Raw genomic sequence first — 59,116 nt, 5'->3', positions numbered from 1 at the left:
TTTGAGTCAATGGGTTTGATCTTGAGTTACGTCATTATAACTTGTTGACCTGAAAAATTATGGGTATGGATTGATCATAGCTTGAGTGTGGAGGCATAAAATTGTCAATATTTTCTTTTCTTTTCATGTGTTTTCTATTTTTAGTTGGTTCATTTATTTTAGATTTTTTTTTATATTACCTTTGCTTGTTCTAAATACCTTCTTTATTACTATACTTTGATTGATTGTGTTTGAATATTTTGTTTTGTTATTGTTGTTGATGTTTAAAAGTAGAAAGTTTCAGGTGATACCATTTTTTTATATACTAGTTTCTAATTTTGGGTGTAACATCTATGTCCTTTTTTCTAATCTGCTCTTTCAATTATTTGTAATACTCATTATTTTGGTATTTTTAGAGTCTTGATGATGTTGATAAAGAATATTGTGAAGCTTTTTCGGTGATTTCAACATTTACTTATGCCCTAAAACCTTTTATGCTATGATGATATTGTTATGCTTGACTTTATTTTGTTTTGCTTGCTTTCTAGTTTTGTTGGGGAAAAAAAATCTATATTCTATCTAGCGTTGTCACATCGTGTGGTATGATTATTGAGTATGGTGCATACAAAGGGGTAGAATTTATAACCTGCAAGGAATAGTTCTTCTAAACTCCTTCGTTTCTTTATCCAAGTAATGGTAATTGTTATGTTTGGGAACATTAGGTGTTCTTCTTGGGATAGTTTGTGTTGAAGTATGCGCTATAATCGTGCCACGTGATTTGACGTATCGTTCCTTCTATATTTCATATCGGGAGTTCCTTGTTTCAATTCTTGTTGAAATGAAATTTGATTATTTTATTTCATGTCCTACATCTTATGCATATCTCAATCTGATCGTGCTTTTGGCTATACCATATATTCTCGACAACACAGGTGCTGACATTGCATTCCTTTACGTGAACTATGTAACTCCTTGATGTAATTTGAAATTGTTTTACTATGTTACATCATATCTTCTAGTATTCTCTTGGAATTCTTGTTTCAGATCTTCTTTGGAAAAGTTATTGATTTGATTCTTTTCTTGCCTTATTGTGTCCCTAATCATCCACTTAAATCTTTTTGAAAAAAAAAAAAAAAAAAAACACTGCCATTGACTTTGGTTACCTTCTTTTAGTGAACTTTGTACTTCTTTGATCCAACTTAAACTTGTTTTGACCTAATGCACTATCTTTTCTTTTATTGTTTCTATCAAAATTTTTTTGATTCAGATTTTCTCGTTAAGATTCATTTGACTCTCTTTCTGGGACACTTCATTGTTTCTGTACATCATTGTTTAATTACAATCTTAAACATCCTTCCACGTTCGTGCAAACACCATCTGTGATGTTTGCTCTTCTCTTTCTAGGTTTCGAATCCCTTTGAGTAAACCCGTGCTTGTTTCGGTGTTACGTGCGATTCCCAGATAGCAAACGATACGTTAATTCATTAGGACACAGCTTATTGATGCTGAAGTTCGAAAAGTTGTAATTCTAAGACATGACGTAAGACCGGTTGCTTCCATAGATATATACTACAGAACCAAGGAGAGTATGAAGTAGGAAGGTATTTTGAGGAGATTGACGAACGAAGTGAAGATTGCTATGTACATCTGAGCTGTCAAGAAAATGTGAGTCGGTGAATGTCAACCGCATATTTTTAACAAAAACCTATCTTGTAACTTTTGCATCTCTTTATACTTCTTTCACATATTTGGTAAAGTGCTAAAACCAAATAAAGTCTTGCAGATTATATCAATTTTCGAGGGCGAAAATTTTTTTTAAGGAGGGTAGAATGTAAAATCCCTATAATACCCTTCTCTTTTTTTTTTTTCCAAACCAAAATTCTAACCCTAACTTTGACATAACACACACCCTCACACACTCACCAAAACCCTAGCCACCCTTACCCCTTCCAACAGCAGAACAAAAGAACAGAAAGGGAAAAGAGAAGAGGGGGAGAACCGGAGAGGGAAGAGAAGAGGAAGGAAGGGAGGTGGCGCCGGTGGGCATCACTGCCACCGTCGCCGCCGTGGTGTCATCGCGAGGAAGGCCAGAACCGAGGGAGAGAGAGCCGTGCAAGGAGAAGGAGGCGTCACCGTCTCGTGTCGCCGTCATCACCGTCGAGGTCTTCATCGTTGTCGTCCATGGAGGTTTGCAAACAGAGGGAAGACGCGCCGTTCTACCCAGAGCCGCCACGGGAAGGGTCGTCGCCGTCAAGCCCAGCCACCATCGCGGCCGTTCGTCGCCGTCAAGCCCAGCCACCATCGCGGCCGTTCGTGCCTCCGTTTCGCGCCGCCAGATCTGTCGCTGGGAGAGAAACAGAACGCGCGTGGAGAGAGAAGTGGTCGCAGGGAGGTTCTGCCGCCGTTGGAACTCCGCTGCTGCTGCTGCTATGGCCGCCGCGCCTCTGCCACCAAGAAACTCCAAGGAGGGACATCCGCTGCTGCGTTGTTCCTGTCGCCGTTTGGATGTACCTGAACCAAGTCGTCGTTGCCACTGGAGTTGAACTGTTCCTGTCATTATCCCGGTCCAGCCTTTTTCCTTGATTCTGCTCTAGCTTTCATGTCCTATTATGCCACCAATTAATCTGTCTTGTCCTTGTTTTAATTCGATTTTAGTTTTGCCTGTTTTAGATTTTTGGGACTATCGTCAGCTCCATTTTGTCGCTACTCCGGTCCAAATTCTGCGCTCATTCGTTTTATTCTACTTCAATCCTCCTTATCTTGAATTCGACACTCTGGGTTTGGTCTCTTCGGTCCGTTAGGACCATGCTGTGAGTAGGCTTTACATTTATAACCGTTAAGCTTTTGGTTTATGCTATTTAGAGTTTTTAATTATATTTATAAAACTGTTATTGAAGAACTTTGATTTGATTAGAATAATTGATTTATTATAGTTGAATAATTATTTTTATAAAATTCATACTTTAGAAATTTACATGAGACTATATATATATGTTTGATAAAGCCTTATCTTATTTTAAAATATTAATTTTATTCGAATATATACTTTTGAAACATTAAAGTATTTGTTGGCACTCACTTTAAAATTATGAAATATGTTTTTATGATTGAGAAAGTATGATTTGAAAAGATTTCTGATAAAAAAATATTATCTGATTGATTTGATTCGATACCTTATATGTTTGAGAGATTGAAGATTCATTGTATTTGAAACTATATGTTTTGAATTGGTTTGGGAGGCTCGTATTAGAAAACCGTAGTTAACGGCGGTTATGACGTTAACTTAGATGCATCTGACTCAGACTCCAGCTAGCAGGGGTGTTGCTAGCCTAACGTGTAGGCCACACGTTAGATCTGTTATTCTGTTAGGACACACAAGAGGAAAGGGCTACCCATAGAGGTGGAGCCGCCCATGTGTGGACTTTTGATTTGATTTCTGTATGAGAACTCCCTTATTGATTCACTTATTATTATCAACTGCTATTTTCTAATTTAAATTACTTTGATAATAATGTTTATATGGTCTCATGTGGATTATAGATGTATTGTCTAGTCACTGAGTTGCAAAACTCACCCCTTTTTTTCTGAAAATATTTTTCAGGAACAAATACTTGACTATGTGAGATTTTCTAATCAAGAGTCACGATCTGCAATGAGTATCTATTTTTGTCGAGTTCCTAGATGTATATGCTCCATATGTCACAGGCAGGATCCATCCATATTTATTTATTTTATCTTTTATTAAGAATATGTAATTATTCATTTTAGAAACTGTAATTTTCTATTTCAAATATTTGTTATTTTTTTATTCAATTTATCGTTGAGTCGGTTAGGCTTGCTAGGGATTATTTTCCTGAGCGCTGGTCATGGCTCGTTTTGGGCCATGACAATCAGAAATATTCAAGAACTTCAAATCGATGACACTTTCCAACACAAGTAATCAAGTACATCTCAAAAACGACATTTATCGATTGCAACATTCTTTGATTGATATTGATTCATATTCATTTTCAATATCCAACAAAGGAGTTGTCATGAATTATCATGGGGATCAATACTTTCATTATATGATAGCCATTGATCTTTCATGCAACAAAATTTCTGGTGAGATTCCGGATATCATGGGAAGTTTGAATAGGCTTGTTGTGCTCAATTTGTCCAATAACATGTTTACTGGCAGCATCCCATCTTCCTTCGGAAAGCTTTCAAATCTTGAAGTACTGGACCTTTCTCTCAATAGCTTGTCAGGGAATATTCCTCAACAACTCACAGGGCTAACCTTCTTGGATTTCTTCAATGTGTCCTTCAACAATCTCTCAGGTCCAATACCAGAAAATAGACAATTTTCCACATTTGAAAATAGTTCTTTCAAGGGAAACAAAGGTTTATGTGGGGTTCAACTAGTGAAGAAATGTGAAGATCACTCTAAACCTCCACTACCAACTCTTGATGGTGATCAAGACTCTGAATCAAAATCTTTCTTTGAATTTAATTGGATGGTAATTCTAATCGGATATGGGGGTGGCCTTATTGCTGGATTAGCACTGGGAAATGCTTTTGCTGGAGATGTTTTTAGGTTGTTGAAAAGGATCTTTTAAGTCACAAGTCTTGATGTTGGTCTTTTCATGTGTATAATCTTAGATTATTTTCATTTTTGTGTTGTATTTAAAGTTATTGTGTTTCTCTTATTTAAGAGTCAACTATGTGTGAACCCAAATAAAAGTAGGCAAGGTAAAAAGATAATATAGTGTGTTGTATGTCTATTTTGCTTTTGCTATTTTTGAAAAAGAAAAGCCGTACATTGTGTTCTTTGCTTAAATAATTCATTTCCCTTTGCCTACTCTCTCTTGTGCTTATGCCACGACAGGATAACTTGTAAAATATTATAAGCAGGATCAATTGGGCCAACAGTAATAACAACATTGAGATTTCCTAACAAAACTGAATTACATCCAACATCCAAATCCTGTATATCTCTGTATTCACAAGCAAAGGAACTTAATTTCTATATATCTGTATTTGTCTTAAAGATAATGCTCCACTTTTTTAAGTGTTGAGACTTGAGGCTTCTGCTCATTAAAGAAAAAGAAAACAACCTGGCAATATGCTTTAAGTTGTAAATTTAATTTAATTTCTTTCTAATCACTTGCTAAAGCTAAGGCTGCTAAATTAACAATTTATCGTTGTAACTGAAGTGAAAAATATCATAATTTGCTGCTGATTTAGTAGTTACTTTTTCAATCATGTGTACTTGGAAAAAATTATTTCTATTCAAAAAATTGAAACTACAGCACCAAGAAATTTGAGCTCTCTTCCTATGTCAAAGACTCCAAGTAAGTTTAGTTTACCGAGTCAATGTTGAAAAACTGACGAGCTCAAAATAAAGCTAGGCTCGTGTTGGGTACGGAACTGAGATAGATTCAATTAGTTTATATAAATTGATCAATAATTCAACCCAAACTGCATGTACAAGAAGGGAGAGATTAGACTTTAGAAACCAAAAAGGGCGATGTTTCTGGAGGTAGACTCATGAAATAGACCTGTGAACAAGAATCTTCTATACATGATTTAAAAAATTAAAGAGGGAAAATTAATTAAGCAAAACAACAGAATGCAAGTAACCAAAGTCAAATATGAGTGTGACAAAGAGAGAGTAAATTACATGAATGTCTAAGCCATCCTGCATGTGCTTTGAACTTTGAAATGTTTGCAGTAACACACTATTAATTATTGGAATTTAGTATCACCAGTACTGCTTCACTATAAAAACCAATTGTAGTGTCCCAAACCTTTCATCCATTGAAATCTGTTGCGATATATCGACAATGATGAGGTTCTTGTGTTTTACTGCTTTGTCCATACAGTTTCTTCTCCTTGTCACAAACTGTTTAACTTTGAATGATTCAACTACTACTCATCATCGTCATGAGTGCAATCAACATGAAAGCAATGCCTTGCTGAACTTTAAACAAAGCTTCATCAGAAGTAAGTACGCTTCTTACAGTCCTTTCAGTTATCCTAAAACTGTTTCCGGGATTCCAACCACAGATTGCTGCTCCTGGGATGGCATTGAATGCGACGAGCTCACAGGTCATGTCATTTCCATTGATCTTAGTAGCAGCCTGCTCTATGGTTTCATGGATCCCAATAGCACCCTTTTCTCACTTGTGCATCTTCAAAGCCTTGATCTTTCAGATAATGACTTCAATCACTCACAAATTCCAGCCAGGATAGGTGACTTGTCACAACTGAGGCATTTGAATCTTTCTCATGGCAATGAAAACACATTCTCTGGTGAAGTTCCACCTCAAGTTTCACAATTGTCCAACTTGTTGTCCCTTGATCTTCGCAGCTATACTCTTGAGTCACGTCCATACTATCTAATCAACAACTTGCAACTCAAGGCATCCACTCTCACAAGCTTAACCCAAAACACAACTAGACTTGAACACCTTCGTCTTAATTTTGTGACCATTTCATCATCTTTACCTCATACACTCACAAACCTTACATCTTTGCAAATGCTTTCTCTTTTCAATTGTGAACTGCATGGTGAATTTCCGCTAGGTATATTCCATCTTCCAAACTTAACAGTCTTGGATTTGGGAGAAAACCAAAATCTTAGGGGTTTGCTGCCTAATTTTTTCTCAAAGACATTAGTCACCATATACCTCCCACGCACAAGTTTTTATGGCACACTTCCAACATCCATTGAAAACCTCACTTCTTTAAATTGGTTCGAGATTTCAAGTTGCAATTTTTATGGGGTCATTCCTTCTTCGATTGGCAACCTCACCCAACTTGCTCTGTTAGATCTTACCAATAACAGCTTTGATGGTGAAATCCCTCACTCTCTTTTTGGATTTGAGAATCTTGTAAATTTATTCTTGGATTATAATTTTTTCGAAGGCCATCTAGCACTTGACATGTTTTTGAAGCTAAAGATGCTTAATGGTCTTGGCTTGTCTCACAACAAATTGTCTTTATTCTCTCAAAATAGAGCTGTCAATGTAACAACCCTTCCTCCAATTCAGTGACTTGCATTGACTTCATGCAATCTGGCTGGTGGCTGGGGAAGTTCCAACTTGGATAATGAATCTAACCACTCTAAATCGCTTGGATCTTAAAGAGAATAATCTTCAAGGTGAAATTCCCTATTTCCTCTTCATGTTAGAGAATCTTACATATCTTGATCTAGTTGATAATATGTTGGAAGGACAAATCGAGCTTGACATGCTTTCAAAGCTCAAGAAGCTTACTGCACTTGGTTTAGGCGGAGGTAACAAATTGTCTTTTCATGAAGGGAACAACACTTCCAACGTAACATTTCCTGCTCAAATTCAAGTGTTGCATTTAAGCTCATGTAACATTGTTCATTTTCCCAATTTTTATACAACACTTGCAAGAGTTGACTGATCTTTACATATCAGACAACAGCATAAAGACAATACCGAGTTGGTTATGGAACAAAACAACCCTTCAGAGTTTGGAAATTTCCAACAACCTATTGATGGGAGAAATATCCCCCTCCATATGCAACCTGCAGTCACTTGGGGATCTTGATTTATCTTCTAACAATTTAGTTGGCATGATTCCATCATGTTTGGGAAGCTTTAGCCAATCCCTTCAACTTTTGAATATCTCAGGAAACAAATTGACAGGCAATATTCCTCAAATTTATGTGAAAAGAAATGTCCTTCGGTTTATCGATTTTAGTTCTAACAAGTTGTACGGTCAATTACCAAGAGCACTTGTCAATTGCAGAAGGCTAGAGTTTCTTGATGTGAGACATAACCATTTCAATGACTCATTTCCTTTCTGGTTAGGATCTCTTCCTAAGTTAAAGGTTGTTTCTTTAAGTAATAATGAATTTCACGGAGCTATAATGTGTCCATTGAAATACACATTTCCCCAGCTTCGAATCATGGATCTTTCTCAAAATGGTTTCTCAATGAATTTAACATCAGAAATAATCATGTGCTTCAAATCGATGATCATATCCAACAAAAGACATCTGGATTTCAAGGACGAGATTTTCATTGGGAATGAGGTTGCAGATCTTGATTCGAATTTATTTTCAATGTCCAACAAAGGAGTTGTCATGGATTATCTTGGCGGGCAATACCTTCGTCACATGGTAGCCATTGATCTTTCATGTAACAAAATTTATGGTGAGATTCCAGATATCATGGGAAGTTTGAATGGTCTTGTTGTGCTCAATTTGTCCAATAACATGTTTACTGGCAGCATCCCATCTTCCTTGGGGAAGCTTTCAAATCTTGAAGTGCTGGACCTTTCTCTTAATAGCCTGTCAGGAAATATTCCTCAACAACTCGCAGGGCTAACCTTCTTGGATTTCTTCAATGTGTCTTTCAACAATCTCTCAGGTCCAATCCCAGAAAATGGCCAACTTTCAACATTTGATGATAATTCATTTAAGGGAAACAAAGATTTGTGCGGGATTCCGATTGGTGAAGAAATGTGAAGATCATTCTAAGCTTCCACTACCAACAACTGATGGTGATCATCAAGACACTGAATCTGGAATCTTTCTTTGAATCTAATTGGGTGGTAATTCTAATTGGATATGTCGGTGGCCTTATTGCTGGGTTAGCACTGGGAAATGCTTTTGCCGTAGATGTTTATAGGTTGCTGAAAAAGATATTTTAAGTCACAAGTCTATATGTTGGTCTTTTCATGTGTGTAATGGTTTTGAATGTTATATTGGATTTGGAGTATAGTTGGATGGAGAAGTAAGTGTTTGGAGTTTAGTAGTACTTGAGTCTCAAGTTTAGGGTGTTGGGAGTATTGGTGTGAAGGCTTCAACCATGTGATGTAATTACTTAAATCAAAGTTGGTCACAGGCTCACAGCATTAATTTCTCTGTACTTAATTGCTGCTATGTCATAGGCTCGTGTTGCTTGCTCTTGTGTGCCTACATTAGTTAACAAAATGTTACTTCCATTTTTCCTTTTAGAGGTTGGTTGAACTTGGTTTTTTGAAATTGCAAATGTGTTTCTTCTGTAATCCTCAAGAAATTATTTCGTAAATAATTTATTTTATAGTCAGTCAACTGTTAGTCAACTTGGTGTTGGCCAATGATCTGAGATGCTACATTGTATGCTAACATGTTAGTTGATATGGCACATCAAACTGTTGTTGTTAACCGATCAAAGACTAAAATGACTAAGGGAGTATAAGTTTAGGGATTAAGTTGTAAATTTTGAAATTTAAGAGACTTAAGCACGCTTGAAACTTGGAGCGACCGAATTGAGCCTTTGTTGGTTTGTGTTTATTTTAACTTAATGTAGGTTTTTGATGCATGAGCATCTTTTGATAGTTTTCCTCGTCTTTTTTCTTAATAAAGTTAGTGATTTTTTTTTTAAATTTTGTGTTTTAGTTGATGTTACTTTGAGTAATTTATGTTTTTGTAGGAGATTGGTAAAAGAGTTTTAACAAGAATAAAGAGAAAGAAAGACAAGCAAAGGAGGATGGTGCGCAACGCTGGGCCAAATTCCAAGAGCCAGCAAGCAGTCCTTCATGCATGGCGTGCCACGCCACTTCTCAAGTGCCACACCTTTGATAAGGCAAGAAGGAGCATGGAAGGTAGCGTGCCACGCCACCATAGGCGTGCAATACTGGGCCGACTTCCAGGAGAGCCACCAGTAAGGGCGTGCCATGCCACTCAATCAAGAAGACACCTCCAGAGACCCAATGAAGCAAGGGCGTGCCACGCCACCATAGGCGTGCAACGCCTTCAACCCCTCCAAGCAAGGGCATTCCACGCCACTCCCCAAAGTGGCATGCTGGACCAAAACCAGGAAGCCTCCAAGAAGCAAACCATTGGTGTGCCACGCCACTTCACCCAAGTGCCATGCCAAGTCCACTCCAAACCTCCAAGTGCCACGCCAATTCTTCAAGTCCAGGACTAATTACAAGGTCATGATTTCAATGAATACGAGACACTCTAAGTAACGGCCAGGCTTTGGAATTTCAATTACAAGGAGAAGATTACTTTTAGTTAAAATTGATTAGGAGAGATTTGACTTGATTTAATTTGGTTTTGAATTTAAAAGTTAGGTTTAGGTTAAAATATAAATAAGTCTAAGGAATTTTTCCGTGGAGAGCTTAGCTGATCTCTGAGCACTTTATACTTGTTCGTTGTTTTGTTTTCGTATTATGAGCAATTAATTATTTTCTGTTAAAGTTAAAAATTCTGTTTATTTTGATGGATTAATATTATTGTTTTTCTATTATTGATTAATGCGTTGATGTTTTATTCAAGAAGTAAGTTTCATTCTTCATCTTAAGAATTATAATGTATTGGAAAATAATTTTAATTCGTCTTGATTTCTTCTATTACCTTGGAAAAGTTAATCACTAAAATTAGCTTGAGATTTCTTTTCATAGTTCTTTAAGGATCTAAAACTAATTTTGTTAAGTGATATAAAATCAATTAGGATTAATCTTTAAGAATTGTGTGGTTTTAAATAAAAAATTGTGCTTAACCTCTTGTCATAGTTAATTGATCAAGGAATTGACAGTTGGTTAGATTAAGAAAAATTAAATCACCAAGAGATTAGGGTTTGATTATTTATGGTTTGCCACGAATACATCTCTACATAGTCAAAGTAGATAGCAAGAAGTGTTTGTCTTAAAACTTAAATATTTCCAATGCCTTAACATCTTCATCCATACTAGAATGAGACTTGCGCCATGCGCGGGACAAGACGGTAAATTAATAATAGTATATAATAAATATTAAAAATTGTTATATTTTATAGAATTAAATTAAATGTGTAAACTAAAGTTAAATTTAAAAGATGTTTTATTTAAAATAATTTATAGTACAAAAGATTTGGATGTTGTAATTGTACAAAGTGATATTTTTATTTGGTGGTTTGATTTTTGCTTTTGTTTTAGTTGATAAACTTAGTCGTTTTATGTAGCGCTCGTCCTCTTTTTTTTATTGGTTGTTGTTAGAGTTGTTGCTTTCTTTTTTTATTAGTCGTAGATTCTTGGAAAGACATGTTCTTTATGAATTGTTAAGTTGTATGCACTTTCTATTATGTTGTTTGTTCCATCTTTGCATGTATGTTCTTTTTCGAAAGATGTGTCTTGAATTTGTATGATTTTCTTTCTCCTTAATCTCTTTGTGGGTATTTGATTTTCGTCTGATGATATTAGTGTTGGCGAAGTTTGTTCCTATAATCAATGAATAATTTAAATTAAAAATAAAAATGATGTCTTGAATAAGTGATTTTTTTTAGTATTATCTGTTTTATTTGTTGCAATGGGTGTTGAGATTCAATATTTTTTGTTGGAACAAATGTTTTAGAAACAGTGTATTATTAACAACATTTTTTGAGATTAAAATCATTTACTTTAACTTCAAATATAAGTATAATGTTACACAAATTTTTCAATTGGGGTGGTGCTTCAATGTCATTATTTTTTTGAAGTGTCATTAGGTTTGAAGCAGCTTTGTCCAACAATTTTTTTTTCTTCGCCATCAAATAGTACAAAAAGTGTTGTATCACTTTGATTTGAAATAAGTATTGGGTTAGTAACTAATAATTTGATAGATGAGATTATGAAAAGTATATACAGTTACCTTATGTGCCACAAATGTAGTTGTCTCTTTTTCATCTAATATAATCATTTCTAAGCAAAGAGGTTCCTCTTCATTGTGGTTGTTAATGTTTTTCATAGACGAACTACGCAAGCTTTGATAAACTAATTGTCTGTTTGTTTGGTAATATTGTCCAAAGAATGATGTTCCATTGAGTAAGTTTGAGATTTTGTGTAGTTCCGAAATAAATTTCTTATGCTAAATTTGATGTTATTTGAAGGAATAGTGATAAGAGACTTCTATAAGTAGGACAAATAGTATGAAATTTGAATATTTGTAACATAAAATTTATTGTGATTAATAATATTATTATGACATTTGTAATATGGATGTTTATTACATTTAATGAGTTATTTATAGAAATTGATTATTGGGAATTATAAATTTATTGTATTATTTATAACGGTAAGATATAATAAATATAGATATTTTTTTTGTATATATATATATATATATTTTTTTTTTTTTTTGCTGATTTGAAAATAATAGGTGATTTGACAAAAATTGAGTGATTGATTCTAAAATTTTGTCAAGTAAACGACGTTGCTAACATGACATTAGTAGAAAAAAAAACATATTTTAAAAATAATATAGATAAACTTATACATCTACTTTTACATGTTAAGAATATATTATTTCCATCTTAATTATTCAAGACATACTCTCTTTTAGTTCTCTATTTCAACGTTTAATTCCTCTCAGACAAGTTTTCAAATTGTCTAATTAGAATAATCATTGTAGGGCCCAAAAAAATGAAAAAAAAAAACACAGATGGGCCAAGCCCATAACCTTTTTCCTTCTTTTCTTCTACTCTAACGGCACAAAGAACCCTTGAATCCAGCAATACACACACGTTATTACATTGCTTCAGAAATCCTCATCGCCAATACTCTGCTGATCTCTCCTTCTATTGTCACTTCTTCAACAATAATTCCATATATTTTTATTTCAATTAATTTTACTATTCTTTTTCTACACTAACTTTATTATACCCTATCAAGTATGCTCTCTTATGTTGGTATTATTCCAAAACTCCATTAAAGTAGCCTAAACTTAAAGAAGAGGGAGATAATTTTTAATTCAAGTATTACCAATTATCAAGTCATTAAGGTGATTCTTTAACTTAATAATTATCTATATCTTTAATTTTTGTCATGTTTATAATTATGGGTATTAATAAATCCGAAAATTTAGGGTTAGGGTAAGATAGAATTTGGGATTATTTGATATATAGATTCTATTATATCAATTGATGTTAAGATTAACTTATTAGAGTTATTATTGTTATGTTTGCGGTATTAGATACTCAAGGGAACCACTCTCCTTGCTTGTTGGAACATATGGAGTAGAAATTCTTCTCTTGGATTTTAGTATGTGAGTAAACTTTGTATTTATAGTTAAATTTTAGCATTCACATCATTTTTATAACTATTGAAAATAATTTTATAATTTATTATTTAATTATTTACTAACTTATTTGTTAATATGATGTTTATGTTAAATATTTTGCAAAGAAAATTTCACTTGAAACATGATATTTTACGTTGAAATGAATGAAGTGGTTATTTAAAAAATTAAACTAAAATATAAATATTATCTTGCATATAAACTTTGAAAGTAAATTTAGTATTGAATTTAGATAAAGTTATTACATGAATTATTACTATTGAATTGATGATGTATTTATTGATTTGTTGACAACCTTTAACTTGATCATAATTTGTATGTCAAAATATTTTGGAAGGTTCTATGACAGAAACTGCAGCTAGCGGCAGTAAGCGCTAGACTTGGTGCACCTTGTCAGTATATAATTGCATTTTTCAGGACCATATGAGATGAAATGGTTCCTGTCTGTTTCATGTCCACAAAACTAGTGGAACATGTCTGTTTCAGAACCCATACGAAAGAAAATAACCTAAGTGTGATTTCTGTCTGTTATTTTGACTTTCTGGATTAGATAACCTTTCGCGTATATTGTTATAAATAAAGAAGTTTGAATGTTTGATATTTATAATTAATTATCATTGTGTTTGAGTATAATTTTTTCACTATTATTAAGGTGAATTTATTTTAGCTGAGAGTTTACTAATTATACAACTGTCTCTTGTGGGGCTATAGATGCTCTGCTTACTCACTGAGTTGCAAAACTCACTATGTTGTTCTTCATTTTTTTTCAGATATGGGCATCGATCCTAATCCAACTTCATCAATTTCGCTCTAGTTTTGTTTGTGTTGGTGAGCCCTTTACTGTTTAAGGGCTTGATGTTTTGTATAAATAGCTTTAAAGCTCTTTAGACTTGTTAAACTGCTCCATGTGACACAGGTAGGATCCAACTTTAGTGACTTGAGTATATTGCTTTGTAAATATTCTAGTAGATGAAGCTAATAGGCTATGCTTTGCTGTAAATATTTAAGTCGAATTTTATATAAATATGCTGAGTATGTTTAAAATATGAGGTTGAGAATGTGTTGCCTTTTAGTATAATTGGAAATTCTATTTGTTCCGTTTTCTATAATATCGATTTCTGAGGCTTGCTTGGGAAGATTTTTCTAAGCGTCAGTCACGGTCAGATTGGGTCGTGACAAATCAGTATCAGAGCTCAGGTTTTCCTATGTAATATGGAGCAGTTGTCCTATAGTAATGTGTAAATGGAAGCTGGCCCATTTTCACAAGTTGTGATGTTACTAAGGACTTGTAGGAATGTTCGTAAAATAAGGTCTTTAAAGTGTGTTTTCATTGTCTTCTGTGTTTGAGCTTATCTGTATTTGATATAATCATTCATTCTTAGGTGGAAGATGCCACCTAAACGTCGTATTGTACTCCACAAGTAGGAGCGCGTAATGCTCCTAATGTTGAAGCTAATAGAGCACCTTCTCCCCTACTCAGTCAATGGGGTGGTGGTCGTAGAAGACCAATAGGGCAAGGCAGAGGTGCGTCTATCACAGAAGAACTATGAATGTTGTTGCTGAGATACGAGGACTTCATCAAGTTGTCAATAATCTAGTAGAGTCCTTGACTGATCGAAGAGAAGTTAGAGCCCTACATTCTCCGGGGCCAAATGTCCTTAATAAAGAAAACCAACAATCCCTTGGAGAACGAGCTGTCACTCTCCAATCTTTCCTTAAGCTGAATCCGCCTACTTTCTCTGGAAATCTTCTGGAAGACAATCCTCAGTTCTTCATTCACAGCTTGAACAAAGCTTTTCGAGCCCTCAGATGTCCAGATGACACAGCGATGGATCTAGCTACATACAATTTAACAGGACATGTTTATCATTGGTATGAAACACTTCTTCAAAGTAGAAGGGCACGTCGAATGCCACCTATTTTGTGGGATGAATTTGTTAAGATCTTTTTGGAAAGATTCCTTCTTACTAGCATAAAGGAGAAAAATGCCGCTGATTTTGAGAAGTTGAGGCAAACTCCTGGTATGTCTGTGATGCAATATGAGAATAGTTTCACCGAGCTTTCTAGATATGTTGAGCACTTAGTGACTCCGGATATCATGAGAGTCAAGAGATTTGTTCGAGGACTAGAAAATCCTTATTTCACTGCTCTTTCACCCATGGTTGGGAGCATGACCTATTCAGAAATTGTAAATGCTGCTTACGGTATTGAAGCTGGATTGGAGGAAAGGAGAGTGAACAAAGAAGAAATTGATAAAAAGAAAAGGATACAAGGAGCATTTTCTAAAGGATCAAGCTATGGGGGGCATATCAGGTCATCAGAATAGCCCACAAACACAATCAGGTAGGGTTAACCATTCTGAAGCTGGCTCAAAGGGTACCTCAGCTTTGGGGAGTCGAGCTAGGAGTGCATCTAAACCAAACATGCAGAGATCTAAGCCTTCAAAAATTCTTAGGTCACCGTGTCAGCATTGTGGGAAATATCATTCTGGAACGTGCTTCAAGACTACGAGTGCATGTTATGGTTGTGGACAGACTGGTCTCTTTCGTAGAAATTGTCCTCGTCCTCAGGAAAGTTCCATTCAGAGTTCAGCACTACCTGCCACATCCACACCATCTTTTTCAGCTATGTCGCCTGGAAATTCTTTAGCTTCATTAGTTAAGGGCGCAGGTAGAGGATCTGGGGGTCGAGGTTCTAACAACAAAGGTGCAGCACAAGGTGAAAAATGTCAGTCACAGATTCATGCTTTAACCCGTCAGGATGCTTAGGCTTCAAATGCAGTGATAGCAGGTACCTTACAAGTTTTCTCCTTAGATGCTCAAGTATTGTTTGATCCGGATTCTCATCACTCTTATATATCCCCATATTTTGCATCTTGTTTAGATAAGCAAGTTTAAGTATTAGACTGTCCATTTTATGTTGGTACTCCATTTGGAGTTTCTGCAATAATTCAATATGTTTATCGATCTTGCATTGCTAGAGTGAACACTGTTGATACCTTAGTTGATTTGATCCTTCTTGAAATGATGAATGAATTTGATGTCATCTTGGGTATGGATTAGTTATCCTCTTATCTTGTCGATGTAAGTTGCTACTCCAAAATAGTGAAATTTTATATTCCGGGCATTTCACCCTTTGTTTTCTTTGGTTAGGGTTGTTCTACCTTGGCTAATCTTATCTCTTCTATGAGTGCTTTACACTTGATGGATAAAGGAAATCAAGGATTTCTTGCAGTAGTTAGGGATGTTGAAGCCAAAGTACCTAGCATAGATCAAGTTCCCGTGGTTAGGAAATTTTTAGATGTGTTTCTAGAGGAACTACCAAGCATACCACCAGATCAGGAGGTAGAGTTTTCCATAGACTTAGCCCCAGGGGTTTCTCCTGTGTCAATCCCTCCTTATCGCATGGATCCTGCGGAATTGAAAATTCAGTTGCAAGAGCTATTAGACAAGGAATTTATCCATCCTCGTACTTTTCTTTGGGGAGCTCCGGTCCTCTTTGTAAAGAAAAAGAATGATTCAATGCGATTGTGTGTCGATTGTCGACAACTTAACAAAGTAACTATTTGTAATAAGTATCCCTTACCAAGGATTGATGATTTGTTTGACCAACTCCAGGGAGCTTCTTGTTTTTCCAAGATAGATCTTCATTCTGGATACCATCAGTTAAAGATTAAGGGAGAAGACATTCCAAAAATGGCTTTTCAAACTCGATATGGGCACTATGAATTTTTGGTGATGCCCTTTGGTTTAACCAATGGCCAAGTTGCTTTTATGGACTTGATGAACTGTGTATTCAAGCCTTTTTTAGATCACTTTATGATTGTATTTATTGATGACATTCTAGTGTATTCCAAGAGTGAAGAAGAACATGAACATCATCTAAGAGTTGTTTTGCAAACTCTAAGAAATCACAAACTGTTTGCAAAATTTTCTAAGTGTGAGTTTTGGTTGGACCAAGTAGCATTCTTAGGTGATGTTGTATCAAAAGATGGAATCAAAGTGGATCCAAAGAAAGTGGAAGCCATCCAACAGTGGCCAAGACCTACATCAGTAAAAGAGATCCGTAACTTTTTAGGGCTGGCAGGCTACTACAGATGTTTTGTCAAAGATTTCTCAAAGATATCAGCTCCTTTGACCAAGCTGACTCAGAAGAATGTAAAATTTCAATGGACTGATGAATGTGAACAAAGCTTTCAAAAGCTTAAGAAGTGTTTGAATACTGCCTCCCGTTCTAGTTTTACCTTCAGGATCCGGAGGATATTCGGTATATTATGATGCATCTCGGGTCGGACTTGGATGTGTTCTTATGCAGCATGGTAGAGTCATCGCCTATGCATCTAGACAACTTAAGAAGCACGAGCAGAATTACCTAACTCATAATTTAGAAATGGCCGCAGTGATTTTTGCCTTAAAGATATGGAGACACTATCTTTATGGTGAAACATGTGAGGTTTATACAGATCACAAGAGTTTAAAGTACATCTTTCAACAAAAAGATCTTAACCTCAGACAACGTAGATGGATAGAGCTGCTTAAGGATTATTATTGTACCATCTTATACCATCAAGGTAAGGCTAATGTAGTTGCTGATGCATTGAGTAGAAAATCTATGTGTAGTTTGAGTCACATTGCTCTATCAAGGAGAACTTTAGTGCAAGAGATTCACAAGTTGGAATCTGAGGGTGTATACTTTAAGCTCGAAGGGTCAGGACCACTCTTAGCTTATGTACGATCTCAGTCCTCTCTAATAGAACATATCAAGTCTGTGCAAGGTGATGATCCAAAGTTAAGAAAGCTAATGGAAGACGTTCACAATGGGAAGAACTCAGATTTTTCTCTTGATCAAGGTGTTTTACGTTGTGGTAATTGTTTATGTGTGCTAAATAACAATGACTTAAAGAAAGCTATTATGGAGGAGGCTCACAATTCTAAATACACCGTTCATCCGGGCACTAATAAGATGTACCAAGATTTGAAGCAATTGTTTTGGTGGGAAAGCATGAAAAAAGATGTAAGTACTTTTGTTTCTCATTGTTTGTCTTGCCAACAAGTTAAAGCTGAACATCAAAGGCCTGCAGGGTTGCTACAACATATTGAGATACCTGAATGAAAATGGGAGAGAATTACCATAGACTTTGTGATAGGTTTACCTCGTAGTTTTAAGGGCTACGATTCAGTCTGGGTGATAGTAGATAGAATGACGAAGTTAGCTCACTTCCTTCCTGTGAAAACTACTTATACCGCTGCCCGATATGCTAAACTTTATGTTGATGAGATATTCAAGCTTCATGGAGCCCCAGTGTCCATTATCTCAGATCGTGGGCCACAATTTAACTCTCATTTCTGGAAATCCTTTCAAAATGCACTTGGAACAAGAGTAGATCTTAGTATAGCCTTCCATCCACAGACGGACGGACAATCTGAGAGAACAATTCAAATTTTAGAAGATATGTTGAGATGTTGTGTTTTGGATTTTGGTAGAAATTGGGATAGCTATCTACCTTTGATTGAGTTTTCTTATAATAATAGTTATTAAGCCAGTATCCAAATGGCACCATTTGAAGCTCTTTATGGAAAGCGATGTTGATCATCAGTCGGATGGTTTGAAGTTGGTGACACCAAACTGTTGGGACCCGGCTTGGTACAAGATGCGATTGAAAAAGTTTGCGTGATCAAGGAACGTTTATTAGCATATCAAAGTAGATAGAAGACCTACACTGATCATAAGAGACGTAACTTAGAATTCTCGGTGGGTGATCAAGTTTTTTTTCGAGTGTCACCTATGAAGGGTGTGATGAGGTTTGGCAAAAAGGATAAGCTTAGTCCTCGTTATATTGGTCCCTTTGAGATTTTGGAACGAATAGGCGCAGTAGCGTATTGCTTGGCACTACCACCTGATTTGTCTATGATTCATCCGGTATTTCATGTATCCAGATTACGTAAATATCTTCATGATCCATCTCATGTACTTACACTCCAATCAGTGGAACTGAAAGAGGATTTATCATTTGAAGAAGAACCTATTGCTATAATTGATCGACAAGTAAGGAAGTTACGTTCTAAAGAAATAGTCTCGGTAAAGGTAGTCTGAAAGAACCATTCGGAGAAAGAACCGACCTGAAAACCTGAGAATATAATGCGCGACAAATATCCGTAATTGTTCAAAACTTAAGGTATTTTTTTTATGTTCGAAATTTGGAGACCGAATTTTTTTTAGGCAAAAAAAAAGAAAAAAAAAACTACATATGGGCCAAGCCCATAACTTTTTTCCTTCTTTTCTTCTACTCCAACGGCACAAAGAACCCTTGAATTCAGCATTACACACACGTTATTACATTGCTTCAGAAATCCTCATCGTCACTGTACTACTCTGCTGATCTCCCCTTCCATTGTCACTTTTTCAACAATAATTTCATATACTTTTATTTCAATTAATTTCACTACTCTTCTTCTACTTCAACTCTATTACACCCTTTTAAATGTGCTCTCTTATGTTGGTATTATTCCAAAACTCTAATAAAGTAGTCTAAGCTTGAAGAAGAGGGAGATAATTTTTAATTCAAGTATTACCAACTATCAAGCCATTAAGATGATTCTTTAACTTGATAATTATCTATATCTAACATTATTTCTAGCTAGCACTATAATATACACTCCATTTATTACCCAATTTAAGATATAACACAACCAAGATAAAAAGTAGTGTTTGTGGTTTAATAATGTATAGGCTTAATTCCACTAGTGATATGAACAAAAATGTGATGATGAATTATTGAAACTAAAGTGTGATTAAATAGTTTATGCTAAGCAATTTCATATATATAGGAGGAATGAAAATTTAATACAAGTTTTCAAATTTGACATATATTTGACCTTTTTTCTCCATTTGCATTGTGTTTTGGAATTAGAAGTTGGTAAGAGGAGGGGAATCATATCTCTACGTTGATTATGCTACTACTATGCATGGTGCTGATGACTTCATAATCCATATTGGACCTCATAATATTTCTTAAAAATTTAATTTTTATATATATGTATTATAATTATCTATGTAATGAATATAAAATTTAATTTTTTATTGTTGTAAAATTATATATCCAACGCTGTTGTGTATTTATATTGAGGGTAGGAGGAGATTCAGTTATAAATGTAGATGTTGAAGTCTAAATAAACGTAATATCTAAATTGGAAGACTTGGTCAGTGACATGGTGACTGCCCAATAATGACATGCACTTTAATATGTACCGTTAAATGAAACTTTAATCCCAATTTATTAGATAAAATCATTAATTGAGGATAGTGTAGGCTTAAACTATATTAATTATTTGAATAATTTTCCTCTTTTTTGGTCATTTTTCTACTTGTAGAATTTGAGCACCTTAATACAAACAAGTCATCAATCTCTAAATAAATATAGAGACATTACTATTGGCTGACAAAACTGAAATTACTAGCTATTTGGGTAATTTAGTTTTCGTAATACTAATAACTAAGTCACACTACTCACACAGAATTTTATTATGTTAAAGGTGCGACAGAGTAATACAACACGACACTATAAATAGAAATTCAATGAAAGATTTTTTTAATCGTATATTATTTTATATTTAGGGAGCCACTCACATAAAGACGTCTAAAACGTCTTTTTTTAAAGATGTTTTTTAGTAACTAAAATTTAATATATATAATCGATTAAATCATGTTATTTTTGTCAAAATTATGTCAGACAAATTAATTTGATCGAAAAAATAGTAAATCAAATCTTGAATTAGTCTAAATTAATATTATTTTTTATAGAAAATGATTACAATATCCTTATTAAAAAAATGACTAAAATACTCTTAACATATATATTAATTTTAAAAATCCTAAATTCTAGTCCTTTACTTTTCTGCCATTATAAGGTTAGGATTTAGAGTTTTCAATATATATATATATATAATAGAAGTATTTTAGTCATTTTTTATAATAAGGGTATTATAGTCATTTTTTATAAAAAATAATATTAATTTTGACCGATTCAAAATTTGATTCACTATTTTTTTTTGTTAAATTAATTTATCTAACCTAATTTTTAAAAAATAACACAGCTTAATCAATTTTATGTGTTAAATTTTAATTAATAAAAAATATCTTTAAAAAAAAACGTTTTAGGTGTCTTTATCTAGTCTCCCTCTATATTTATGCCTTGTGGAATTTGAAGGTATGAAAGAAATATGTTACGACAAAGTGGTCAAATTTGATGGGATAATATAGCAGGACCACTATCAAAACATAGACTCGTATGTATATAGAAGACTTGACAAGGTACAGCGACATTTATATTAAAAAGTATATCAACAAATAACAATGAATATATGCTATTTTTAGTGATTCATATATAAAAAGAGAGAAGAATTATTCATATATATAAAATGCCAAAGGCGAAGACTTGCAAAGAAGACCACTACTTATTATTTACTTTAGCTATATTATATTATGAATTCTTTTTAATTTAAATGAAGTTGATGTTTCAGCTCTTGTGCTAAGAAATAAAATCCAAAAGGATAATAATGCTTTATTATATTTCCAAATCCTTTTACAAGATTTATCGTTGTTTGTTGAAATTTAGTTGTATAAATATAATTAACATATATAGAGCAATGAATAGTTTACTGTGTTATCTCTTTTGCCATCACTTGACTGAACTTAATTAAGATTGTGTGCATATATGTGTAGAGATTTGTTAGATATTTTTATCAGGTCCCTACTAATTTAAAGCGTCCTAGTTTGTTAGATAACATAAAATCATTAATCAAGAATATCCATCACTATATGTATGCTTTGGGATTCATTGACTTATTGTTTGAAGAATTTTCTTCTTCTTATGTCATTTTTTACTAGATTTTGAAATCTGACATACACTGACAGCAAAATACATTAGCCAATAAGACACAGATAAACTCTGTAAAACTTGCACATTTAATTAAACTCATCATCAAGAGAGTTTTATTATTTACATATTATTATATAGACTAATAATGAAAGCTACTTCATCACTCCGATCCATGAGTGATAAAATCCAATTTATTTGTCTTCATACATATATGTATACAGTAGAAACTTACCTACAATTATTTTTATATAAAATTGATAATTAATAATTTTTAGATAATAATTTAATCCAATCTATCAAATTATGTAATAGTTTTCAACTATCAATTTCACGTTAAAACAATTTTGAGTTATACAGATCGATAATTTTCATTGATGGTCATCATTTGCAGCCACGATTGTACACTTTGTTACTTTGGAGCTGGCGGCTTGAGGCACCTTATAGGGAATTTTGGTGGACATGTCCTAGGAGGCCCCTTTGGGTTATTAGGGTCAACTACGTATACTGCTGCTTTCTCTCCTGCATTCATTAGTACACTCTCCATAATTTATACTAGAATAATCATTTTATATCAAATGACAACCATATCTTCAAATTAAATGTCACAGCACAATTATGTTAACTAATTCAACAAAAAGATATATACCAATTAAGCAATAGTGAGGGAAAAACGGTTAGACAAAAATAATAGAACGAAATTTTGGTGCTGATACATGTATTAGACAAGAAATTCTTAAGTACTTCGAGATCAAAATAAATCATAACACCTTACTGTTGGGTCAATCGTGGGGGGCTCTCGACCACTGAGGAGACTTTTGGGGAGGAATCAAGCGAGATAATATAAGATGAGATGACACCATATCCAACTCAAAACCTTAAAATAGTAAGTTAATGTGACTTTCACCTTATAAACTCCTCACTTTTCCTTGTTTTCTTTGATGTGAGACTAACTTCAACACTCCTCACACTTGCAACACTAACACTTACATCATGTATAGGACTCGTATCTTTTAAAAATGTATGATATTATTTTTTAAAAAAACTTAAATCGATAAGAAAAAACATATAAATATTTATATTCAAACAACTAAAAAGTACTTAAAGAGTGTGTTTTTACCTTTGACCGCTACCAGTTCACGGGCTGCTAGAGTTGAAGAGGGTAGGAAGGCCATGGAAGCCAAAAGTAAAAATGCAATAAAAATGCCCTTCATGGTGATTAATAGAAGCTACTATTGTAGTGTATATGTTGTCACTTATATTCTCTTTTTGCATGGTTATACATGCTATGCTGCTGTGTATTTATATTGCCCAAAACCCGGGTATGGAGGGGAGGAAAGAGATCCACTAATGCATGTAGATGTTAAGTCTAATTAAATAAACATAATAAATAAATTAGAACTTAGAAGACTTGGTCAGTGACAGTGACATACATGACTGGTCAATGATGACATTTTAAATATGTCCCGTTATATGAAACTTTAATCCCAATTTGTTACATAAAATCATTTATTAATAAGGATAGTGTAGGCTTGGGATTGGATGAAATTTAAACAATATTAATTATTTGAATAATTTTCCTCTTTTGTGTCATTTTCTACTTGTGGAATTTCAGTACCTTATTAAGAACAAGTCAATTTCTAAATAAACTTAGATAGAGACATTACTATATTGCTCGACAAGACTGAAACTTTTATACTAATAATCAAACTTTTTCTTTCCACTCAATGATTGAATGGTTATAATTCTTCTCCACGGTTATATTGTAAAATAGATATATACTCATGTACAGTCATTTTTATATAAAGTTAATAACTGAAAATTATTAAAAGATTAGTAAGTGATTAAATTATTCTCTAAAAATTTTTAACTATTAATTTCATATAAAAAAATAACTGCACGAATTCGAATGATACAACACAACACTATAAATTAAAATTCAATGAAAGTTTTTTTTTTTAATTTAAATTATTTTAGAAAAAAATCATAAACGGCCTTTGATAATTATCTCGAAAGATAACGAGACCCTTAATAAAAAAAATCCAATCAGGCTCCTGAGCTTTACTTTTATGGGACTAATTAGTTCCTGTGTCAGTATTTTTTTTGACACAAAAACTAATCAGTCCCATAAAAATAAAATTCAGAAATCGGGTTAAATATTTTTATTTGTTAAGAACCTCGCAGTTCTTTCAAGATAATTTCAATCACATTTTTATTTGCCATTTGTTGTAGTGGTCCAACTAAGTTTGAAATAACCGCACTTGAATTTGATAATGTCCCATAAATGTGTTTAGCTACTGCCTACAACAACATTATTGGTCAACCAAAACCATTAAAACATCCATAAAAGATTAATAATATTATTAATTGTTGTAAAATAACTAAATAAATAAGGAAGAAGTAACAAATATAAAATATAAAAATATAATTAGATAACTCAAGTAGAAATATTCATTGGAATTACTATATCAATATAGTAGATATAATTAATATATTTAATAATATTAAAGTATATAATAGAATAGTACGAAAGATAAAGAATATTATATGTTGTAATGTGTATATATATATAAAGATAAAAAGAAGTATTAAAAGTAAAGAGAGAGAGAATTGCATTTGCTTTTGTTTTATTATTTGCTTACTTTTCTCGGAGGCAAATGCCTCTATTTATACATGTATGAGGGGGATCAATTTCAACATTCATTAATTATTTTCCTTCTTTGAGAATGTGAGTACTGCATGGGAATGGGCATCCACGTCCCATTCTTATCACAACACTCCCCCTTGGATGCCCATTTAGGATTATTGCCTCATTAAAACCTTACTAAAAGAAAACCCTGTGGAAAAAACCTTAGTGAAGGAAAAAAGAGTACAATATCTTTTGTGATGGGGACTGCCTCATTAAAAACCTTGTCAAGAAAAACCCAATGGGAAAAAAAACTTGACCAAGGAAAAAAGAGTACAGTCTCCCCCTCTTACCGACATCATTTAATGTCTTGAAATCGGCGCATCCCAATCTCATGTACCAATCTTTCAAAGGAGGATTTTGGGAGTGACTTTGTAAATAAATCTGCCAGATTGTCACTTGAGCGGATCTGTTGGACATCAATTGTCCCTTGATTTTGAAGATCATGAGTGAAGAAGAATTTGGAAGAAATATGCTTTGTTCTATCACCTTTGATGTATCCACCCTTAAGTTGAGCAATGCATGCTATATTATCCTCAAACAGGACAGTTGGAGCTATCTTATGATCAATCAGTCCACATGATGATAGAATATATTGAATCAGACTCCTCAGCCAAAAGCACTCGTGACTAGCTTCATGAATCGCCAGTATTTTAGCATGATTAGAGGATGTTGCAGCAATCGTCTGTTTCGTGGACCTCCAAGATATAGCTGTTCCACCATATGTGAACAGGTATCCTGTTTGAGATCTCCCTTTATGTGGATCAGACAAGTATCCGGCATCTGCATAGCCAACTAGTTGTGGCTTGGATCCACATGGATAAAACAATCCCATATCAACCGTTCCATGAAGATATCGAAAGATTTGTTTGATTCCACTCCAATGTCTTCTGTTTGGAGAGGAACTATACCTTGCTAGTAAATTCACAGCAAATGATATATCAGGTCTTGTATTATTAGCAAGATACATTAGCGCTCCAATGGCACTAAGATATAGTACTTCAGGATCAAGGATATCTTCATTTTCTTCTTTAGGACGGAATTGATCCTTCTCCACATCCAAAGATCTTACGATCATTGGGGTACTCAAGGGATGTGACTTATCCATATAAAATCTCTTCAAGATCTTTTCTGTGTATGTTGTTTAATGAATAAAGATCCCATTTTTTATATGCTCGATCTGCAGGCCGAGACAAAATTTAGTCCTTCCAAGATCTTTCATCTCAAACTCTTCTTTTAGAGTTTTTATTATTGTTGGAATCTCTTCAGGAGTCCCAATGATATTTAAATCATCAACGTACACAGCAATAATAATGAATCCAGATGTAGTTTTCTTTATGAAAACACATGGATAGATATCATCATTCTTGAATCCATTTTTGGCCAGATACTCAATAAGACGATTATACCACATTCGTCCAGATTGCTTCAGACCATATAAAGATCTTTGCAATTTGACTGAGTATAACCCTTGCGAATATTCATTGGATGGTTTAGATATCTTTAGTCCTTCAGAGACTTTCATATAGATATCCCGATCTAATGAGCCGTATAAGTAGGCTGTTACCACATCCATTAAATGCATATGCAGTTTATGATATGCAGATAAACTGACCAAATAACGCAATGTTATCGCATCCACTACAGGGAAATACGTTTCTTCATAATCTATACCGGACCTTTGTGAAAAACCTTGTGCCACAAGTCGGGCTTTATAGCGCACAACTTCATTTTTCTCATTTCATTTTCTCACAAATACCCATCGGTATCCAACAGGTTTTACATCTTCAGATGTACGGACTACAGGTCCAAAAACTTCACGTTTTTCAAGTGAGTCTAATTCAGCCTTCATGGCTGCTTCCCATTTTGGCCAATCATTTCTTTGTCGACATTCTTCGACTGATCTTGGCTCAAGATCCTTATTTTCATGCATGATATTCAATGCCACATTATATGAAAATATTTCATTGACAATTGTCTTATTTCGGTCCCATTTCTCTCCTGTAAAGACATAATTTATTGAGATCTCATCATTTTCACAATTTTCAGGTACCTGAACGTCTTCTGGCATTAACACTATATCAGAATTTTGGACAACTGCAGGTGTCTTTACTATGTCTTTTTCAACAGGAATCGTATTTACCTCTTTTCTCTTTCGAGGATTTTTATCTTTGGAACCGACAGGCCTGCCACGCTTCTGGCGTGTATTTGCTTCAGTGGCTACTTGTCCTACTGGGACATCAATTCGAATTGGGGCATTTTCTGCTGGTATATAAGATTTGGTTATCCTCTTTGTATCGGAAAATGCATCAGGCAATTCATTTGCTATTCTTTGCAAATGTATAATCTTTTGAACTTCTAGTTCACATTGCCCTAATCGAGGATCTAAATGCATCAATGATGATGCATTCCAATTAAGTTCCTTTTCAGGAAGCTTATTCTCTCCCCCTAATATTGAAAATTTTGATTCATCAAAATGACAATCCGCAAACCGGGCTTTAAATCATCTCCAGTTTGTATCTCAAGATACCTCACTATAAAGGGAGAATCATATCCAACATATATCCCCAATTTTCTTTGGGGTCCCATTTTGGTGCGATTAGGTGGTGCAATGGGAACATATATCGCACACCCAAATATTCTTAAATGGGAAACATTTGGCTGCTGGCCAAAAGCTAATTGCATAGGAGAGAAGTGATGGTAACTTGTTGGCCTCAAACGAATAAGTGATGCGGCATGTAAAATAGCATGCCCCCAAACCGAGGTTGGGAGATTTGTTCTCATAAGCAAGGGTCTAGCAATTAATTGGAGGCGTTTAATAAGCGATTCTGCTAACCCATTCTGTGTGTGAACATAAGCTACTGGATGTTCAACACTTATTCCATTAGCCATACAATAAGCATCAAAAGCTTGGGAAGTAAATTCACCAGCATTATCAAGACGAATTGCTTTGATTGGATTTTCTGGAAATTGTGCTTTTAATCGAATAATTTGAGCCAGTAATCTTGCAAACGTCAGGTTGCGAGAAGATAATAAGCACACATGTGACTATCTCGAAGATGCGTCTATCAGGACCATAAAATATCTAAAAGATCCACATGGTGGATGAATAGGTCCACATATATCACCTTGAATCCTTTCTAGGAATTCAGGGGACTCAAATCCAATCTTTACTGGTGATGACCTTAAAATTAACTTCCCTTGAAAACATGCAGCACAACAAAATTCACTAGATTTAAGAATCTTCTGGTTCTTTAGTGAATGTCCATGAGAGTTTTCAATAATTCTCCTCATCATGGTTGTTCCCGGATGACCCAATCTATCATGCCAAGTTATGAATTTATTTGGGCTAGTAAACTTCTGGTTTACAATGGCATGTGATTCAATTGCACTAATCTTAGTATAATACAACCCAGATGAAAGTGAGGGTAATTTTTCTAATATAACTTTCTTATCTGAATCATGAGTTGTGATATATAAATATTCATGATTTCCCTCATTTATTGTCTCAATATGATATCCATTTCGGCGAATATCTTTGAAACTCAACAAGTTTCTTAGAGACTTGGTAGACAATAGTGCATTATTTATTATGAATTTTGTTCCTCCGGAAAACAAAATTATAGCTCTTCCAGAGCCTTCGATCACATTACCTGAGCCAATAATAGTATTAACATACTCTTCTTTTGGTACAAGATGGGTAAAATATATAATACTTTTAAGAATAGTGTGCGAACTTGCACTATCCGCAAGGCAAATATCTTCAAAATATGTCCTTGCCATTTTTCTTAAAAAAAAAATAGATAATAATAATAATAAAATGAGCAAAAGTACATGCACAGTAAAAATTATTCACATGAATACTTAACAAACACATACATATATCAAACTATTCCATCATTGATCAAATAGCCAACATTTCCTTCAGAATCCTTAAAGAAATTAGATACATATTAATGAGTGGTGGAATTTTCATCATTTGAAACAAAATTTGTTTTCTTTCCTTTGTCATCCTTTTTCAAGTATGCTTGATAAAGATCAACTAGGTGCCTTGGGGTACGACAGGTACGTGACCAATGGCCCTTTCCACCATAACGAAAACATTTATCCTCAATTGATTTACTTTGCCCATTGTTTCTTTCTTTATCCCACTTCTGGTGAGATCTTCTGTTTTGAACATAATTCCTTTTCTTTCCATGATTTTTCTTGTTATTAAAACCTTGCCATTTACCTCTTCTGGAGTTATAATTTGCCGCATTTGCTTCAGGAAATGGGGCGACGCCAGCTGGACGCGCTTCATGATTTCTTAAGAGCAACTCATTGTTGGCGTTCAGCAACAAGAAAGCAAGAAATTAACTCAGAACATTTTTAAATTCTTTTTCTCGATACTACTGCTACAGGAGCACAATCGAGGTATGGAAGGTCGAGAAAATTTTCTCTAACATATCGGGCTTGAGGAAGTATCACCGTCTTTTGATAATTGTATCTTTCTTCAAGACCTTTCCACAGATCTGCAAGATCTTTTAATGTGGGAAATTCATTTTTCAATCATACGTCAACATGACGACGAAGAAAAATCATGGCTTTGGCTTTATCCTTCTGGGATGCATTATTTTCAGTCTTAATGGTATCTTCAAGATTCATTAAATCAAGATGGATTTTAACATCTAGTATCCATGATAAATAATTATTTCCAGATATATCAAGAGCATTAAATTCAAGATGAGAGAGCTTCAACATAATAAAAATTTGTTACCTGAGTCTTCCTAAAAATTTGATCAGAGTCTCGTGCTGATAACGTGTTGTAAAATAACTAAATAAATAAGGAAGAAGTAACAAATATAAAATATGAAAATATAATTAGATAACTCAAGTAGAAATATTCACTGGAATTACTATATCAATATAGTAGATATAATTAATATATTTAATAATATTAAAGTATATAATAGAATAGTACGAAAGATAAAGAATATTATATGTTGTAATGTGTATATATATATATAAAGATAAAAAGAAGTATTAAAAGTAAAGAGAGAGAGAGAATTGCATTTGCTTTTGTTTTATTATTTGCTTACTTTTCTCGGAGACAAAGGCCTCTATTTATACATGTATGAAGGGAATCAATTTCAACATTCATTAATTATTTTCCTTCTTTGAGAATGTGAGTACTGCATGGGAATGGGCATCCACGTCCCATTCTTATCACAACATTAATAAGGTTTATACTTTTTTTGTGTACGTATGTCCCATGATTCCTTGAACGTTTTTAATTAGTTACTCTACTCCATACAACAACTTTGACCAACCAATAAATCATATTATATTAGAGAATACTTTAATATTAAGATTTAAAAAAAGTATAAGTAGACAATAAAAATACTAAATAATGTGAACAATAGATATATCAGATGTTCAATTTATTAAATGTGCAGATAATTATCCTAATATTAAGATTTAGGTAACTTATACTTTAAATTTGATATTGTCCATGAATCCATATTTGGTATATTAGACAAGCTCATTATTAGATATTGTGATGAGATAAACTATATCTCCATTTTTAAAGCTAGGTTACTTTTTATTTAAAATTTCAGGGTCTTACTAATAAAAATGTTCTTTTAACAATATTATCATAAAAAGTTTAATAAAGGGTTTATAAATATCTATGCATTAAATATATTAGAAGAATAAAAACTTTTAAATATTTGATGGTTTATCAGTGGCTAAGAGAATGGAGGGTTTGAATCTTAGTCCCTTTTTCACTTAATAACACTTGCTGTCCTTCAGAATACTTGAGGGATATTTCTTGTTTTTGTTTCGTGCCTAGTCAGGAGATTTTTTATTTTGTCTCGTGACCAGTCAGGAGATATTTTTCAGTTTTGTCTCCTATGTAGCAGAATTAGAAATGGAGTAGAAGAGAGAGAGAAGTACACCAAGATATATCCTGGTTCAGCTGCTAAGTACAATACAGCCTACATCCAGTCTCCATCACAACAATGATGAAATTTCACTATAATCATCTTTGATTACATACACCAATTCTCCTTAGGAACTACCCTTCCTATTTGGGACAAGTCCAGAATCTAACTCAAAACTGAACTTGACTTGGTAACCCACCAAGCTTTTAACTGCTAAGTGCTAACGCAACTTGTAAGGGGATTCCCACAGAATCATGAAACACAACACAGATGTACAAAGGACCTCTAGGACATCTATGACTTTTTCTTTTAATTTTGTGCACTTTGCCTTTTTCCGCTCTATGGCTTTATCTTACAAACTTCACTGTTTGTCTTTTTCCACGAGATTCAAGACAGACAAAATTAAACAGAAAATTACAAAATTAAGAACATTGAAGGAGAAGAACTTCTGTTAGCTTAGGTAGCTATGAGAACTCTGTGCCTTGCACTCTCACTTCTTGCTCCTTACTTCAAGCCCTGGCTATTCTCTCCTATTTATAGAGGGAGAAGCCTCCACGGTTGAAACCAATGAACCAAGCTAAACTTCTTCTTCTTCATGCAAAACTGGTTCGGCCAGAGAGAGAGGAGAGATAATCGAATGCTATAACCAACATGCAATTACCTCTGTATCTTCCCTTTACACCAAACTTCATCAATCCAAACAATCCCTCTTGACTTGCACTCCAAGAAGGACTCATAGCCCTTGATGCTTCTTGATGCATGACAGCTCCTCCTGCTCCACTTTTGCTTCCTCCTTCACGTAGCCTCTCTAGCTATCTTCTGTGATGAGTGAACACAAAAGCAGAGACGAGCCATGTCTCTGAGATCTTCTTCCTCTGACCGAAATCTTCTTCTTTCATTTTTGGTATGGAGAGCATGAGCTTACTTCACCAAATCTTACCTTATTTTGGTGAAGATCTCAGGCACAACATACTTTTTGTTTTCTTTTTCTTGCCATCATTACAATGGTCTTGTTACTTGCTTCTTCTTTTCTACGGTAGCTTGTCATAGCTTTCATGCTTTCTCTGTGAAGTGACCGAAAGAGAAGAGAGAGTAGAGAGAGAAGAAAGAGAAGAAAGAAAAGCATTCAATGGATTTGAATAATTGAATTAAACTAAATTAATTTTCTTCCCTTTTTGCTTTAGGTAACGTGTAGCATTGATGATCACAATCAAATCAGATGCTAATTTTTCTCTCATGGTTTTCAATGCAAGTTAATGATAATTGAATTAAATTTGGAATCCATCACATGAGAGAGATCCGTTGGAAGCAAGAAACCTTTGCTTTCTCTCTTTTCTTCATTTCGGACCAACTTTAATGGTTTTTGAGCAAGAATTTCAATTGGGCTTGTATCACAAATTCTGGCCCAAATAACATAACAACAATTCAGCCACAAGGATCAAAATAATTTTGTAACAATGCTGAATGTATTTTTAATACAATTGGACTTGCAACCATTTTTCTTTTCTGTTCGGCCCAACATCAAAACCTGCACAGCAAAATTATTTTAATTAACACATGTGAACCAAAATCAAATTAATAATTTTGCAACTAATCAAATTAATAATACTTAGTCATCACTAATATTAATTTAGAGTTTTCCAAACTCATCAATATTGTTATCATCAATATTAGTAAATATATACACATATTCATTCTCAAAACAACTTATTAATATATAATAACATTAAGTGTTTAATAATTTTTAAAGGTTAATTAGTAGTACTAACATTCTAAATATTTTTGAAGTTACTGAATAATTTTTTTTTAATAGTGTATATATATTTGGAGTAAAAAGTGACAAAATCTTTTCCAACAGGATAAACAAAAATAATCACCATAAAACTAATGAAGTAATGATATAACAGAAAACTTATCGTCATGATCAAAATTAATTAGTTTAATTAGCCAAATATATAATAATGTAGCAAATTACCTCTTGGCCTCTGAATTTACCCTCCATTTCCAATAGTGTGCCGGTAAGAGGAACAGCTAAAGATTGTTTCTTTCTCTTGATTATGTTATGTGCTTCCCAAATAAACTCTAAAGGATTAGAGGTTCTACTTTGTTTTAATTTGGGAATAGGAACATGCAAGAAGGAAATTTTGTTGCCCCAAGGACCCTTGGCTTTGGTGTTGAGCATATCATTGATTGATTGGTATCCTTCAATGTTTCTTGTATTCAGTAACACCAATGCAGTGGATTCTGCTGTCTTTGATTTGGAGTTCATTTCTTCCATATACAATCTTGTCCCATAGAACACTATTCCAGTTACTACATCGTTTATTGTCTGCACTTTGTATACAAACATATATTAAACAACCAAAATGGATCACTAATGATATAATAATATAATAATAAATTTTTTTATGTATTTTATTAAAAATATAATTATTAATTTACTTTCTCTTGTTAGTCAAATATTTAAGAAAAAATGTATTATGACAAAATCAGAATCAAACAAATATTATTGAGTTATACGTTCATGTTTCTGATGACTATTTTTAGACATGAAGAATATGTAATATAAATTTGTATCTTTTAAAAATAAGATCTTCACATAGTTTATAAGTGTGAGACATCTCTTATTTTATAAATTAACTTTTAAAAATTGAATTAAACTTATTCAATCTCAATCGAGTAAAAAGTGTTTATTTTTTAATAATTTTTAATAAAATATTTATTTTTTTTAATAATGCTTTTAAAATCTGATCTTAAGTTATTCTTATCTTGTGTCATATATAGTGCCAATGTATTCATCATTATTTTTTTTATCATTAATTGAAGGCGTGATTTTTAAAGTAATTAATTAAATTAGTTAAATTAATCTAGTTAATAAACAATTGTAATAATGGTCTTACCACTCCAAGCCTAGACTTGATATCCGAGACTTGATTGATAGAGAAAGCCATGGTTGATATAGAAATCGGTTGAAACTCAACCCCAACATTCCCAGATCTAATTGGTGTCTTTTCATCATTAATGATGCTACTCTTCAACATGCTCCATCCAAAATCTGCCACGGTGTAAAATGCCGAAGACACCAACCAAGAAAAGCTTGAACAAATTCCCTTGGTGGACTTAGATTCTTGCTTTGAAGGCTTGAGAGTTGGAAAAGACAAAGGAAGAGAAGGGTCATCAGCTCTTTGAAGACATGATAGAAGTGCACCCATTAGAGAGTAGCCATCTCCAAGTGCATGGTGAAGCTTGAATATCACACTCCCATGTGCATCACTTGTAGGGCTATTTACTATGTGAACTTCCCATAAGGGCTTGCTTTGTGCTAATTCCTCCATTGATATTCTTGATAAGTAATCTTGAAACCACGTGTCGTTTGATTCTAGTGTTTCTGGGAATATTGGGGTTCTCACATGTTCTTTCAAGTTTACATCAACTTTCTTCCATCTTTTCTCTCCTTTTTTGTCTTGCACCTTAACCATATATAAGATATGTGTCAATGTTAAAACTTGATAAAAAAAAAAAAAAAAGATACTGTCACAATTTACGCTAGTAAATCGTTTGGCCTCCAATATTACGCAAATACATTGTTTCCAAATTCAATACGCAAATGCATTGTTTCACTATTTTATGTAAACTGCTACTGGCAGTAGCGGTTTACAGGTGTGCATAAACCGCTACAACCAGCCGCGGTTTATGTGTGTGAGTGTGTGAGTGTAAACCGCTGCTGTGTGTGTGAGTGTAAACCGCTACTGGCAGTAGCGGTTTACGTGTGATGGGCTGAGCGGGGCTGCCTATATAAACCATAGAGGGGCCAAATGTGTAGAGGTAGAGTGTTATTCACAAATGGAGGGGGAGGATAGTTTTGTGACTCTGGTTCACTGCTCTGGAAAAATTCAAAAGAGTAAAAGGCATGGTGTAAAATTCACAGATAGAGAACCACTTAGTGTTTTTATCCGATCGTCGAATACGTTGGCAGAGATTAAGCAAAGCATATTACGGAAGCTCGGTACGTGTGGGACGAAGTGGGTAAAAAAATTATTTTACAAGATTTCCATTGACGTTGTCTCAACTGGTGTGAGATATGAGACCTTCGTCATCGGGTCGGATGAAGACTTGCAGGTCTTGTTTCACTGCAAGCGTAGTTTTCCGGAGGTGAGGGTAACTGAACTGCTTGCGAAGTTGGAAGATGGTATGGATAGCTCTGGGGTATCGGCACCTAATCCTCAGTCGACCCCAGCTGGTGGTGCATCAATATCGCTGCCTGTGGTAGCAGTGGCAGTCCCGAATGCGGAGCCCGAACATGCTGGGGCTGTTCATGCATATATTAGTCCTGTTGTTCCTGAGTTTGAATGCGATGCCGGACCGGATCGAGTTGAGAATGCACTGTTTGATGATGATTCGGATGAGGAGCCTGTCGATATTGGTGGGGATAGTGATGATGATATTCCAAGAGGTGGACGTTCAGCCCATGGAGGTTCCGGTTCTGCAACACAAGAGTACCCTCCCCACCTCTCCTCTTTGAACTTGGAAGCCGTCAGCCAACAGCAGAATGTAGATGCAACATTCGATGGGCAGGGGATGCATGATGGGACACCTATGACTGAATTTCAGATTGGCCAATCTTTCCAGAGTAAAGAGGAAGCCGTGTTGAGTGTAAAAGATTACAGTATTCGGCGTGGAGTTGAGTATAAGGTGATGGAGTCCGATAATCTGAAATACCAAGGGAGATGCAAGGAGTTTGGTAACAGGTGCACGTGGTTGATTTGGATAGTCATGCGGAAAAGGAAGAGCACATGGGAAGTTAGGAGGTACAACGGTCCGCACACGTGTATGGCCACATCGATATCAAGCTACCACAAGCAACTTGATTACCATGTCATCTGTGCGAGAATCTATCCGTTGGTTCGAGCTGATGCGTCGGTGTCGATCAAGGTGTTGCAAGAGGCAACGGAGGCGACTTATGGATTCCGGCCTAGTTATCGGAAGGTGTGGTTGGCGAAGCAGAAGGCAGTATCGCAAATATATGGCGATTGGAAGGAGTCATATGCTGATCTGCCTCGGTGGATCCTTGGGGTCACATGCACGATGGAAGGTTCCGTTGCTCTACTAAAGACGTCCCCGGTTAGGGTGGGTGACCAAGTTGATGAAGATAGAGTCTACTTTCATCGGATGTTTTGGACATTTCCCCCGTGTATTGAGGCATTCCGCCACTGTAAGCCGCTCGTAAGCATCGATGGAACACACCTCTATGGCAAGTATGGCGGGACGTTGTTGTTGGCGATCGCTCAGGATGGTAACTCGAATATTTTGCCTGTTGCCTTTGCACTCGTGGAGGGGGAGAATGCAGAGTCTTGGTCTTACTTTCTTTCCAATCTTAGAAGGCATGTCACTCCACAGGAAGGTATTCTCGTGATATCCGATAGACACAACGGCATCAAGGCTGCACTAGAGTCTGCCGATAGTGGTTGGCAACCTCCACATGCTTATCGAGTATTTTGTATTCGGCATGTTGCTGCAAATTTTGCCCTCACTTTCAAGGGACAGGATGCGAGGAGGTGGCTGGTACCGAACGCACTAACCAGTGGCTCATCCAACCAGAATCATTAGCTGTTTAGCCTGGCCAAATGGTACAATCCAGCCCTCTCTAAATACGGGATGATCCTTTCATGTAAGGGCATATTCTGTTGCCGTCTCACACTGTATATACACCTAGTGGGCTGCACATAACAACAAAGATATACAGAGTTCAATTAAATTCCCCTATCCTTAAAAAATTTCCCATAACTAACCGGATACAAATATATTAAACCATCAACAAATTCTCCTATATAAAAAAAAAAAAAGAAAAACCCTACTCACGATAGGAAAAATAACAACACAGATACTTTAATAAATAACAGCCAGAGATGTTAAAATATTATAAAGCATTAAAATTTAAAACTTCATTTCATACAAATACCCTAACCAAACTAAAATAATTCACTAACGTCAACTATCCCTTTTCCTAAACTAAACCAACACCATGTAGCATAACATTCATTGAAGGGATCTGAAATTCAACTAACTAGTCATTTTTATAACTTAACAAGAAAAACTCAAAATACTAAACCAAAACCAGTGAACTAACATCCTAGCATGCGAAGCCTAATTTCAAACTAGAGGGAATATTCTATAAATTCTAATTCGTCTACCTAACCTACCATTTTCTGACTAACATATGCAAAGCCTAGAAAAAAATAAATGTTAACTAACCTCGTTCCCAATAGAACCGGCAATATGTGCAACACCGTTTAGTTGGTACAGGGTCCTGCCTGCCATGATAACTCGCTAGAAGTTGCCGCTGAGATACCTCGGACCCGCTCACAACTTGCTCTGACCTCTCTCTAAAAAACTCTACAAACCATCTAAATGCATAATCCGCGGCTACAACCACGGTTTATATAGGCAAAACAGCACACGTAAACCGCTACTGCCAGTAGCGATTTACACTCACACACACACACACGTAAACCGCTACTGCCAGTAGCGGTTTACACTCACACACACACGTAAACCGCTGCTGGCAGCAGCGGTTTACACTCACACACATAAACCGCGGCTGGTTGTAGCGGTTTATGCACATCTGTAAACCGCTACTGTCAGTAGCGATTTACATAAAATAGTGAAACAATGCATTTGCGTATTGAATTTGGAAACAATGTATTTGCGTAATATTGGAGGCCAAACGATTTACTAGCGTAAATTGCCCTACATGTAATGAAGGTCAAAAATCGTCGCAAATTAGCAAGTTTTCTCAATGATAACAATATAAACAAACAAATTAATTAAGAAGAATTTTAAAATTAAAATAACAATAGCTAAATTGTTAGTCTCAGTTATAAAATATATATAATATTAATTGAAACAAACTCATTACTGAAATATTAATGTTTTATAAATATTTTGAAAAATTTCCTAATATATATACACTACTATATAGAGAGTCAACAAAAAATTATCAACATTTTGGAAATAAAATAAAATAAGAATATTTTGGTCAACCTTTTTCATAAATTTATTTTTATTAGAAAAAAAAAGTCCAATAGAAATCGAACTAGTGAAAAAGACTTGATATTATGATATATGAATAATATTTTTTAAAATTTAAAAATTCAAACAAAAACTAAAGTGCTAGCAATAATGTGTTTCTTTCTTACCATGATGGAGGAGAAGCGTGGATTGATGGGAAGAAAAACATGTTTGAGAAGAGACATAGCCTGCATTAGCAAACCATGAATTGGAACTTCAAATTCTATAACACCAATAATGTATATGCATAGTGCTGAGCTGTTGAAATATTGTCCCACAGGACTAACTGGCTCTACTCCCTCCTCTATTATTTCATGATATTCCATAACAATAATTATATTTGCTATTCCAAATTAAAACCACTTAATTGGGACATGATGAGTTTCAGAGGAAATGCAACTACTATATATAGGATAAGGTGAGGATGTATATGAGGAAACAATTAAAGTAAGGTGAGGATAAGTCAAAAAAAGAAAGACACGTGGCTCAATTACTTTGTGACAGCAAGGCGGTTATTATTTAAGTATTAAAAATTGAATTGCTGGTCGTTTTTCTAAGCGTCACATATCAACTAAAGTCACCATAAATTTAGGTGCCAACTAGCGTAATTGTCCGTGCCAAGCACGAAAATGTTAAATCATAATAACTATAGCTATATAACATTATTTATTAAGGATATTATATACAATATAAAAATATTGTTTTACATATTAAGGGTATTACAGATTTCATGATTTTTCAAGCAAATATGACAAAATTTTAATCAAATTTATAATAATACATATTAAGTATATACTTAGTCAAATAATGACAACAAAATTTGACTTTTTATTATAATAAATTTTATATCATTCTATTTGTGAGCAATTATTTATTTTTTACTTATATCTTCACTTTATACACATAGTCAGCATTGACCTGTAAAATATTAGTCTAAAACTCAAATAATTACTCCATAAAACTCATTATTCCATAAAAATTGACATCTACAACTTAAATTTATATTCAAAAAAATTATTCAGTTTCAGCTGGCATTTTAACTCATATGACGCATAAAAATAAGAGAAAAATGAATTAGAATTTTATTAATAATAAAGAATTAAAGATGATCATGACAACAGGAAGAGAATAAATCAACCAATTAAAGATAAAAAACAACCACAAAAAAACATAATTGAGCTCAAAAGATTATAAAGTTAATACCATTTCTTGTCTTGCCAGACATATGGATATAACTGGTAAGCTTTAAAAATGTTGAGACATGAAAATATGGAATTCAGAATTCTAAAATACAATAGATGATGACTACAAATTAATTTAATATAAAAGATGGATGCCTATGTCCTATAAATCTTCCTAAATATCAAGGCCCTTGAGTTTTGATTCCAGTTCATTGGGGTTAGCATTTTCTTAAGAATCCTCATGAATGTCTTCTCCTTCAAGATCTCATCTAAAGTACATATCCAACATATCAGGTGAATTTTTAAATATATCCTTCAAGTTTTCTATCCCTTCGTCAAATATGAAGTTAGCATTAATGTTTAGCAACTTAAATCTAGGTTTTTGCACAACAACTTCAGCCAAAGCTCGAATTCTGGACCTAGTAATTGAATTTGTGCTGAAATCAACTTCAAGTGCCATGACTCTCTTCCAGTGCCTTGCTGATCAAAATTGCAGCTTCATCTTTCAGTGCATTCTCAAATCCTTAAATTTCACAAACTTAGAGTTTACTTTGAAAGTATTGAAACTTATTTTGGTGCAATGATACTCGTTTTGTATATAAATATAGATCAAAAGCACGAAGAACATGGTTTACTCCAATAATCAATGTCACCAAATTGTTTTCCTATGGCCACAGAGAAAAGGTTTAAATTAAAACAAATAAAAAAAATTTATCCATCTCATGACAAAGATTATGAGAGAGGCAAAACAGTACATTTATTGTTTGTATCAAAAAAATAAAAATATATAAAAGAGTAATATTTTAGCAATCATGTTACAATACCAACAAAAGAAAAAAATAGTCAATCACTTGTATAAGAATCAAGTGACAGAATATACCACACCAACTTAAAAAGCTTAACGCACTAAATAGATAAATTTCTCATTTCATAAACTCTCACACATTATTTCATTTAGAGGAAGTATAGGGAGCCAATGGAGTATATGCACAATGTGTACAATGGGGTTTAGAGACGTTTGATTCAATAGGATATCAGATGTTTAGTACAGACACTCCATTGGCTCCCTAGCGGGATTCTTTCATTTAATATAAGACTAACTATCCTTCACACTTATTACTTAACAATACTTACCCAACAGAAAAGCAACCTGTTTTATTGTCTCCTATCAAATGATCAATTCTTTCAACTTGTTATTTCAAACAGAAAACCAGAACTGATTGTTGAAATATATTTTGAAACAAAATGGAAGAATACTACAAACTAAATCAAGAAAGTCATAATTATTTGTTGAAAAGATAGTTGAAGAGTACCTTTTTCCGATAAAGGTTTGATGCAAATGTTTTGTGAGTCGACTTAGAAAATATATTGCAAGCAAACAATTATTGAAGGATATAATGCATGACACGGATATGTAAATCTGGCACCTTGTAAGCTCTAAATAAAATGGCTATTTCTTGCCATTGCAACTATGAAACTCCAGAACAATAAACAATGTAAATAATAATTAATTAACCTATAGAGAAAGTGAATGAAGAAAGTTCTTCATACCAAGCTTCATCAGTCACCAAACCCAACAGCAACATAGGTTAAAAATTAACCGAGCCAGTTAATACCCCCTTTCTTCAATTTCAAAACAGCGACCTCATGGTGCAACCTTTGGGACAACACCCTGACCTTCTTGCACGACACAAAGAAAAGCATTAGACATCACATGTAATCACCAATAACAACAACATAATACTGTGATAACAACATATAAAACTAAAGTAGCAGAGCTTCAAATAGCAAAAACACCTAATGAAAAGAACCCAAAGCATATGAAAGCAAGGCAGCAAAACAAATCCCCTTGCATAATTTAATGTATCATTCAATTTGGTTGACTGAAATAAAAAAGCAATATAAGAAAATTAAAATGTTAATCAGTTGAGCAGTATTTAGATATCGATAGCTAAAATTGAAATATCAGAGAAACTAACAAACGATTCTACATTGATGTATAAATTGAGCAAGATATTTACCTTTGTCAGTTCAAAATCAGCAAGGTTGACAAATCCATGTGCATCCACCAATACATTTGAACATTTAATATCCCTTTAGATTAGGAAAATTCAAAGTATGAATGTAAAACTCAAAGTGAGATCAACCTTGCTTCTATATTAAAAGGAAAAATGGACAATTTCGAGTGTAACCCCTGCAATAATGAAGAAACTTAAAATAATAAAAATAAGTAACTTGCTCCTACATACAAAGAAAAATGATGCGGAGAAGAAGTGACCAGCGCCTAATGATTAGACATATTGGTAATAAAGAAGATGAGTTTCCTGCTTCTAAATACAAAAAAAAAAAAATTATGGCCAGTTTCTATTGTAGCCCTGCAAAATTACCAAGAAGTGACCAGCATCAGTGATAGAAAATATAAATGAGAAAAGTAGTACGAAGGAAAATGTATATAATATTTTATTTAAGAAAAATATTATCTACAAAATTATAAGAAAAAGTCAAGTTTCTTATGTATATTTGATAGGGGCTGAAACATGTCTGTCTATATACTTCAATCACAATTTCAAAACGAGAGGGCATACCTTAAACTTCGCAGCTCTAAAGGAACCTTCACATGAATAGAAAAAAAAACCCAAAAAAATTGGATCCTTTTTCTAAAACACAAAATAGAGAAAACCCATCATAGAAGAAAGGGAAAAATCAGAATCACTTGTAACAATCCAAGCGCAAATGAAGACAGAAAGTTTTCACATTTCAATCGAAAAAGATAAAAAACAAAACCATAAACTTTTGGTTTTCGAAGAATCAAAGAGCAATTAAAGTTACCATTTTGAATGGAATGGAGGAATGAGAAAAGCTGGGAGAATGCTTGTGTTGTTTTTGTTGTATCCGAAAAAGAATAAATTTTTGGAGAAGGAGGTATTGTTCTGTGTTACCAAGAAATCAGAATAGATAGAAAGAGACATGGCATGGACCTCAGAGATGGCAGAAGAGAGGGAACGATGCGGAGAAGCAGCAAAAAACAAAGAGATTTACGTCCGTGGAGCAGAGAGAGGTGAAGGCGAAGACAAAAGGGAGTACGCCAAAGTCAACAAAGAGAGGCACCGTGCAAAGGCGGAAGAGGACTTTGAGGATGAATTGGTTGGATGAATTAATGAACATGGGCGTTGAAAAGGAGAATGCATTCATTCAACATGAGCGGGAGTTATGACACATGGAGTGCTGAGACCGGATTTTAGGATATTAACTTAGGATTTAGTTACAAGAAAGGTTTTACTGTTCAACACTACTCAAGCCTCTGTGAAAAAATAAAAACCATGGGGATTTTTATTTTTATTTTTATTTTTAAAGAGTTTCAATAACAATAGTAGAAAATAGCAAGCTTTGATATAAATTTTTTAGTTTATTAATAATAATATACTCAAAATTGTTAAATATATATGCTTTCCTTTCCTTTTTTTTTCCAATACAACAATTATATTTGTATGAAACTTTATTTTAGGTATAGAAACACTATTGCATTTCAATAATGGCTATTTTTTCCAATACAACAATTATATTTGTATGGTATAGAAACACTATTTCATATGCGCATTTCAATAATAGCTATTTTTTTCAATACAACAATTATATTTGTACAAGACTTTATTTTAGGTATAGAAACTATTTCATATGCGCATTTCAATAATGACAACCTTTCCTCAATTAAATCAATGTCCTATTATTTATGAGGAGTGCCAGTAACAATCAATTTTATGATTTGTAGTTATTATTAGTATTTTTAATAGCGTAAAATTATATTTAATAATATAAAATTACTTATTTTTTTATTAGTTAAGTACTGATTAAATTTTAATAAAAATCTTAGATTTTTTTATTATTTATTACATTTTGATATTGAGATAAATGTGATATGGTTAAACCTGTTTTTATATTATAAATTTTAAAAAGTAGTTCAGACGTTATCAAGTTGTTGTGCAAAAAGCCTTTAATGCAATTTGGGTTACGTGCATTTTTCAAACCGGCAAATAGTACGCAATTAAACTGTCGGCGAATTTCAGCCTCGATCTGTGCATTTTTATGATTTTCTCTCTTATGAGTTTTGACTTTTTTTTTTACTTAATAAATAAAAAGATCATTAATAATAAAAAATTTTAAATAATTTATTTTAATAAATACATAATAAATATATTAAAATTTTAATTTTTGTATTGTTTTTTATAAAAACTTTTTTATTATGTATTTTTATTTTAAAAAAATATTACGTTTTATTCTTCTTCATTCCATATAATATTTTTTCAGTTATTAAAATATGTTCTAAAAATAGACATTAAAACTATTATAACAAATATTTTATTAAAATTATTAGAAATAGTATTTTATATTTTTAATATATTAAATACATAAAAAATTTAAAATATTTTGATTATTATATTTTTAAAATATATTTTTAAAACACAGGATAAACTATTATTATTATTATTATTATTATTATTATTATTATTATTATTATTATTATTATTATTATTAGTAGTAGTAGTAGTAGTAGTAGTTTAGTTATAAAGATATGCAACTCTTTTCAGTTAATATTTGTTAATTTTTATAAAATTTAAAATTTTAATTTTAATTTTAATTTTAAATTTTAAATTTTAAAAAATTTAAAAATAAAATTTTAGTATTAACTAATTAAAAATTAATTCTTTATACTTATTCTATCAATTATATTAAGTGTAAAAAAATTATTAAATTAATTACTTGTATAAATATATATTAAAATATAAAATATATATTTAAAAAATTAATAATATATATTTATATATAAATATATAATAATTAATTTAATAACTGATTTTTAGGTATATATATATATAATATTTTTTCTTCTATTATTATTTACATTATCGCCAGTTCTTAATTTGTTCAAAACATGTAGCAGTCTTTGTCAAAATCAAAATACTCGCTTTCATACACATTCCTTTACCAACGTTTGGAATATATGGAAATCAATGTTGTGAAATAAATAAATAAATAAGATAAATAAGGAAGAGGTAATAAAATAAAGTATAAATAATAAAATACTATTATTAATATTTATCAATATTATTATACTTCTATAAAGATAATATATTAATATTATATTAATAGTATATGAAGAGAAAATTAAAGAAGTGCTTTATAGTAAGAAATAGAGAGAGGGAATATTTTGTTTTTATTATTGCTGTGTCCGTAACATTCTTAGGATTGCTTCTTTATATATAGGCATATGAAGTTTATTTTTCAACTTCATTCAGTATTGAAAATAAAAATTAACTGCCCACATTAATGGGCATTCAATTTAATCTTATCACAACATTCCCCCTTGAATGCCCATTTAGGATTATTGCCTTATTAAAACTTTACTAAAGGAAAACTCAGTGAGAAAAATCTTAGTGAAGGAAAAAGAGTACAATATCCTTTGTGATAGGGACTGCCTCATTAAGAACCTTGTCAAGAAAAATCCAATGGGAAAAAACCTGACTAAGGAAAAAAGAGTACAGTCTCCCCCTCTTGTCGACATCATTTAATATCTCGAAATCGGCGCATCCCAATCTGATTTACCAATTTTTCAAAGGAGGATTTTGGGAGTGACTTTGTAAATAAATCTGCCAGATTGTCACTTGAGTGGATCTGTTGGATATCAATTGTCCCTTGATTTTGAAGATCATGAGTGAAGAAGAATTTGGGAGAAATATGCTTTGTTCTATCACCTTTGATGTATCTGCCTTTAAGTTGAGCAATGCATGCTGTATTATCTTTAAATAGGACAGTTGCAGCTATCTTATGATCAATCAGTCCACATGATGAAAGAATATATTGGATCAAACTCCTCAGCCAAAAACACTCGCGACTAGCTTCATGTATCGCTAGTATTTCAATATGATTAGAGGATGTTGCTGCAATCGTCTATTTCGTGGACCTCCATGATATATCTGTACCACCATATGTGAATAGGTATCCTGTTTGAGATCTCCCTTTATGTGGATCAGACAAATATCCAACATCTGCATAGCCAACTAATTGTGACTTGGATCCATAGGGATAAAACAATCTCATATCAACCGTTCCATGAAGATATCAAAAGATCTGTTTGATTCCACTCCAATGTTTTCTGGTTGGAGAGGAACTATATCTTGCTAGTAAATTTACAGCAAATGATATATCAAGTCGTGTATTATTAGCAAGATACATTAGTGCGCCAATAGCACTAAGATATGGTACTTCAGGACCAAGGATATCTTCATTCTCTTCCTTAGGACGGAATTGATCATTTTCCACATCCAAAGACATTGGGGTACTCAAGGGATGTGACTTATCCATATAAAATCTTTTCAAGATCTTTTATGTGTATGTTGTTTGATGAATAAAGATCCTATTTTTATATGCTCGATCTGCAGGCCGAGACAAAATTTTATCTTTCAAAGATCTTTCATCTCAAACTCTTCTTTTAGAGTTTTTATAATTGTTGGAATCTCTTCAGGAGTTCCAATGATATTTAAATCATCAACGTACACAGTAATTATAATGAATCCAGATGCAGATTTCTTTATGAAAACACACGGACAGATATCATCATTCTTAAATCCGTTTTTGGCCAGATACTCAGTAAGACGATTATGCCACATTCGTCCAGATTGCTTTAGACCGTATAAAGATTTTTGCAATTTAACTGAGTATAACCCTTGCGAATATTCATTGGATGGTTTAGATATCTTTATTCCTTCAGGGACTTTCATATAGATATCCCGATCTAATGAGCCGTATAAATAGGCTGTTACCACATCCATTAAATGCATATGCAGTTTATGATATGCAGATAAACTGACCAAATAACGCAATGTTATCGCATCCACTACAGGGGAATACATTTCTTCATAATCTATACTGGGCCTTTGTGAAAAACTATGTGCCACAAGTCGGGCTTTGTAGCGCACAACCTCATTTTTCTCATTTCGTTTTCTCACAAATACCCATCGGTATCCAACAGGTTTTACATCTTCAGGTATATGGACTACAGGTCCAAAGACTTCACGTTTTGCAAGTGAGTCTAATTCAGCCTTCATGGCTGCTTCCCATTTTGGCCAATCATTCCTTTGTCGACATTTTTTGACTGATCTTGGCCCAAGATCCTTACTTTCATGGATGATATTCAATGCCACATTATATGCAAATATTTCATTGATAATTGTCTTATTTTGGTCCCATTTCTCTCCTGTAATGACATAATTTATCGAGATCTCGTCATTTTCACAATTTTCAGGTACCTGAATTTCTTCTAGCATTAAAACTATATCAGAATTTTGGACAACTGCAGGTGTCTCTACTATGTCTTTTTCAACAGGAATAGTATTTACCTCTTTTCGCTTTCGAGGATTTTTGTCTTTGGAACTGACAGGCCTGCCACGCTTTTGGCGTGTATTTGCTTCGGTGGCAATTTGTCCAACTAGGACATCAATTCGAATTGGGGCATTTTCCACTGGTATATACGACTTGGTTATCCTCTTTGTATCGGAAAATATATCAGGCAATTCATTTGCTATTCTTTGCAAATGTATAATCTTTTGAACTTCTAGTTCACATTGCCCTGATCGAGGATCTAAATACATCAACGATGATGCATTCCAATTAAGTTCCTTTTCAGGAAACTTATTCTCTCCCCCTAATGTTGAAAATTTTGATTCATCAAAATGACAATCCGCAAACCAGGCTTTAAATATATCTCCAGTTTGTATCTCAAGATACCTCACTATAGAGGGAGAATCATATCCAACATATATCCCTAATTTTTTTTGGGGTCTCATTTTGGTGAGATTAGGTGGTGCAATGGGAACATATATCACACACCTAGATATTCTTAAATGTGAGACATTTGGCTGCTGGCCAAAAGCTAATTGCATAGGAGAGAACTGATGGTAACTCGCTGGCCTCAAACGAATAAGTGTTGCGGCATGTAAAACAGCATGCCCTCAAACTGAGGTTGGGAGATTTGTTCTCATAAGTAAGGGTCTAGCAATTAATTGGAGGCGTTTAATAAGCGATTCTGCTAATCCATTTTGTGTGTGAACATAAGCTACTGGATGTTCAACACTTATTCCATTAGCCATACAATAAGCATAAAAAACTTGGAAAGTAAATTCACCAGCATTATCAAGACGAATTGCTTTGATTGGATTTTCTGGAAAATGTGCTTTTAATCGAATAATTTGAGCCAGTAATCTCGCAAACGCCAAGTTGCGAGAAGATAATAAGCACACATGTGACCATCTCGAAGATGCATCTATTAGGACCATAAAATATCTAAATGATCCACATGGTGGATGAATGGGTCCACATATATCACCTTGAATCCTTTCTAGGAAATCAGGAGACTCAAATCCAACCTTTACTGGTGATGGCCTTAAAATTAACTTTCCTTGAGAACATGCAGCACAACAAAATTCACTAGTTTTAAGAATCTTCTAGTTCTTTAGTGAATGTCCATGAGAGTTTTCAATAATTCTCCTCATCATGGTTGTTCCCGGATGACCCAATCGGTCGTGCCAAGTTATGAATTCATTTGGGCTAGTAAACCTCTACAGTGGCATGTGATTCAATTGCACTAATCTTGGTATAATATAACCCAGATGAAAGTGAGGACAACTTTTCTAATATAACCTTTTTATTTGAATCATGAGTTGTGATACATAAGTACTCATGACTTCCCTCATTCATAGTCTCAATATGATATCCATTTCGGCGAATATCTTTAAAGCTCAACAAGTTCCTCAGAGACTTAGTAGATAATAGTGCATAAAATTATAGTTCTTACGGAGCCTTCTATCACATTGTCTGAGCCAATAATAGTATTAACATACTCTTCTTTTGGCACAAGATGAATAAAATATATATCACTTTTAAGAATAGTGTGCGAACTTGCAGTATCCGCAAGGCAAATATCTTCAGAATATGTCCTTACCATTCTCTTCAAAAATAAATAATAATAATAATAAAATGAGTAAAAGTACATGCACAGTAAAAATTATTCACATGAATACTTAATAAACACACATATTAAACTATTCCATCATTGATCAAATGGCCAATATTTCCTTCAAGATCCTCAAAGAAATTAGATACATCATAATGAGTGGTGAAATTTTCATCATTTGAAACAAAATTTGTTTCCTTTCCTTTGTCATTCTTTTTCAAGGATGCTTGATAAAGATCAATTAAGTGTCTTGGGGTACGACAGGTACGTGACCAATGGCCCTTTCCACCACAACGGAAGCATTTATCCTCAATTGATTTACTTTGTCCATTATTTCTTTTTTTATCTCATTTCTGGTGAGATCCTTTCTTGTGAACATAATTTCTTTTCCTTCCATAATTTTTCTTATTATCAAAACCTTGCCATTTACCTCTTCTGGGGTTATGATTTGCTGCATTTACTTCAGAAAATGGGGCGGCGCCAACTGGGCGTGCTTCATAATTTTTTAAGAGTAACTCATTGTTGCGTTCAGCAACAAAAAAGGTAAGAAATTAACTCAAAATATTTTTTTAAATCATTTTTCTCGATACTACTGCTGCAGGAGCATATTCGAGGCATGGAAGGTCGAGAAAGTTTTCTCTAACATATCGGGCTTAAGGAAGTATTTGATGATTGTACCTTTCTTCAAGGTCTTTCCACAGATCTGCAGGATCTATTAACGTGGGATATTCATTTTTCAATCATACGTCAAAATGACGACGAAGGAAAATTATGGCTTTGGCTATATCCTTCTGGGATGTATTATTTTCAGCCTTAATGGTATCTCCAAGATCCATTGAATCAAGATGGATTTTAGCATCTAGTATCCATGATAAATAATTATTTCCAGATATATTAAGAGCATTGAATTCAAGTTGAGAGAGTTTCGACATAATGAAAATTTATTACCTGAGCCTTCCTAAAAATTTGATCAGAGTCTCGTGCTGATAACGTGTTGTGAAATAAATAAATAAATAAGATAAATAAGGAAGAGGTAATAAAATAAAGTATAAATAGAAAAATACTATTATCAGTATTTATTAATATTATTATACTTCTATAAAGATAATATATTAATATTATATTAATAGTATACGAAGAGAAAAGTAAAGAAGTGCTTTATAGTAAGAAATAGAGAGAGGAAATATTTTGTTTTTATTATTACTCTGTCCGTAACATTCTTAGAATTGCTTTTCTATATATAGGCATATGAAGTTTGCTTTTCAACTTCATTCAATATTAAAAATAAAAATCAACCGTCCACATTAATGGGCATTCAATTTAATCTTATCACAACAATCAAGAACTCAAAAAGTTTAGGGTTGCGCGTTGAGCTGATATATATAGTTAAATAATAAAATAAAATAATTATTTTGTGGATGCTTTATTTTTTCCTTTCAATTCATGGCTGAAAGGATGACATACATACAATTGACAATTGGGAATTAACCATAGCATTCACCTTAACAATAATATACACATGGTATTAGGTTCAAAAATCACTACAGCCCCATCCATGGCAGTCACACTATTAATTGTTAGCCAACTATTAACCACCAAAATTAAATAACAAAACCTGACCATATATACAACCACAAAATGCTTGAATGACATGTATATTGCTCAATAATAAATTCAATCGTTTCATACATCACCTTTTTTTTTATATATGATTAATGCTGATTAATTATTTTATGAATGATTATTAAAAAAAATTGAAAGGATCCATTCTCTATTAGTATTACAAACTTAGATTAATTTATTTTCAAGCCCATGTCCAGCCCACTAACATACTTGTTACATAAACGTAGTTCTAATAAAAATATTCACCAGTCCAAAAAACAAAATTATTCAGAAACCATGAATCGTGCTCGCCCACTGCCCTAAATACCTAATTAATTGAGTTGTTTAATTTTTGGCTAATTAGGGACTTGGTTCCTTATATTTTTTCAATAAAAATTAATTCAAAAGATAAGATTAACAAACTAATAGAATATATATACACAACTAATTAATCTTATCATCATTTAGTATATTATTTAGATTTATTCTAATTCTTGAATATCTAAAAAACAGATTATTAACATATAAATAATATTTGTTGAATTATCTAAATCTTTTAATAAAAATGATTTAATATTATTTGGACCAAAAAAATTAAGCAATAAGATTAATATTTCTTCTAAAAATAATTTTCATCAAAATTATAAATACATAATAAAAATTTAGAGTACGTTAAAATAGTACCATAATAAAAAAAAATTCAAATATTAAATTAATAGTATAAATTTTGTAAGTGAATAATTATCAATCATAATACACTGTATTATAGATATATGTAACATATTATTATTAGAAATAATTAAAAATTTACTAATTATGAATGAAAGCTCTTGAAAAATAATAATTTATACCCACTAATGTTATTATTGTTTTATCTATTACTTACATTTGGACCAATTCTATTGTTATTTTGAGTATATGACTATTTAAAAAGCGAATATATTATTGACATGAAATTAATGTATTTTTAAATTTTACCAAAAATAAAATAATTTTTTATATAAATCATAGCTACTAAGAGTAAAAAAAAAAACATAATAATAATAATCACAATATAGATCTAAACGAAAAAATTATTATTTATAATTTATAATAATTAATTTAAATAGAGTACCTCAAGTAAAATATTGAAGGTTAATAATTCTGATCATGCGTCTATTTCTACTTGTGATATCTTGAACAAAAAATACAATAAATTGGATTAAAAGATAAATTGGATTAAAAGTAAATTAAATAAAAAAATTCGAGAAACGGAGTAAAAGTTATGTGGTGGCCAAATAGTGAAGAAGTTAATAAAAAGATAATATTAAAAAGAAATCTTGGACACCAAACCCATGTATTGCTATTATAAATTGTTATAGATATTAGTATATTTTTTTCAAGAACTTACAAGTCTATCACAAAATTTTTTAAAGACCTATTTTTTTTATTATTCTAAAGAAGTTATTTTGCTTTGATAATATCGAAATTAGAACACCAAAAAAATCTGAAGTCTCTTCCTATATAAGCCAAAGTACGTTTACTTTAAAGAGAAAAAATTAAAGATAAGAACAGAATGAACTTGAGTGAGAGAGAGAGAGTTAAGTTTGTGGAGGATAATAAGCAAGCTGAGAGGTTTTGTATGTGACATGAATGTGTCAGACTTCCTGCATGTGCTTTGAACTTTGAAAGGGTCTGCAGAAGCCGCCACAATCAATAGTTTTCTTGTCTTCCCCTAAATGAACGGCAATGCCATATCACACTCTCATGAGTATGATTTATCATCACTATTGGCATTAGGAATAATACATACATGTCACTTATGCAACTGCGTTACTTAGAACACCTACAACAATGAAATTTATGGTGGTAAAGAAAGATAAAGATAACGAGGAAATGAAGCGTAAAGGACGTCAATGCAAGTAATTAACAAAGTGAAATAGTAGTGACAAAAATATACTATCAAGGACCTTCACTATGAAGTTGTAACAAGGGACAAGATAGTTCAGTTTGTGGAAGGTATGGAATGAAGCAGACAAGTTACTCTGCATAAAAAAGTTAGGGGAAAAAAAAAGTACACAGAAATTAATATATGCTCGGTTGAAGTTGCAAATACTTATTTTGCTTAACCTGTGGTGTCGAGTTTTAGACTATGGAAAAAGCGGGTGCTAGAAGAACCATGCCCCTATGTATGGGATCCCAAATACTCGAATAAAATTGCCTCTAAAAAAAGGATACTCAAAGTTAGTATGAAAAAAATCTTAGGATAGTTAAAATCACATGATTGGCCACATTATGCAAATTATTTTAAACCAGTATGTGGTTTCAAAGGTCCGCAGAACCAGCCATGATATGGATCACTATCTTTCTTTTCTTCCACGAAATGAGCAGCAATATCACACTCGGAATAATACAAATGCATGTGACGTTACTTGCTGCATGTTCTCTTACTTTCTCCATACAGTTTCTTCTTACGTTTAGCATTATTTTAGAGAAATTGATCAATAATCCAACTAGAAATGGACGTATAAGGAGGGATGAGTATGATTGATCATTACTATTGTCAATTTGAATTTAGCATCACCAATTTAGAAAATTCTTAAGAGTCGTAAAGTGAAATGAATGATCACATTATTTCAATTAATCAAAACCAGAAAGCACGATCAATATTTTTCTTCTCTTGCCCAAAATGCACGCAAAAATTATCAAAACACCATCCTAAGCAAATTTCATAAGCAAATTTCATTTAATTTAATTTCAATTAAGCTAAGTATTATATTGCTAGAAATACACTTTCGAATAAAATAGGAGTTGAAGTTAAGCATTAGACTATAGTCTACAGAAAAACATCAAAGTAAAAAACATTTGCTAAGAGAGTTTCTGTTCAAAATGATGCAGTATATTGGTTGATTCTTTTCTGCTTTGTTCCTTCATTTGGTCTTTGGTGCAAGCTAGAAAAAATGGTATTCATAGTAAAAGCATCTCTTAAGTTGTATGCTTCAAGCACACCTCCCTTTCCCTCTCTCTTTACACTGATTTATTGTGCTGTTTTCATAGTCATGTACTGTGTTGTTAAGATACATGATTATTGGTCTTTGCTGAGCTTTATTCAGTTCTTTATGACTCAATAACTGCTTAATTCATTTTGATTTTCTATATTTTACATAATAATTTTGAAAATGACATGAATGGCCACATTTTTTCTTGCTCAAAATGTACGCCAATATTTCTAGCTACTTCTCATAATTCAGAACTGTTGCAAGTGGCGTAAGAAGCACTGCACAAGTATCAAATAATTTTTGAGAAAATTATGTAATGGACTTGTATCAAAACCCTACAGAATGGTAATGGTGGACTTTATATGTCCCTCACAAAATGATAAATCGTGTTAAAGACAAATGTTTTCTATTATTCTAAGAAAAAGTTATTTTATTTCCCTTAGATAATATTAAAATTAAAGCACCAATGCAAAGATATCTGAACTCTCTTCCTATATAAGCCACAGTAAGTTTACTTAGAGTCAATGATATGAAACAAATTAAAGAGAAAAAATTAAGTCTATCGATAGAATTTCTCTGCATATGCTTTGAACTTTGAAAGGGTCTGTGGAAACGCACTTATGAGTATGACTTATCATCACTATTGTCTATTGGAATTTTAGCATCACCGTCACTAATTCACTATAAAAACCGATTAGTGTCCAAAACATTTCATCCATTGAAACCAACTACGATACAAACGACATCAATGGGGTTGTTGTGTTCTCTTGCTTTCTCCATACAGTTTCTTCTTCTTTTCACAAACTGTTTATCTTTCAATCATTCAACTCGTACTCATCATCATGAGTGCCATCAACATGAAAGCAATGCCTTGCTGATGAGCTTTAAACAAAGCTTCATCATAAGTAAGTATGCTTCCTACAATCCTTTCAGTTATCCTAAAACTCTTTCTTGGAATCCAACCAAGATGACTCAAAACAAGAAAAATATGCAAGAACACTTTGAATGTCAAGATGAACACTAAGAACACTTTGAATGTCAAGATGAACATCAAGAACATGTTTTTGAAAATTTTTAAGAAAAGAAAAGCATGCAAGATACCAAACTTAGAAATTTTCAATGTTTAGACACTAACGAATTGAAAATGCATATGAAAAACAAGAAAAGACACAAAACATAAAATTGCAAAGATTAAACAAAGAAGATCATCAAGAACAACTTGAAGATCATGAAGAACACATGCATGAGTTTTCGAAATTTTAAAGAAAAATTAAAAGCATGCAATTGACACCAAACTTACAATTTGACACTAGACTCAAACAAGAAATACAAAATTATTTTTCGTTTTATGATTTTATTAATTTTTTTTTATTTTTCGAAAATTAATTGAAAAAAGAAAAAGAAGAAATATTTTTTTGTATTTTTTGAAAATAAGAAATAAAAAGCTTAAAATTAAAGTAAAATTACCTAATCTGAGCAACAAGATGAACCGTCAGTTCTCCAAACTCGAACAATTCCTAGCAACAGCGCCAAAAACTTGGTGCACGAAATCGTGATCATTCATTCCTTGGTAACAGCGCCAAAAACTTCATGCGCACGTTCATAATTTTAGTTCTTTGTCACAACTTCGCACAACTAACCAGCAAGTGCACTGGGTCGTCCAAGTAATAAACCTTACGTGAGTAAGGGTCGATCCCACGGAGATTGTCGGCTTGAAGCAAGCTATGGTCATCTTGTAAATCTCAGTCAGACAGATTCAAATGGTTATGGATATTTGATAATTAAAAGATAAATAAAATATAAAATAAAGATAGAGATACTTATGTAATTCATTAGTGAAAATTTCAGATAAGCGTATGGAGATGCTTAGTGCCTTCTGAATCTCTGCTTTCCTACTGCTTTCATCCAATCCTTCATACTCCTTTCCATGGCAAGTTGTATGTTGGGCATCACCGTTGTCAATGGCTACATCCCGTCCTCTCAGTGAAAATGGTCCAAATGCGCTGTCACTGCATGGCTAATCATCTGTCGGTTCTCGATCATGCAGGAATAGGATCCAGTGATCCTTTTGCGTCTGTCACTACGCCCAACACTCGCGAGTTTGAAGCTCGTCACAGCCATCCCTTCCTAGATCCTACTCGGAATACCACAGACAAGGTTTAGACTTTCTGGATCTCAAGAATGGCCGCCAATAATTCTAGCCTATACCACGGAGACTCTAATATCTCGGACTCGGTCCCCTGTATTAGATATCTAAGAGATACTCATTCTAGCTTGTCTTCATATAGAACGGAAGTGGTTGTCAGGCACGCGTTCATAAATGAGAATGGTGATGAGCGTCACATAATCATCACATTCATCATGTTCTTGGGTGCGAATGAATATCTTAGAATAAGAATAAGCATGAATTGAATAGAAAAACAATAGTACTTTGCATTAATTCATGAGGAACAGCAGAGCTCCACACCTTAATCTATGGTGTGTAGAAACTCTACCGTTGAAAATACATAAGTGAAAATAGGGTAGACATGGCCGAGTGGCCAGCCTCCCGTGGAGGTCTCAGAACGTCAAAAGTTACATAATATGTTCCAGAGATGTGAAATAAATCACTAAAAGTAGTTTTTATACTAAACTAGTAACTAGGGTTTATAGAAATGAGTAAATGATGCAGAAATTCACTTCCGGGCCCACTTGGTGTGTGCTTGGGCTGAGCATTGAAGTTTTCACGTGTAGAGGTCTTCCTTAGAGTTAAACGCTAGTTTGTAACCTATTTCTGGCGTTTAACTCTGCTTTGCAACCTGTTTCTGGCGTTTAACTCCAGAATAGGGCAGAAAGCTGGCGTTGAACGCAAGTTTGCGTTATCTAAACTCGGGCAAAGTATGGACTATTATATATTGCTGGAAATTCCTGGATGTCTACTTTCCAACGTAATTGAGAGCGCGCCATTTGGACTCTTGTAGCTCCAGAAAATTAACTTTGAGTGCAGGGAGGTCAGAATCCAACAGCATCTGTAGTCCTTCTTCAGCCTCTGAATCTGATTTTTGCTCAAGTCCCTCAATTTCAGCCAGAAATTACCTGAAATCACAGAAAAATACACAAACTCATAGTAAAGTCTAGAATTGTGATTTTATTTAAAAACTAATAAAAATATACTAAAAAATAACTAAATCATACTAAAAACTATGTAAAAACAATGCCAAAAAGCGTATAAATTATCCGCTCATCAGCTGCTAAGTCCGGTTGAGCCTCTCTTTTATTGCGGGGTTCTCTTGAACTCTCTCGCGGTGTATCTCTCCTTCGCGCCTATCAGCTATCCTTTGGCTCCTTGGCCTTTGTCGATGCGCTCCAGGTGGCGGAGAAACTGTCCTATTGGATTCAGCAGTATCAGGAGCACCAACAGCTCCACCACGTCTTTTCTTAGGTGGAATCTTCCACCTATCGAGTAAGTAAAGCGATTGAATCACCAACGACATATGTATATGGAGTTCAAAGAGAATAGGACAGACAGAAGAATCATGAGAACAAAGGATTGACGACAACTTCCTATGGGCCTCTAGTAACATCACACTTTGTGAAAATAGGCTGGCTTCTATTTGCACAATTGTGATCTTACTAAAGAAAACTTGCTCCATATTGCACAGAAAAACCTAAGGCTCTGATACCACTTTGTCATGACCCGAACCAAGCCATGACTGGCGCTCAAGGGACAAGTCCCTCATCAAGCCAAACGACCAAATTTTCAGAAAAACGGACAGAATTTCCTCTGGTTTTAGGACCTTACCCATATAAAATTTATCTTCCTGTATCAATAATAAACATCCATTTCCAGAGACAACAATCACAACATATACCAATCATATCCACAACCAAACATGTCCAAAAATACGCATTATATATATTAAGTTGATAACTAGAGTATATAGTTAAATCCATAAGTTTTACATAACCAAATTATAATTACTATCTAAACAGTTCGAGATTCAAAATAACATAACCCACACGAGGATCCTGCCTGTGGCATATGGAGCATCGACATAATCTAAATTTTGATCAAAGGTTCCATCACATAATTACTTTGCCCTTAGAAAGAAGAAGGGCTCACCGAAATGACTAAGATTTAGAATGGAACTTGGAATGACTCCTGTATCTGAAAAATATGGAAATATAATAGGGTGAGTTTTGCAATTCAGTGAGCAAACATTACATCTATAACCCACACGAGACAATACAAATTTTACCATGAAAATTTTATTTCTTTCCAAAGATGAGGAATTCATATTAATTAATTATGCAAATAAATAGATAAATAATTAAGCGGAATGAACTGAAATGGGAGTTCTCATTCCAGAACTCAAATCAAATCGAATATTACACACTTAGGGTAGCTCCACCTCTAAGGGTAGCCATTTCCTCTAGTGTGCCCGTACGGTATAACAGATCCAACGTGTGGCCTACACGTTAGGCTAGCAACGCCCCTGCTAGCTGAGGTCTGAGCCAGATGCATCTAGGTTAACGTCATAATCGCCGTTAACTATGGTTTTCTAGTCAGAGTCTCCCAAACCAATCCAAACCAAATCACTTATAAAAATCTCTAATGCTTATAACATACTACTAAATTCCATAGCAAATCAATATATATAAGATTGCATACTAAAATTTAATTAAAATTTAATAAAGTCAAATAAAAAAACATGTATGCTTTACAAAATATATAAATATCGTCTCGTGTGTATTTTTTTTTATAAAATTATAAGTTTCACAAATCAATATTTATTTCAAAAATTCAAAAATCACACTAATCAAATATTTTCAAACTACAAAAATAATGATTCAACATAAGTATTGATAATAATATATTTAAAAATAATTATAGACATAATATCCACTCACAACTTGGTTCTAAAGAACTAGAAGCAACTCTGAGTGCGCCACTGAGCTACCAATTGATGTCCAATAATCTTACAACTTTAGAAATATGACAATAATAATATTTGTAAGCTAACAAGATTGTCGATTAACAAAATCTTACTCAATTTGACAGAAGCCCCAATTTTCTAACCCTAATTCAGATTTATACATACCCATAAATATAGAGATGATAAAAAATTAGGGATACGGCTAATTATTGAGTCGAAGAGTTACCTCAAAGTCTCAATAATAACTGGAACTCAAAGTTGAATGCTTCCTTCACTCATTAAGTTGAAATTCCATTATTTGGAGGTTTTGAGAAATGAGATTTTGAACAAATAGAGATGAAATAGAAAAAGAAAAGGAAGCAAGATGATGAACATGAGTTTGATAATGGTATGTAATTTCAAGAAGAAGAGATGGGAAGATAGAAGAGATTAGGAAGATAGGAGGGATGAGAAAGGAGAGAGATGAGATTGAGAAAGGAAGGAGAAAGGGTGGGGTTCGGGAGCCTTCCTCCAGGAAATAAAGGGGATTAATAAGGTCACGTGCTTTTCATGTTCCCCTCCTTCTTTCTTTTTTGTTTTTTTTTTTCAGCTGTAAGTTTGAGATGTTGTGTAATTCGGAAATAAATTTTTTGTGCTAAATTTGATGTTATTTGAAGGAATAGTGATAAAAACTTATATAAGTAGTTCAAATAATATGGAATTTGAATATTTATAATGTAAAATTTATTACGATTAATAATATTATTATGACATTTGTAATATGGATGTTTATTACATTTAATGAGGTATTTATAAAAATTAATAAATTAATTATTGTAGTTATAAATTTAATGTATTGTTTATAATGGTGAAATATAATAAATATAGGGATATGGATTCAATGTCTTTGTAGGTTACAAATTTGATTATAAATTTTTGTATTTTTTTTTGCTAATTTAGAAATAATAGTTAATTTGGTAAAAATTGAGTGGTTGATTCTAATATTTTGCCAAGTAAGCGATATTGCTAACATGATATTAATAAAAAAAAAGAGATGTTTTAAAAGTGGGTAATGTGAATAAACTTATATAATACACTACAAGAAAACACGTCTATTGCCACGCTTTTAAAGCGTGGCGAAAAGCTGAAAAAAGCGTGGCGATAGCTTTTCGCCACGCTTTTTGAGCTACCGCCACGCTTTTGAAAGGGTGACCTATCAAAGGGTGGCGGTTGCTCTATCGCCACGCTTTTGGTGACCTATCGCCACGCTTTTTCTTTTGCCACGCTTTTTACAACTGGCCACCCATTAAAGCGTGGCCATATGGGAGAGATACGTCCACGCTTTAGAAGCGTGGCGATAGGGAGAGATACGGCCACGCTTTGGAAGCATGGCGATAGCAAAGATATACAGCCACGCTTTAGAAGCGTGGCGATAGGGAGAGATACGGCCACGCTTTGGAAGCGTGGCGAAAGCCTTGTTAAATTAAAAAAAATAATATTTATTTTCCTTACTTGATCTTCATTACTACACAATATAAATTTTCAATCCTTTTTTATTACCAAACCTATAAATATAGTATGCAATTTTTATTACAAGACAAATCAAACAATAGTTAGTGACATATAATTTACTATAATTGTTTTATACATTAAAAAACTAATACTCAGATACAAAATAAATCTCGAGTTCAAATTCTAAAACTAAAAACCGAAGAAAAATACAAACAAATACAAATTAGAACTGCTCCACTTTGTGCACGTTCAAGTAATCCATTCTAATACTAGCCTGCAGCAAAATATCAAGAACAAATTAAACCAACAAAAACGAAGAGAGTTTTGAGCCAGGAGAGAGTTTTGAGCCAACTGCCGGGTTTATACCAGATGA

General features: G+C 33.3%; 2 protein-coding genes, 4 long non-coding RNA genes and 1 pseudogene across 6 annotated transcripts; 3 read left to right on the top strand and 4 right to left on the bottom strand.

The window, feature by feature from the left end:
- The first annotated feature begins 2,649 nt into the window (after nucleotides 1-2,649).
- Nucleotides 2,650-4,736, top strand: LOC148569486 (uncharacterized). The gene is made up of 2 exons (XR_015880909.1): nucleotides 2,650-2,789; nucleotides 3,581-4,736. It is a non-coding gene; the product is annotated as an uncharacterized LOC148569486 (long non-coding RNA).
- A 1,068-nt stretch (nucleotides 4,737-5,804) lies between these two features.
- On the top strand, nucleotides 5,805-8,786 carry LOC110271334 (receptor-like protein 7; annotated as a pseudogene).
- Nucleotides 8,787-14,564: 5,778 nt separating this feature from the next.
- Nucleotides 14,565-15,344, top strand: LOC148569485 (uncharacterized). Its single transcript, XM_088483887.1, has one exon. The coding sequence runs from the start codon at nucleotides 14,565-14,567 to the stop codon at nucleotides 15,342-15,344; it is 780 nt and encodes a 259-aa protein (XP_088340013.1).
- A 6,615-nt stretch (nucleotides 15,345-21,959) lies between these two features.
- Nucleotides 21,960-23,168, bottom strand: LOC107635308 (uncharacterized). Its single transcript, XR_001619200.3, has 2 exons — nucleotides 23,014-23,168; nucleotides 21,960-22,415 (listed from the first exon to the last, which is right to left on the bottom strand). It is a non-coding gene; the product is annotated as an uncharacterized LOC107635308 (long non-coding RNA).
- Nucleotides 23,169-31,888: 8,720 nt separating this feature from the next.
- Nucleotides 31,889-37,923, bottom strand: LOC107637271 (wax ester synthase/diacylglycerol acyltransferase 11). Its single transcript, XM_088485485.1, has 4 exons — nucleotides 37,697-37,923; nucleotides 33,401-33,970; nucleotides 32,476-32,829; nucleotides 31,889-32,028 (listed from the first exon to the last, which is right to left on the bottom strand). Exons 1-4 carry the CDS (start codon nucleotides 37,892-37,894, stop codon nucleotides 31,939-31,941), a joined length of 1,212 nt encoding a protein of 403 aa, XP_088341611.1. The 5' UTR covers nucleotides 37,895-37,923; the 3' UTR covers nucleotides 31,889-31,938.
- A 1,209-nt stretch (nucleotides 37,924-39,132) lies between these two features.
- On the bottom strand, nucleotides 39,133-40,908 carry LOC148569484 (uncharacterized). The gene is made up of 3 exons (XR_015881409.1): nucleotides 40,771-40,908; nucleotides 40,301-40,426; nucleotides 39,133-39,272 (listed from the first exon to the last, which is right to left on the bottom strand). It is a non-coding gene; the product is annotated as an uncharacterized LOC148569484 (long non-coding RNA).
- Nucleotides 40,909-41,090: 182 nt separating this feature from the next.
- Nucleotides 41,091-41,794, bottom strand: LOC148569483 (uncharacterized). Its single transcript, XR_015881410.1, has 3 exons — nucleotides 41,579-41,794; nucleotides 41,335-41,406; nucleotides 41,091-41,124 (listed from the first exon to the last, which is right to left on the bottom strand). It is a non-coding gene; the product is annotated as an uncharacterized LOC148569483 (long non-coding RNA).
- Between the last annotated feature and the right edge of the window lie 17,322 nt (nucleotides 41,795-59,116).

The sequence above is a fragment of the Arachis ipaensis genome, chromosome B4, assembly GCF_059453495.1.
Source record: "Arachis ipaensis isolate K30076 ecotype BB chromosome B4, ASM5945349v1, whole genome shotgun sequence".
Lineage (NCBI taxonomy): Eukaryota > Viridiplantae > Streptophyta > Magnoliopsida > Fabales > Fabaceae > Arachis > Arachis ipaensis.
Note: the sequence above shows the minus strand (reverse complement) of the source record. Positions and strands in the feature narration are given on the sequence as shown.

Excerpts from the sequence above, each read along its gene's own strand:
- LOC148569485 (XM_088483887.1), top strand. The coding sequence starts at position 14,565 with ATGAATGTTGTTGCTGAGATACGAGGACTTCATCAAGTTGTCAATAAT.
- LOC107637271 (XM_088485485.1), bottom strand. The coding sequence starts at position 37,894 with ATGGAATATCATGAAATAATAGAGGAGGGAGTAGAGCCAGTTAGTCCT. Across the intron at positions 33,971-37,696 it reads CACGCTTCTCCTCCATCATG|GTGCAAGACAAAAAAGGAGA; the intron begins GTAAGAAAGAAA and ends TATATGGTTAAG. Across the intron at positions 32,029-32,475 it reads GTAAATTCAGAGGCCAAGAG|GTTTTGATGTTGGGCCGAAC; the intron begins GTAATTTGCTAC and ends TTTGCTGTGCAG.